This window comes from Zingiber officinale, chromosome 1B (genome assembly GCF_018446385.1).
Source record: "Zingiber officinale cultivar Zhangliang chromosome 1B, Zo_v1.1, whole genome shotgun sequence".
Taxonomy (NCBI): Eukaryota; Viridiplantae; Streptophyta; class Magnoliopsida; order Zingiberales; family Zingiberaceae; genus Zingiber; species Zingiber officinale.
The window spans coordinates 159,713,519-159,785,607 of NC_055986.1; the positions used below are offsets into that span (position 1 = coordinate 159,713,519).

The 72,089-nt window shown below is 38.6% G+C and overlaps 3 protein-coding genes and 2 long non-coding RNA genes across 5 annotated transcripts; 1 reads left to right on the plus strand and 4 right to left on the minus strand.

The window, feature by feature from the left end:
• Positions 1–19,071: 19,071 nt before the first annotated feature.
• Positions 19,072–20,910, minus strand: LOC122014900 (protein RGF1 INDUCIBLE TRANSCRIPTION FACTOR 1-like). Its single transcript, XM_042571445.1, has 3 exons — positions 20,104–20,910; positions 19,472–19,618; positions 19,072–19,382 (listed from the first exon to the last, which is right to left on the minus strand). The coding sequence occupies exons 1-3, from the start codon at positions 20,227–20,229 to the stop codon at positions 19,149–19,151; spliced, it is 507 nt and encodes a 168-aa protein (XP_042427379.1). The 5' UTR covers positions 20,230–20,910; the 3' UTR covers positions 19,072–19,148.
• A 2,713-nt stretch (positions 20,911–23,623) lies between these two features.
• Positions 23,624–27,103, plus strand: LOC121986326 (adagio-like protein 3). Its single transcript, XM_042540211.1, has 2 exons — positions 23,624–24,090; positions 25,340–27,103. The coding sequence occupies exons 1-2, from the start codon at positions 23,819–23,821 to the stop codon at positions 26,925–26,927; spliced, it is 1,860 nt and encodes a 619-aa protein (XP_042396145.1). The 5' UTR covers positions 23,624–23,818; the 3' UTR covers positions 26,928–27,103.
• Positions 27,104–28,579: 1,476 nt separating this feature from the next.
• LOC121986316 (probable inactive receptor kinase At1g48480) lies at positions 28,580–32,641 on the minus strand. The gene is made up of 2 exons (XM_042540200.1): positions 31,053–32,641; positions 28,580–29,506 (listed from the first exon to the last, which is right to left on the minus strand). Exons 1-2 carry the CDS (start codon positions 32,389–32,391, stop codon positions 28,881–28,883), a joined length of 1,965 nt encoding a protein of 654 aa, XP_042396134.1. The 5' UTR covers positions 32,392–32,641; the 3' UTR covers positions 28,580–28,880.
• A 28,936-nt stretch (positions 32,642–61,577) lies between these two features.
• On the minus strand, positions 61,578–62,296 carry LOC122014964. The gene is made up of 3 exons (XR_006120800.1): positions 62,125–62,296; positions 61,964–62,037; positions 61,578–61,619 (listed from the first exon to the last, which is right to left on the minus strand). It is a non-coding gene; the product is annotated as an uncharacterized LOC122014964 (long non-coding RNA).
• A 6,927-nt stretch (positions 62,297–69,223) lies between these two features.
• Positions 69,224–69,944, minus strand: LOC122015010. The gene is made up of 3 exons (XR_006120808.1): positions 69,773–69,944; positions 69,612–69,685; positions 69,224–69,267 (listed from the first exon to the last, which is right to left on the minus strand). It is a non-coding gene; the product is annotated as an uncharacterized LOC122015010 (long non-coding RNA).
• Between the last annotated feature and the right edge of the window lie 2,145 nt (positions 69,945–72,089).

Sequence of the window (72,089 nt, forward strand, 5' to 3'; positions counted from 1 at the left end):
ATTTTTGAGCAGAAGCTGCTAGCACAACTTTCTATGTACAAAACAGAACCATAATAAATCAAACTTCATTTGAACTTTATTATAATAAATAACCTAATATAAAATACTTTAAAGTATTTGGATGCCCAGCCTACATACTAAACACAAGAGAATACTTAGGAAAATTTACCTCAAAAATAGAAAATAAAATCTTTATAGGTTACTCATTAAACAATAGAGGATACAGAGTATATAATAAAGTAACACTAAGAATTGAAGAAACCTCTAATGTAAGATTTGAATAGACCAACCAAAACTTAGAACAGGCCCAGGTTCAAACTCAAAGTAACAATAGTAAAGGAGAAGCCAGTGAAAACCTAAGTCATGAATACGAAGAAAAAGATCAACCTCAAGTAAAGGAACCTACTAGAACTGTAAGAGTCAACCCAAACCATCCAATTGATCAAATAATTGGTGACTCATACATAAGAGTTCAGACTAGATCATTATTTAGAAATTTAAGTCAAATATCTTTGATCTCAAAAATTGAACCCAAAACGATAGAAAAATCCTTACTTGACCCAGATTGGATTATAACCATGCAGGAAGAACTAGCCTAATTTGAAAGAAACAAAGTATGGGAATTAGTGCCACCACCCAAGAATAAAAAGGTCATAGAAACAAAGTGGGTGTTCAGAAATAAACTAAGTGAAAGTGAAGAAATTATAGGTAGCCTAAACCAGTTGACCTAAAATACTATAAAAGTATCATAGGTAGCCTTCTATACTTGACTGCAAGTCGATCTAACATTTTATTTATAGTTAGTATGTGTGCTAGATACCAAACATGTGCTAAAGAATCTCACTTAACTAACATAAAAATAATTTTCAGATATCTAAAAGGAACCTCAAATATAGGAATTTGGTATCCTAGAACACCTAACTTTGAACTCATAGGTTACTATGACTCAGACTATGCTGGTTGTAAATTAGACCGTAAAAGTACAAGTGGTGGATGTTAGTTACTTGGTCCATCACTTGTCAACTGGTTTAGTAGGAAGCAACACTGTGGTGACTTATCTACTACTGAGGCAAAATATATATCAATAGGAGAATGCGTTGCACAATTGTTATGGATGATGTAGAGCCTAAAAGATTTTAATTTAAATTTTACAAAAATGAAAGTACTAGTTGACAATGTTAGCTCAATTAATTTAACAAAAAATCCTGTACATCATTTAAGAATCAAACACATTGAAATTAGATATCACTTTATCAGGGATTATGTCACTAAAGGTGACGTTGAACTCAATTATATTGAGTCTAAGTCAAATTTAGCTGACATATTCACCAAACTCCTCCTTGAAAGTGAATTTAGCAACTTACGACGTCAGTTAGGAATGTGTTTAATAGACTAGGACCAATATTTTTCAAAATTATTTTCAAAATTTTTTTAATTCTAGGATAAAATTCTTTACTTATACTTTTCTCAAAATTCCCTTATTTTTAGACTTTTCAAAATCACTTTTAGCCTTAGTCTAGGTCAAATCCATAGAAAGCATATTCTTATAGATCTAGGACTTGAGCATCTCACCAACACATTAGGGTTACCTTATTTGTGATTGCCAAACTTAGAAAGGAGTGAGATGCATAGGCAGATTGTCTGAACTTAAGATGCTTATATCAGTACATCAACATAAGTCTGAGCGTTAAATAGTAAATTTATAGTAATCAGGTTAAGTAATTCAAGTTAGTCGCACACTAACTGGATACAAAGACCTAACCTGACTAACCAAGTGAACATTGCTATCTTCTGATAAATGGTTAGTAACTAACGGTTAGACAGTTAAGAATAATTTATAGTTGACTAGATTATTTTGAAATAAGTTTAGGTTCAGGGGAGGATTAATAAGTCAAAACATTCATCTTATTTTTTCAACAATAGATTATCACATGTTTTGAAAAATTATTTTAAAAACTGTTTCAATTTTTCCAAACTACTTTAAAACAATTTTACAGCACTTAGTATTTTAATTTTTGCTTTGGAGAACTTTAACTTTAAATCCTTTAAGTTTTTTTTAGAACTTAGCATTTTTAGTTTTTTTTTTTTGGAAAACTTGAAAGTTTCTAAAGTTAATAGATTTTAAAGTATTTTCAACTTTATTTGTGAAAATGTTAATATACAGTGTTTTCAAATTTATTTTGAAAGATGTCTTTAAAAAATTTTTAAAAGTTTTTGAAATCTACTTTACAAAATGTCTTGAAAATACTTTGAAAAAATTTTTGAAGGTTGTTTTAAAACTAATTTTTTTTGTTAATAAGTTTTTTTTTTATCATTCTAAAATGCTAAGTGGTTTCAAAATCATCTTTGAACATACTTTAACATATGTGGTAAAACATTTTTTATTTTGAAAAGGGTTTATGGTTATAACATTTTTCCTCCCTCAAGTAATCCTGAGAATTATTTTATTGTAACAAACTTTTCTCTATTTACTTTCCTTAGGACATTTTTTACAAAAAAAATATCTATTCATATTTTTTGATGAATGCCAAATGGGGAGGGTTAAGAGGTTAAGTTGATTAAGTTAGGAAAGTTTGAAAGTTAGCAAACTTTGAAACAAATCAAAATCCAAATAACTTAAACCATATTATTTGTCTATTTTTGTTTTTTTTCCCTAACTTAACCCAGATTGTCATTGCATTAAAAAAGGAGAGATTGTTAGTGCGGTTTGTACTAACAGTCTAACTCGAATTTTGATGAATGACAAGTAAGTTAAGTTAGGCTTTGTTGTAGTCTAACCACTTGATTAAGTGTGTAGGAAATCCAGCTAGGTCAATGGGTCGATCGAATAGCAAGTACGAAATCCAGCTAGGTTAACGGGCCGACCAGATAGCTGATACGGAATCCAACTAGGTCGACGGGCCGATCGGATAGCTGGTACGAAGTCCAGATAGGTCGACATGCTGATTAGATATCTGGCAAGAAGTCCAGCTAGGTCAACGGGCCGACGGGATAGCTAGCATGAAGTCCAAACAGGTCGACAGGCTGACCGGATGTCTGGCAAACTGGTAAGTTAAGGTAAGTCACTGGAGGAGAGTGACCAAGTGAGAACACGTCCCAGTTGAAGGGACAATAGGCGTCGGTCCAATTTAGGTCCATTTGGGATCCCTAAGCTGAGACTTTGACTAATTCCTGGTCCTGGGAGGACATGAACTAATTAATACTGCTCATTAGTATATTAACATTTGTTTTGCAGGTTATTATTTTGTTTATTGGACTAACGTTGTTTTGCAAAACAAAGGAGCGCATTTGCCTTCGGATGAACAATGTCCGAAGGCCCCTTCAAGGTTGATAGAAAGCACCTTCGTACTGTTCATAGAATGTACATTCCATGGCTATGGAAGACACCTTCCGCAGGATAAATTTTGGCCGTAGTCGTGGATAAGCACCGAGCTATTCGGGATAGAATCTGCCTCATTGGAGTCGCCTTCCATGGCTATGAAAGGCGCCTTCCATGCCTTTTATAAGACTGTCTCGAGAAGGCATTGGATAATAACACTTATACAAGCTACTACGCGTTCATTTGAAGTTCTGATTGCTCTGGACTCCTGCTACGACTCTGTTGTAAAGCTGCTGCACCCAAAGACTACTTCGAGGACTTCCGATCATGGCCGATAGACCAACATCGACATGAGCGCTCCCACTTTAATCTCTAAGTGTCGATAATTTTCTTTTTAATTAATTACTACAAAAGGATAAGTGCAGTGTGTTGCACTTGTTCAACTATCTTTGTATTCGATTTTCTCTTCCGAAAGGTACCGGAAGAGGGCTTTAGTGGACTACCCGTCGATAAGTCCGCGGGACTTAGGTCTTGGAATAGGAGTCACCAAAGGCTCTAAACCAAATAAATCGTTCATGCCTTCTTGTGTTCTCGTTCTTCTTTATTTTCCACTGCATTCATATTTTGATTTTAAAATAGAAAAGATGAGTTTTTGAAAATTGCGTGATTCACCCCCCCCCCCTCCCCCTCACGTGCGATCGATCTATCACCAAGTCTAGGTTCCCTTGCCGAATATTCAGTCAACCATGACATGTTGGGACTTCTTCACCAAATGTCTGATCAACCTTTTAACCCACTTAGACTTTCTCTTATGCCAACTATTAGAAACAATCTTGAGGGTTCGGTGTGACCATGAGTTTTCATATTTGGGCAAAGGGTTTAAATTAGGTTTACCCTTATATTTGATATATATATTTGAGTTGTGCGGGTTTACAACATACACATATGACTTAGCTTGATGGTTTCAAGTCTAGTGAAGGATGAAGCATCCAAGGGACCATGGACAAGGTAGCAAGGATAAGTCAAGGGAAGCACACTTCAAGGATATGCGAAGGATGACATTGGGACAAGCTACGGGTTTGGATGTATTCGAGGGATGAGAACTAAAGCAAGGATACTTGAAAGCAAGAGGTCAAGGTTGTGAGAAAGAGTCAAGTGAGTCATATGAATCTGAGTGCGAGAGAAATGTACTAGAGAAGGGAACCTCTAGATTTAGGATTTTACCAGTCGACTAGTGTTTGGACCAATCGACTAGGGTAGGGGACAAAATGTTTCTGTGCCCGACGTCTATAAAAATCAGTCTACTAGTACTGTAGCTAGCTGACTAACACTGTAGCTAACTGATTGGTACATTGTAACAGTCGACTGGTACACTATAGTAGTCAACTAGTAAAAAGTCATTGGTAGAATCATGGATTATGAAGTGTCGTTGGGTTTGTCTAATGGTAACACCAATCGACTGATGGAGATATCAGTCGACTGTCAATGGAAAAATCAGCCTATGTACTTTCCCCAACTCTATATAATGGAGCTTGAGGTGGATTGTTTGGGTGTCGAAATTAGATTTGGTTAAAGCCTAATTAGAGTCTCCAAGTTCTCGTGTGATCCAAACGTCTTTATCGAGTTGTGGTGAGGTTTCTCCCCTTACAAGGAGGCTTGAGCTAGCCGGAGGTTCCGAGGACTAATCCATCAACGGATAGGGATCGTCCACCTTATGAACAACCATGGAGTTGGAACCCTAATCTCCAAACCACGTAAATGAACGTGTAGTGGTTTGCTCTTCTTGTCTTTGTAATTTAGCTTTCGTATTCATATTTGTTTGTTTATTTTTCAATGTGCACTAACGAATACGTAAGAAGTGAACGATTGAGATAAATGTCTATTCAACCCCCTTCTAGTTGGCCCAAAGATCCTTAACAAGTGGTAGCAGAGCGAGGACGTTTTCCGTCGGACTAACCGTCGAGGAAGTCAAGGATGGACGACTTGATTGTTCCACCGAAGTATGAAGGGGGAAGTCTAGGATATCACCTTTTGGATAGTGAAAATGAAGGCTTTCTTCAAGTTGGATTAAGACACCATGATAGTCGTTGAGGAGTCATTTGAAGTTCCAAAAGATAAGAAAAGGAAGAGACTCTGATCACGTTATTGGACCAAGGAGCAAACCTCACGATCAAAGATAAATGAGAAGGTAATATCAATTTTGATTGATATTTTGCTTAATTATGTGATGAGTGATGTAGGTGAGTATAAGAACACCCATGATTTGTAGAGGAAAGTGAAGAAAGTTCTAAGTGAAGAACCTATGTCTACACATGAAGAGGAGAAGTCCGAGAAAAGGTACGTAGTGGCTCAAGTGGATGTGGAGTAACCAGAAGTTGACTCATGTTCAACATCTCAGGAGGAGATGGATGAGGAAATGTCATTCACAAATGTGGATGAGGAAATGTCATCTAAGGTTGAAGAAGAAGCTAAAACAGATGAAGAAGAGGTCTTAGAAGTTATCAATCTAGCTAGCACCTTCACCGAAGTGAAGTAAAAGGACCACATTGTTTACTTTTGTTGGTGCAGCGGGGACCGACAAGAGGGGGTGAATTGCCTGCAATCACAAATTATATCCTCCTCAAACTTTTAACTCTAAAATAAAAGCAACACTAACAATTTAAGTAGTTAACAAAAAAGAAAAGAGAGATGACTCAGCTATTTGACTTGGTTACAACCGAGACGATTGTTAATCCAAGGCGGTGGAAAGACGCACTAAAAGAGTCTCCTTCTTTGAAGGCGGAGAAGCCTTTTACACTTTAAGAGCACAGAGATTGCTTAAAAAGAAATTACAGAGTTGATACTTTCGTTGTTCTGAACAGCTATTTGAGACCCCTTTATATAGGGGTTCCAACACTTATCAGATAACCTGATTTTCGGGATCAGGTTTTAACTCGAGAGGGATCGGTCGACCGATCCCCAGGTTCGATTGACCGAACCTGCTGTACCTGCCCAGCCTTCCGTCCAGGTGTAGTCTCTCTGGATTGAGCTTAGGTTCGGTCGACCGATCCTTGTGTTCGGTCGACCGATCAGCCAACGGTCTCTCTGAGCTGGCCCGATCAGTACGTTCGACAAAGTCTTCTATTTTATCTTCGGTTTGGTCGACCGATCAGAATGTTCAGTCGACCGATCAGCCATCGGTTGCTGACGTGGCTGCTGAAGTGTCTCCAATGGCTGGCTTCTATTGAAAGGGGTTCGGTCGACCGATCAAAGGGTTCGATCGACCGAACACTTGTCAAGTCAATTTCCCGGTTGACTTGCTCTGGTTCGGCTTGCTTGGGTGATTTCGACCATCGGGAATAGGGCTCACCCGAACCCAGTTCCCGGCCTTCTCCTCGAGCAGACTTCCGTCCCGGGTTTACTGTTGGAGTGTATACTGAAAGCCTAAGCTTTGTAAACATTCATTATGAATAAAGAATCACATTTGGTCAAATTGTCTACATTTAGTTGTAGTTGTTCAATTAATTTATATTGTAGATAACATAGTATGTGGTGTCACATGCAGAAGATAATGTTATCAGTACCTTATAAATTATAAACAGTAGCTCATGACCAAAATGGAAAGGAACAAACCATTAGAAGGTCGTAGTGTAATTAGGTATTAGTTTATCTTGACTATATAATTACACTAGTACACTCAGAGTGTATTGAGTAGGACCATTTGAGGTCGTTTCTTTTATACTGACTTTATAAAGGAACAAAGACCTCAGTTATTATGGAAGTGTGTACTCTTAATTCTAATATAATAACAAGCACATATATTTGATATTTATTTCTTTAATTTATCAATGGGTGAGATTTAGTTCGATGAATCAATAAACCCGATAAGTTGGGAAATGATATCACTTATAGTGTGTGTTGTTGATTATAGAAGAAAACTGTATCCTAGAGATACTAGGTTGATAATGTCCTCAAGAGGAGCTCATAAGGATTGTCATGTTAAACCCTGCAGGTGGACTTAGTCCGACATGATGATAAGGTTGAGTGGTACTACTCTTGGACTAAGATATTAATTAAATGAGTTGTCAGTAACTCACTTAATTAGTGGACATTCGATATCTTAAACACGGGGAGACTAACACACTCATAATAAGAAGGAGCCCAAAAATATAATTTGGGATTGATGCGGTAGTTCAATAATAGTTCTCTAGTGGAATGAATTATTATTGATAAAATTAAGTTGTGTGTTCGGGGCGAACACGGGATGCTTAATTTTATCGGGAGACCAAAACCAATTCTTCCTCTCGGTCCCTATCGTAGCCTCTTATTTATAGAGTACTATACCCACCTATACCCACATTCTATATCCACCAATAGGGGGCCGACCAAGCTAGCTTGGGAACCAAGCTAGGGTTGACCTAGGTATAAATTGGGGTGGCCGGCCCTAGCTTGAACCCAAGCTAGTGGGGGCCGGCCAAATTAAATTAAAAAAGAATTTTAATTTTAATTTTTATTATGTGGAAGAAATAATTTATTAAAGAGAATTAAAATTAAAATATCTCTCTTGTAAAAGATCTATAAAAGATTAAAGAAAGAGATTAGATCTCTTTCCTTATTTGTAGATTGGTGAGATATTTTATTTTCTCTTTAAAATTATCCACATGTTGATAAAATTAAAATTATAGAAATTTCTTTTTATCAACCATGAAGAGATTTTTAAAGAAAAATTATAATTTTAAAATTTCCAGAAACAAATTAGGAAGTTTTAATTGTTGATTAAAACTTGTCTAATTTATCTCTTTTAATATGGCCGGCCATTAGAGATTAATTGGGGAAATTTTATTTTATTTTTCTCAATTAAATCATGTTAAGGGAATTAAGAAAATTTTATTGTAATTAAATTTCCTAATTTTCCTAGGCCAAGGAATATAAAAGAAGGGGTGAGGGTGCCTTCATAAGATACAACCTCTATTATTTCTCTCCCTCTTTTATTCCTTGGAGTGGCCGGCCATCCTCTTCCTCTCTCCCTCTTTGTGGTGGCCGAAACTCTCAAAGGCTTGGAACTCTTGTGGCGGCCGGATATTACTTGGAGAAGAAGAAGAAGGAGAAGGAGAGAAAGCTAGCATCTCTTGGAGCTTGGTTGGTGTTTTGTTCTTCATCCTTGGTTAAGCTTTTTGTGGCCGAACCTATCTAGGAGGAGAAGAAGGTGGTTGGTGGTTTCTCATCTCGGAAGATCGTTGCCCACACAACGTCCGAGGTTAGAAGAGGAATACGGTAGAAGATCAAGAGGTCTTTCTAAAAGATATAACTAGTAATTTTTCTTTCCGCATCATACTAGTTATTTTTGGAAATAATACCAAATACAAGAGGCTTGCGATTCTAGAATTTCGAATATGTTTTTCGATGTTGTGTTCTTTTGTTTTTTCTTTTCCTTGTGATTTGATTATTCTTTTCAGTTAACCTAAAGTTATTTTAGGAAATTAAATATTAGCTTTCTATAAAAGGTTTTGTCTAGTCGGTGGTGGTTGCTCCCATATCCAAGAAGGTCATGTGCCTCGCCACGTCAGTACTGGGAACCGATTATGGAAATTAATATTTAATGGAATTAATAACTTAAGGTGATTTGGGTTGAACGTGTTAAGTTCCATAGGAGATCCAAGTCAAAACCTAAAAGAACAAATAGATTAAGTTTTGGATCAAACGTGTTAAGTTCCGCAGGCGATCCAAAATTTAATTTAAAAGAACACATGGTAGCTAGGAAAAGGTTCAGACCTTTGTACAAAATTTTTGTACAGTGGAACCTCTAGGCTTTCCGAGTAGCAACCAACATTTACGTCCCTCGAACGTCGCGCATGTTCTTCACGCCCACCGGTGTACTCTTCCGCAGCTCTCTCTTCCTTTGGACGCACCGAGCCCGTCGGCTCTCTTCCCGTACCGTCCTTCTCGCTAGCTGCGTCTTCCGCTCGACTTCCTGCGCTCCTAAGTTCCTGCACACTTAGACACAGGGATCAGATAAACAGGACCTAACCTAAACTTGATTGATCACATCAAAACAACCACGGGATCCAACGACTTCAAGTGTCATGAGAAGAGACACTACAAGAATAGGTATCCAATGGGCAAGAAGAAGGTAAATCCTAAACTCATTTAAGTTATTTTAGATGCTAATGTGGGTTGTAGAAATGAAGAAGCCGAAAGGAAGAGGGAAATCAAGAAGCTAGCACATTTGAAGAAATGGGAGAAGAAGAAAAACTCAAGTCAAGGGGTAGCTTCAAGGGTAAGGGAGGTATACTCTAATTTGAACTGTAATTCAAATTGTTATTTTTCCATGCATGCTAAAATTGATAATAATTATCATCATGTAGCAATGAAGAATTTTAGCTTTAAATATCATAATAGAAGTTGGGTAAATTTTAGAATTAACCCTAAGGTACCTATGCATGATAAATCTAGATAAGTTAGATTCTCATTACCAAGGAGAAGAAGGTAATGGAGAATTTAGGCAAAAATCTCAAGAAAGGGAGGCACATGCCTAGAAAGATGGGTAGATCTAGAAATGTCCAAGGTGGACAACAAGAATCTAGAATTAGAAATCTAGAAAAGGAGAATCAAGTTTTGAAGACAAAGCTTGATAATTTGGAGAAAATCCTGGAAAGATTCAATGTTGGATCTAAGGGATTAGGTATATTGTTGGGTAGCCAAAGACCCAACAATGATAGATCAGGTTTGGGATACCGATCTAATCCCTCCAAGGCCAAAAGGAGATTATATGCTAGGGTGGCATATAATAATGATAAGGGAGGAGCAACCAAGGATAAGGGAGAGTCATCCAAGGCTAATGAGAAGAAATATGCAAGGGTTGCATATGATTATAGCAAGGATGAGGTGTTCAAGGTGCACCATTGTGGTTTAGCTATAGTGAAGAAAGCATCTAAGAAGATGACTAAGGTTAATAGCTCTAGAGAGAGCTTAAGGAGTCAATTTAAGATCCATGGCCAATGAATTTCAAGTAGACATTGTTTGAGATTGTAGATGGGTCATTAAATATGCTAAAGTGGTTTGGAGAAGACTTGAGTCTCAAACTTAAGGAATTGAGACATATGAGATATATTTCATGTATAGAAATATGAAATTAGTTTCATATTGCATGAAAATTTATTTTGGGTATATAGATGTCAAATAAACTATTGCTAGGGATGCATTATAGTTTAGTATGATAGATACATTAAGAGTAAACTAAAACTAAGACTTTATGTCAAAGTTCAATTAAATCATTTAAATAGTTTTAGATTTTGTGTCAATCTTGAGATTTATGATAAATATATTTTCCCCAAGTAGGTAAGGGTAAAATAGACCTCTCCATAAAATTTAAAAAATTTTGGAGGTATGTAAAAGTTTTAGTACATTTTTGAAGTTATGTTAGAAATGCTCTTTTTGGCTGAAAACATGTGTTAGTTGACTGACTCAGTTATCAGTCAACTAGTAACAATGTTAATTTAGCACAGAATGATTCTATGAGGTTATTTCAACGAGGACAGTCGACTGGTACAAGTCTGAAATTGTTTTTCAACATTGGATTTGACCGAGACAACTCGTATAGGTGTATGAGATCCTTGGCGGACAAATACATGAATTTAGGGTTAGTTTAGATGATAAATTATGACAATTGTGATATTATTAGAAGCTTTTTGATATTAGGCAAAGGGGAAAAAGTAAGGTTTAAGTGGAAAACCGTAAATACCTTTGCGGTGAGAAATTCTTAGCTCAATGGGGAGCTTAGGTGTAGGGAAAGCCTTGTGATAGGTTTCAATATATGTTACATATTTCATTAGCATGATTGATTTCTATTATGTTTTCCCTAACTTAACATATTGTCAAACATCAAAATAGGAAAGATTGTTAGAAGCAATTTGAGGGTTCAATGTAATCATAAATTTTGATGTTTAGGCAAAGGGTTTAAGTTAAATTTACCCTTGTATTTGATATGTGTATTTAAGTTGTGTAGGTTTACAGTATACATATATGACTTAGCTTGATGACTTCAGGTCCGGTGAAAGATGGAGCATCTGAGGGATCGTGGATAAGGTAATAAGGATAAGCCGAGGGAAGTGCACTTCGAGGCATACACGAAGGATTGCATTGGGACAAGCTGCGGGCTTGAATGCATCCGAGGGGCGAGAGCCAAAGGAAGGAGGCTTGAAGGCAAGAGGCTAAGGCTACGAAGAAGAGTCAAGTGAATCATAAGGGTCCGAGTGCGAGAGAAATGTACTCAGGAAGGGAAACCTTATGTTTAGGTTTTACCAATTGACTAGTGTCTGGACCAATCAACTGGGGTAGGACACAAAATGTTTCTGTGCTCGACAGCTGTAGAAACCAGTCTACTAGTACTGTAGCCAACTAATTGACATTGTAGTCAGTCGACTGGTACATTATAGTAATTAACTGGTAAAAAACCATTGGTAGAATTACGAATTCTACAGAGTGTCGTTAGGTCTGTCCAACGATAACACTAGTCGACTGATAGAGACACAAATCGACTGTTAACAGAAAAATCAGCTTACATGTTTTCCCCAAGCTTTATATAATGGAGCTTGGGGTGGCTGGTTTGGGTGATGAAATTAGACTTGGAAAGCCTAATTAGAGTATCCAAGTTCCCATGTGATCTAAGCGTCTTGATCCTGTTGTAATGAGGTTTCTCTACTAACAAGGAGGCTTGAGCTAGCGAGAGGTTCTGGGGACTAATCCACCGACGGATAGCGATTGTCCACCTTACGGTCAGCCATGAAGTAGGAGTCCTAATCTCCTAACCACATAAATAAACGTATAGTGGTTTGCTCTTCTTGTCTTTGTAGTTTATCTTTCGTATTCATATTTGTTTGTTTGTTTTCTGCTGTCCACTAACGAATATATAGGAAGCGAACGATTGAGGTAAATGTCTATTCAACCTCCCTTCTAGCCAGCCCAAGGATTCTCAACACCAACTTCTCATTAGACTTCCAATCACTAAGTGTTGTACTTTTTGATCCACTTGGATTTCTTCTTGCCTAACCACAGTTAGGTCTTTTCTCTTGCCAATATGTGTTCCTTCTTGATTCACTTGGACTTTCTTTTGCCTAACCTTAGTTAGGTCTTTTTCTTTACCAACGTACGATCTTTCTTGACCCACTTAAACTTTCTTTTACAATGTGTGGTTCTCTTTGATTTACTTAGATTTTTCTTTGTCTAACCCTCGAGTTAGAACTTTGCAATCAAGTATTCAATCCTCCATGACCTACTTGACTCTCGTCTCACATATTGTCAAATGTCCGATCAATCTTGGTTTATTTGGCCTCTTCTCATATATTGTCTAAACATATTGTCTAAATATGAAAACTCAAGCTCAAATCCACTCAAGCTTAGTCAAACTTATCAACATTGATTCGAGGATGATTACACTTATAATCTCCCAATACTAGGGACTTCAATAGCATAATGTTGAGTTTCTGGGCTAGTCGTTGTGTGTGCTTTTCGATTTACTCTGATGACTAGTGAAAAAATTTTATAGGACTGAACCGGTTATTCAAAGATAGTCAATAAGATTAACTAAAATAATCATTTATTTTTTTTAATTGCATGATGTTAATACATACCCAAAGATTACATGTGTTTTAGCACGAGTATAAACTACGAGGAGAATGCTAAACACAGAAACAACATATTCCTAACTTCTTGAGCCTTTTGAAGGTCTCACTAAGGAGTTCTTTTCTAATTCACAACGGCAGGAAGCTCCTTCGACTCAAATAAGACATTTGACGAGAATCATATTAAGGCTTCAATTTGACGGTGGAAAACACAATTGTAAGGGATGAAGAAGCAAATTTCATCAGAAATAAAAACAGACCATGAAAACAAAAATGAATAAATATTAAATTTAGGATGATTAATTTGATTCTATAAAAAAGAAATTATCAATCATCAGAATAAATAAAAAAATATTGAAAAGGGTCGTCCAAATTCTTATAAATATGTTGTAGTTAGGAATTGAGTCGTGGATGACTGAATGATAACTTGATATCCTTTCGCTGTCTGTATTCTTACGGGCTTAACAAAGATGATGAAAAGTAGAAGCTTCAGTGGTGATCCAATAATAATAAAAAACTAAGGTAGAGGGGGATGGAATCAAGTTTATTGTCCTGCAACATGCTCTCAAATTTTTAGTGGGTAGTCTAAGAGGACTCTAGAAATGTGTTGATGAAGAAAAATTTTACTAAATCAAGGTCTTCGTGCTCTAGAAAAATAGAGTGCCCCGGGCTCTGGTGTTTCACAGTTCATCAGATGTGTACGGATCAATTCTTAATTGGGGTGCACTGTATAATTAATTTCTTTCGGTGGATAAAGATAATTCCGGCATACTAGTTGACGAGGCGTTACTAATTTTTTTTATAGACTAAATTGAGTACTCATCAAGTTGAATACTTATTAAAATAGAAGGGAAAAAAACAAAGATGACACTAAGTAATGCTTTAAGGGTACTATTTAAGCTTTTGTTGGAACGCTCGGTGATTCTTATTCTTAATAAGGTTTAGACAAGACAATTAATTTAAACGTTGCAAGCTTTATTATTATTATTATTATTATTATTATTATTATTATTATATAATTAGATTTAATTAGGATTTTTGACATTTTACAAACATTTTAATATATTAGTTATCTTGATAAATTTAGACTCCCAATCATTCATGTTTAGAATCTCCATGTATTTTTCTCCAGTCAAATGGAAAATCTGAAACATTGACTACTAGGCATAAGTTCTGCTCCTAACTTATCTAATAACTTAAGCATGAATACTTAGATTATTAGATAAAAAGAATTTACATATCATCCTCCCTTCAAATAAAAAATCATCATAATTTTCATGATATGAAAAATCATCATAATTTTCATGATATGAGCATCCCGTTAAGTATCTCTAGTCACTCTTCTGGACCTCCCCTCAAGTCACTATTTCACTAACATGACTCAATATGGACCATGACTCTGATACTATTTGTTGGGATTAAAAGAATTCATATATCTTTATAATAGTATGATATTATTCACTTTGAGCCTAAACTCTCATGGATTTATTTTTGGATTCTGCTAAACATACATCATACCAATAAAAGTATCTTTTATCTTTTAAATACATGATCTTTTATATATTTTTTCAATATGCGATTTTAATTGTATTCCCAATATAAATTACCAAAAAATATATTAAAAAGCACTTTGTGGCCATTATAAAATATATAGAGAGAGAGTTTTGTTACCCTACACATCTTTCTATGGGCAACCTGTGAGCACCTAGTGTTAGGGGTGCTAATTTAGATGAATTGTGGAGATATCTAAATTCTTTTGGTCCTAACAGATTGGATGAGTTCAGATCAAGTTGAAGATAAGTTACCAAAAAAAAAATCCAAATCCGAATCTGACCCAAACCTAAACTCAAACAAAAAATCTTAAACCTAAACTTGGATAACCCAAATAATTTGCCCAACACGAAAAAACCTTTTTTTTATTATTTCACTATAATTTCTCACTTTTATTTCAATATTTCATTATTATTATACTACATTATATTATTTTGTACATAAAACATCATAATTTTGAATATAAAATTTGATTTAAACCCTCAAAACCCCTAAATCCTAAATTTAGGTCAATCTAGGTCAACCCAAACTTGACCCAAAACTAAATCAACTCCAAAAACCCCTAACCAGAATCCAAAAATCCCTAACCTGAACTAAATTTTTTCAAGTCAACACAGATCGGGTTGGTGGATCAGATTCATTTTTGATACTCATACCTAATGTTAATTTTTTATTTCATTTAGCTTAAACATTAAATCCTAAATACTAAATAAAAAAATTAATAGATATATATATAAAGAAAGAGATGATATCCTACACACTCTTAGGTGAGTGACCGTGGGTGATATCCAACGTGAGTAATCTGACGCGGTGTTGTGAAAAATATCATCTCTTTTCTCTCTCATTTGTATGCAACAACCTTTCTCTCTTTCCTCTTAAATTTAAATAAAATTTTCTTTTTGATTAGATGCAATAATCACTGTGACATTGATTTTTTTAAAACCAGCATCACAACTTAATTACACCAATCACCGCTGTGTAGGTGATACTAGTCTTTAAAAACCAACACCAAGATTGGTGCAAGACCAATACCAAGGTGGTATTGATCTTAAAAAAATATAACTAAGATGGTGTTGTTTTTATTGTTGGTCTTTAAAGACAAGCAGCAAGGTGTTGTTGATAAAAACAGCACCAAGGTGGTATTATTTTTTAAAAACTAGCACCACCTTAGTATTGGTCTTGCACTAACCTTGGCGCTAGTCTTTAAAAATCAACAACAACTTTGGTACTGGTTTTTAACGACCAACACCACCTCCACAGCAGTGGTTGGTGTAATTAAGTCGTAGTGCTTGTTTTTAAAAATCAGTACCATAATGATTATTGTATGCAATCAAAGGAGAAAGATTATTATATGTAGATAAGAGATAAAAGAGATTAGATTTGCCATAATGCTATATAAGATATAAAATATTCATTAAATATATTAAACACTTGATTTTAGTCAAATCAATCTAGTGAAATAGTTATGCCAATCAATTACACACTCAATCTTATATGCTACAATTGACTAAATTTTCATATGTCATCTAAGCTAAATTTCATAAACTTATTAAAAAAAATTATAAGAAAAATTATAATATATAGAGTGAGAGAATATGTTCATCTTAATCTTAATGTCTCACACACATAAAAAAGATCTTGATACAAAGTTGAATGTATCTTATATTTAATTAACCTCATAACTCGTGCTATTCTAGAATGTAATCATAATATATGATTCATAATCTTGAAGCTTGCATTTCCTCCTTAATTTGAGTTCCTTAAAAGTCACCTGAGTGTCTCCTTGATGCAGGCATCCTGCTCCATCAAGATCTTCATCAATTTAAACTCTTTGCCCTAATTACTCCGAGCACTTTCTCGATCCAGTTCTTCTACCTTCGAATCAATCAAATTTTTTCCATAATTTAGACTCTTTTGCCAGCCCTTTCAAAATCCATCATTTCAATAATCCAGCAATTAAGTTTACTCACTGACCCTGCTTCAATAAGGATCATGTGAACTCCTCTGGTTTAATAAGTAAGATTTTCCCTCGGTTTGATAAACTGATGTTGATAGTTCATAATTTAACCTTAAGTAGCACGATTTAACGAATTAAATTAGATGGCATTAACTTTATTTAGTCAGTGGCAGTGCCTTCCTTCCACCATGCATTTGATTAGTGGTGTCATACTCTGGTGAAATGTATTTTAATGATTCACTCGTTGAAACTACGGACTTTGACCATGGTTTTTGTTTCTTAATCTCAGTGGCGCCAGGCAATCAACATTGCTATCACTCGTGATAAAGATCAATCTAAAGATAATCAGCAAATCTAACTCTCTTCCCTTTAAGATGATTCAGGTTGCCAGTTGTCTATTGTCCTACTCTCCCACCATATTAGTTTAAGAGAGTGGAACACTTAAATATAATTAAGAGAGGTAGTTAGAGATAACTACGAGCAAAAGCACTCGTAAATAAACAGATAGGGATTTTATCCTTTCAGTATTGTATTCAAAGAGAGTGGATCTTCTCTCTTTGTCAAAGGAAGTTGGAGGACACATGAGAAGATTTTTAATGTTGTACTTTGATCATCATGTGAGTGGCTGAACTATTGCGTTTGGACCTCCATCGTTTCTTTCTTTCTTTCTCATGATAAACGAGCTTTGATGGGAAGTATCAGGTTGGGGCCAAAGGAGTGACCTCGATGACAGATGTGTGACAAGGGAAAGGCAGGTGGTCCAAGATTCCAATCAGTGCTGGAAGGGGTCGACTTAACTTGGCCTGTTCATTGAAGAAGGTGTCCAGGCCTTCTCCTAAGATTCTTAGACCAGTGCCTTGGTTCATTATTGAGACCTTTGTAAATTAACTACAAGAAGCTTAAATTACACACACTAAATAAGGCCTCTACAGTTTGGACTGCATCCAAAGATGGCCAGATATCCAACATAAACATCAACAACTAAAGGCTATTAGTTATTGGATTGCAGGAGATATCCCACATCAACAGAGACATCCATTACATCTGCCTTAGTAGCAAAAAGATTAATTAACTCCATAAGTTCTTGTTTGAGTACAAAAGATGCATGCTAAGGGACAACCTTAATTAAGTCCTTGTTGAGATGAAAACGTGTCTCCATGGGATGCCCAGTTGGTCAGAGAATGATAGATTTATTATAATGAGACAAGAGATCAATTTTCGATAGATGTATACTCTCAGAAAAAAAAAAACCTTCCAGTCTCTTAACTAATTTAGCAGTCGATTATAAGTTGACCCCGTGATTTACCTCCTTTCGTATAATTTGGGAACAGACTGTGATGAAAATTTGGAATGAGCATAATTATCTTTTGCTATAATTGTTGAGGTGAAAAGGTGAAGAGAACACCTTAAGTTCTTGCTAAACTCAAGAAGGAAAGCTATAAGCGGTAAAGAACAAGCTGAGAAGCAAAATTTTAAATCCTCAACAAACTGAAGAGGTGAGTTGTAAGTCACTAAAGACACTGATCAGGAAGGATCTTTGAATCTTGAGTTCTTTCTGAACTAAAGAAATGAGCTATAATGATAAGCTACGTACAGAACAACCTTACATCGATCCTTAATGAACTGAAGAAAAATTTGAAGGACGACATTAAGCCACATTTAACTGAAGAGGTGAGCTAGTAAAAGATTGACTAAGGAATGGCATTAAGTTATTACAAAACTGAAGAGGTGGAGCTTTAAGCTATAAAACAAGTCACCAAACACAAAAGGTGAGTTGTTGATTGTAAAAGGCGAGCCATGGAACAACTTTTGAGTCCTTGTCAAATCTGAAAGGTTAGGCATAAGTCCTAATGACAAACTAAGGTATAGTATTAAACTTCATTGAATCAGACAAGCGAGTTATTAGTCATAAATGGTTATGGTATGTTGAGAAATTGCCAGAGGTTCTTACCAAACTAACCTATAAATTTCATGCAATAAAAGAGGAAATCTGCTATAAGTTCCTACTGAAATGAAAGATAGAGTTAGGTTGTAAGTAGGGAGCTTAAAAAATTATAAATCGCTATTAAGATATATATAATTAAGGAAGAGTTTAAGAGCCATAAATTCCATCAAAGATAGTAAATCCACATGAAATTTAAGGATGTTTCTTAAGTGGGATAAACCAACTGTAAGGGAAATTCTTTAATTTTGTAAAATCTTCTTTAAGCTCATCCAAACAACTCTTTATTTCGTGTAGACCGAATGAGTTTAGGATTCTCTCAAGTCTCAATTCATCCATACTACTACTAAAATGCCACGAGCTTATGTATAATGTATAATTGTACTTAGTTAACACAGTGCTTTTCTTATCTTTTAAAAATGTAATTCAAAGGAAAACCACTAATATAATAAAAGTCACTTGTGAATATATACCTATCAATTAAAATGCAATGTGATCTAAATAAAAGGGTAGCTAAAATATTGGATAGGGTGCATTCGTTTGTAATCTAATCAATAATTAATATTCATTTCTTGATTTATGTGGATCTTAATGCCACTATTTCTGCTTTATGGTTAAAACAGTTATAATGTGATAAAAAGAAATGAAGCAATATGCATGTATTTTTCTTAAAGAGTTGCTTGTATATTTACTATCCATCCAATATACGAATATACGATTGTTCATTGTTTTATTTAGTAGGGAAAATAAATACAAGAAATATTCCACCATTCTTCGATTTCAAAAGGGAGCTCTGCGAGGGAATCCTTTCCTCCTGTGAACTTTGCGAACCGAGGGTTCTGGAATCGAACGGCCAGCGTCCTCCTGGCCTTCATCGAACGGCGGAGGCGACGCAGCGGGAGATGGGGACGGCTGATCCTCACTACTGGCCGGCCGATCTGCAAGCAGCGGCTCGGATTGGCAACAGACGGTGGGCTCCTTGACCGTCAGTACAGGGCTGTCCACGTCGGAAACCTGCGTGAAATCACGCGTCAGCAAAAAAAATTTCTTGAAATGACAAAAGAACCCCTGACAAACCAGGCGTATTTTGGGAATAGAATAACCAAGCAAGTGATGGAGCAGTAGCAGTGGGAATCGGAGATGGACCGACGGCAGATTTTGCATGCGGGGCCACTGGTGTTCGTTTTCAATGGCTTGGATTGCCTCCTCGGCTTTAGCAGCACAACTTTCGCACTGTTCACAACGTAAGGCTAGAAAAAAAGAGTAATCACGATGTAAATAATTGATAATAATGAATATAATTTTATATTCTTAAGAATCATTAACAAAAATTTCGAGCAATTTAGCCAGTAAATTACCGTCTTTTGTACGTGAATTTAAATATATATCTAAAGCATTGTGTACTATAAGCGATGCTCTTTTTCCAATAATAAAGGAGTTAGAATATGAACGTAGAGAGAGTCCTGGCCAAAGGAATCGATTACAGGAAAATGTTAAACAATGATTTAAATATTGAAAAAAAAATTAAGTTTAGGAAATCAATAAAAGTAGAAACTGAATAAATAGACGTAAAAAAGAATAAAAGGAAAAAACAGGAAGGAAGGAAGGAAGGATTTTTGCTAGACATGGAACCATTCAAAGAAGAGAGGAATTGGATCTCCCAAAGCAAAAAATGGACATGTAATTTGCAAGATTGAGGATATTTTCTTATGAGATTTGAAGAATTATAACTAACCTGGACTTTGGAGCAATCCAGCAGATTTGCCATGTCGTGGACGCGAACGACGTCCTGGTAGACGTAGCGGCGGATCTGGAGGAGGCGGTGGTCACTGTGTCTGCCGGCGAGGCAGTGCGGGCACATCCGGCTGCCGCAGTCCACGCAGAAGATGTTCTCCTCGCTCTTCCTGTCCTCTTTGTGCTGCTCGCACGACCCGAAGAACTCGCCGACCAGAAGCAGCTCCACCCACCGTAATTTCTCGATCCTCTTGCCGAGTTCGATTTCGGACGACTCCTCCTCCCCCTCCTCCTCTCCCTCCTCCTGCTCCACTTCTTCATCTGCTCTGATGATGCTCTTGTTCTCTAATTGGAATGCACAATTACCAACCTAAGTACGAATTCGAATCGCCGTCAATTAGTTAAACAACAGCGATTGGATATCGATCGATCGATCGATGGAATCGCTTCTACGCTCGATCAGTTCAAAAATCTCCACCAAATTATAAACTGAGACAATTGTCGAATACCCAAAATGAAATCGAGTACGAATCAATTTGCAGTAGGATTCCAACCAACCAATCCAGATGAAAGAAAGAAACAGGAAATAAGATTGAAGAATATATATCAATTAATTAACCACAATTCATCCGGAAACAAAAATAAAAAATAAAAATTGCTCGTTGATGAAACCTAAGCTAGGGTTTAAACAATCAACAACTCGAGTGAATTTGCAATGAACAGATTCATCAGATTGAAAAATTCGACGACGCAATTGAACGAACAAGGTTCGATAACCTAATTGAGAGGTGGTGATCTCTTACCATGTCGCTTTCACTGCGGTAGAAACTGGTCTGTGACCAACGACTCGTAAATACTTCTAATTCGATAGATTTTTTGAAAAAATGATAATAAGAATAATAATAATAATAATAATAATTGAGAAGATTGCCAATTGTTTTATAACGACAGATAGAATGGGAGGTGGATTTGAATTGGAAGGTTATTAATTTGCTTCTCCAATTTTTCTTATTCACCGAGAATTTTAAGTCTTGGAGATTTTCGTCTTCGTTTCCATTGACCGTGCTTGGGGCCCGGTGGCATCCAGACTGGCATCGAATCGTAAAGCGAGTAAGCCAGCGGGTAGCATTTGGGTAATTGTTTGGAATTTAAGAGGCTAGAAATAGAAAGAAGCAGGAGTTGTCTCATTTAATGTGAGATGATACGCACGAAGGGGCGGGAGGTGATGGATCTCGTTCGTCCATCTTGACGACGCGGTGAACGGTAGCCGTGCGATGGGCGGCGGCGTAGGGTCCCACGTGAGTCTCGAGGGGCGCGTCGCCGCCTCCTGCGGCCAGCCATACGCACGCGGCAGGGGCCCAAGTGGTGCATCGGGACCGTCTGAACACGTGGAAAATCATTATTGGTCATGGTGCTTTTTGCCGCCATCGAGAAAATCATGATGGCAGACAATAATTGTGTTACGTCGAGTTCAACCCGGTCCGTGTTGCGAGTCGCGTTGGGATGGCGGGGGAGCTTGGCCTGCAGGTCGGGCTACGCATCGTCCGATCACAAACCGACGCCGTGCTAAATTTGATATTAGAATAATTTTTAAATTAGAATAAGGGTGTTCAAAATGATAATATATATATATATTATTATTATTTATTTAAGAATAAACGATTCAAAGATCTCGGAATCATTATGATGAATTAGGCCAAGCTTGACCTAACAGGCTAGCATAATAAGAATAAGCCAATCCATCTCATCATATTTTTCATATAAAAAAACCTTATTCAATACTATTATAGAGCTATATGGTCGTCACAATGTGTTAAAATAAATTATTATTTTTAATTCAACTTAACAAAAATATTATATATAATATTTTTGTTAAAGAAACTCTTTACCAATTTGGTAAATATCACTTAAAAAAAATAAAATTATTGTAATTGCTATCAATAAATTTTTAAATAAGTTGATAAAAATTAATATAAAAGTATTATATATATAATTTTTTTTATAGGTTTAATCGATTTATTTTAATAGGTTATAGTAAGTACTCAATAATTGTCATAGTAGTTGAATAAATATATTTTCAAAATAAATAATATATTAAGTATTATTCCGACTTCGGTTTTTAAATATTTTTTTTACGTTTCTAATAATTAAGGATGTCATTTTAATTTTTACCTTTTTATCTTTTAAAACGTAACCGTCGACTCATTTAATGAGCTTTGCGGTTAATATTATTTGACTTAGACTAACCATTCTAGTCTATTTGATTGGTTCATTCGGCCACCATCGTGACCATTTCAATAAATTTGTTAGTATTTGACTAACTTGTGACATTGTCAACAATGTAAATTATGTCGATTAATTATATATAACTTAACTCGATTAATCATATTGTTTAATTCAATCAGACACGATCATCCCTCCACTCGACCCAATTGAACCGCTATGACTTGCTCCGCCTATTTGGATTTACTAACTCATCTAGCCTAGTTTGTTCAATTGCTCTTCCACTCAATGGGACTAATCAAATGAATCACTGATAGATTTAGAATAATCATTTACTTTCAAAATGGAGTAAAACTATTTTTTTATATAAATTTAAAATAATTACACGAAAATAAAGTAGGTATTCCCATAACTAAAAAAACAGTCTTGTCGAAGATATGACACGAATATTCCTATAATCATTAAAAAAAATTACAAAAAAAAAAGTTTATATTCGACTTTGTGGGGGTGGTAGAGAAGATATGACACGCATATTCAAAAGATCATCCCACTTGAAGATTTTGACATTCGCACAATTGTGTCGACCTTTTTTGATAAGATATTTTGGAAATGCAACTGGATCTTGCTTAAGGACCATTCTTATAGCAATAATCAGTTTTCACTGAGTTGACCTTTTAATTATCACAAGAACCATCCACTTGTCTTATTAATTAATTACATAATTATCAGTCTCACGGATTGCTATAATTTATAAGTAATTATTCCAATATAGATTTTATAGTCAATTTTCAAAAAACAAAAACTAAAATAAGAATCAATAAAGTATCTTTATCACAACAAATCAAAATCTAAAATTAACAAGAACTTTAGAAAACAGAAATAAGAATTTCGTTGGTCAACTTTTATTTTTTTAGATTATTGTCAAACTAGTGATCTAGGATATTTAAAGAGTTGACCGATACCACTAGGAAATATCTTACAAATGACTCACACATCACAAAAATGGAAGCAACCAATAGGAGACCAGCAAAGCATTTCCTTTTTTTTTTAATTAAAAAATTATCATTTAGATCCTCCCACAACATCATAAATGAAATTTTATAATTATTATTATTAGCAGCAGCAGCAGGAATTTTTTTTTTTTTTAAAAAAAAAGAAATTAAAATATCTTAGTGTGTGGACAAGTTGTTAATAAAATCTTGTCTATGTGGGCCCGTGGTGGGCCAATCCAAATTCACCAATAATGTTGCGTCTCCTTTTAACTTATTAAAAAAGCATCGTGAACATTTAAATGTAGAATTTTCAGGAATCTTATTTGCTCTGACATGCGAAGATATTTTGCAGCTTCTCGTCCACCGCCACTTCCTCCTTCCCCAATCCCGATCCCTATCCCAATCACCTATTAAACCCTAATTCAGAAGCCCTCTCCGATCTTGTACGAGTGTTGATCTTTCTCTTTTAGCGAATTCGTCATCTGTTGACAGTTGTGGAGGATGGCGGCGGGAGCGGAAACGGCGGGAGGAGGGGAGCAGAAGCCGCTGAAGCGGATGAAGTGGTCGCCGGACGACGAAATGGAGGTGGAGGAAGAGTTTGAAGTGGTGGCGGAGGAGGAGATGGTGGACCTCGGGCGGTTCTACTACCCCCTCACCCCCTCCGCCTTCGTCGTCTCCGATGCCGCCCAACCTGACTTCCCGATCATTTACGTCAACTCCGTTTTTGAGAACGCCACCGGGTACCGCGCCGACGAGGTCCTCGGAAGGAACTGGTGGGGTTTTATTCCTCCTGTGAAAATATACTTCTTTTGTGGTGGATGCAGTTTTGCTAAGAAAAAAGTTCTCTTTTCTTCTTGAATCGGTTTGAGTGGTTTTGACTGATTCATACGTAATTTTTTTTTTCCCCCCCGACTGATCAAGTGTTGGTAGTTCGATCGTCTTGTTTCCGAGTATGAAGTCTTAGCAAAATCATTGTTTTGACTAGAGGTGGAGATTCGATGTCTTAGCAAAATCATTGAGGTGGAGATTCGATGACACAATTGGCATTAAAATCCTTTTTATTTTTATTGTGACCCAGGCAAAAAAGAAAAAGAAAAAAAAAGGTTGTGTGTATGATCACCTTGATATGTTTCCTTTGTTCTTATTTAAATGCCTGATCTTCTCCCCTACTTCTGTCAGTTGAACTAATTTCTCAAAGAAGGAATTCCATGAATTATATGTGATTAATGATTAGGCTGATAGTCTTTCGTGTTTAGCTTGTTTCAGTGTTAGTCCGATTAAACTCGTATGAATAATTTTAATTTCCTTGAGACATCATGGATGTACACAAATTATTCATTTTATATAAAAATATATGACCGATGGAGCAATGGGATGGAATTTGGCTAGTTACTGTTTAGAACGTTAGGAATTGTGAAAAATGAATAGTTGGGGGCCATTGGAGTTCTAGTGACCTATACAATTGAAGTTGTACAAGGTACAAGATTACCTCAAATCTATACGGGTAGAGAATTTTTCAATAAGAATGGAAGTTGCATACATTTGAATCATTCTGGTCAAACAGTTCGCTTTAGCACATATGAGAATTCAAGAGGCTTCTATTGTCCTGTTATTATTTGTTCAGCTTTTTTGCCTCGGTTCATTTTGCTACTTGAGAATTACAATTAGGACATATTAATTCCAGTTTTTGTAGACCTAGTGATGTTGGAAATGTTTTGATAGAACACAATCATGTTATTATCTGTTCCAGTTTTATGTTTGGAATTTATTGACGCTTACATGTTGATGTTCTGTTTGTCAAAAAGAAGTCACTATTTCTTGTGCCACATTGCTCAGATATCTGAGTCTATATCATGGTATACATGATCCCATCTGTTATCTTGGGTGCTATATTATTTTGATATAATCAGACATTATTTTCTCCACTTCTCTTCCAATTCTTATACTTTTTTTTTTCAATCTTTTCATTTAAGAAATAAAGATTTAATATCCGATCTTATTCATTTTAGAACTCTATTTCAGCCGATTCTTGCAGTTTCGTGATCCACGAGCACAAAGAAGGCATCCCCTGGTGGATCCTATGGTTGTTGCTGAAATTCATAGATGTCTAGAGGAAGGCATAGAGTTTCATGGAGAGATTCTCAACTTTCGGAAGGATGGAACTCCATTGGTAAACAGATTGAGGCTCATGCCCATATATGGTGATGATGGTTTTGTGACCCACATCATAGGGATTCAGTTATTCTCTGAAGCAAACATTGATCTCAACCGTTTATCCTACCCTGTCTTCAAACACAACTCCTGCATTAAGTCCTCTAATCAGGATGCAAATTCTTCTATTTCTGAAACTGACTGTATTATCAGATACCAAGACTATTGTGGGATTCTCCAGCTCTCGGATGAAGTCCTTGCTCACAACATTCTGTCACGACTAACACCTAGGGATGTAGCATCTATTGGATCAGTATGCACAAGGATGCGTCAGCTAACAAAGAATGAGCACTTGAGGAAGGTGGTTTGCCAAAATGCATGGGGAAGAGAAGTGACCATAAGATTGGAACTGAGCACCAAAAAATTAGGCTGGGGCAGACTTGCTAGGGAGCTAACCACACTGGAGGCAGCTTCATGGAAGAAGTTCACTGTTGGTGGTAGAGTAGAACCTTCCCGTTGCAATTTCAGTGCATGTGCTGTTGGTAACCGGTTGGTTCTCTTTGGAGGAGAAGGCATCAACATGCAACCAATGGATGATACTTTTGTCCTTAATCTTGAGTCAACAAATCCAGAATGGCACCGTGTGAAGGTCACTTCTTCTCCTCCAGGACGTTGGGGACATACTCTTTCATGTCTAAATGGATCATGGCTAGTTGTCTTCGGGGGCTATGGAAGGCAAGGATTACTCAACGATGTATTTGTGTTGGATTTGGATGCCAAGCAGCCAGGATGGAAAGAAGTATTTGGTGAAGCTCCCCCTTTGCCCAGATCCTGGCACAGCTCTTGCACTGTTGATGGATCGAAACTGGTTGTATCAGGTGGGTGTACAGATGCTGGTGTGCTTCTGAGTGACACCTATCTGCTGGATTTGACAAGAGAGAAGCCAACATGGAGGGAGATACCTTCTTCATGGGTTCCTCCCCCAAGACTCGGCCACACACTTTCAGTATATGACAAAACTAAGATTTTAATGTTTGGGGGTATGGCAAAGAGTGGTACACTAAGGCTGCGGTCATGTGACACTTACAGTATTGATTTAGAAGAAGAGGAGCCACAATGGAGGCAGCTTGGGACTAATGGTTTCCCAGGTGCAGGGCCTCCACCTAGATTGGACCATGTAGCAGTGAGTTTACCCTGTGGAAGGATCATCATCTTTGGTGGATCAATTGCAGGACTTCACTCCCCATCTCAGCTCTTCCTCCTGGATCCCCTGGAAGAAGAATCGACATGGAGGATCCTCAATGTCCCTGGTCAGCCACCAAAGTTTGCATGGGGGCATAGCACTTGTGTAGTTGGAGGGACGAGGGTTCTTGTTCTTGGCGGACGCACAGGTGAAGAATGGATTCTGAACGAGTTACATGAGCTGTGCTTGGCCAGTAGACCTGATGGAGATGCATAAATTCAGAACATTATGGTTTAGGGAGCTGCAGTGGGTACTATCCTAACTTGTTCTTGTTTTTAGGGTAGTCTTTGTGAGTGTGGTAATAAACGTCCTCTGTTGTTTCTAAATATGGTGTGTATGGTCCTTTTGCTGGTATAATATATAGATATATATGCTTGTGTTTTCTATTTTAACACTGATTCAGCTTAAGTTCAAATATAACTCCTTGTTAGCAAGGGTCACAGGCTCTTACAAAATGTCCAAGCCCTGAATAAACTCTCTTGATCAACTTGATCTAAGCCTGCAGCAATTTGCTGAGGGCAACATTAGAATAAGTTTCTAAAGACGTGGTTGATCAACAGCTAAATTGGTGTTATTTTTTACAGGTACTATACCATAAATGATTCATTCTGCCTTTTTTTGTTCTTCTCTTTTTCCAGAACCTTTAGATTTAACTGTCAGAAGCAAGGATGTCGGAATTAAGCTTGAAGGTGATCAACTAGGTCTCTTATCTTGTGATTTACAAGGATGCCTAATGGATTTTTTTTTTTAATTAAAGTTAAAATGCACTATTTGGTCAAAGATTTCTTTCATCAGTATACCATTGTTGAAGTAACAATCAATGTGGAAAAATAAACCACATTGATTTCTCAAGTAACAATCAGTGTTCTAGTAGGTCATATTTGTGTATCTTGTATTTTGCAAGGACTAGAAACTTGGATTGGGCAAGTTTTATACTAGGTTATAAGGTGCACACTTGTGTAAGATTCATATCTTGTGTTTGACTTGTCCTATAGTGAGATCATTATGGGATCATGGCTTTAAAATAAACCATAGTATGTTGGTAAGCTCTTTTTGTCGCAAAAACTCGATCAAGGTAAAACATACGCTATTCGTAAAACTATGATGATGTGCTTGTGAAATTGTGGTGAATTGTCCATTGTTTAGTGTCATCAAAATAGATGACATGGTATTAATAGTTGTCAGATCTTATGCTACGCAAACTTATAACATGCTCAATGAGCTTACTAAGAATATGATAGGAAGGTTTAGATTGAACCCCCAACTTGAATAAGCCTTCCTTTTGACCATGTTTTTCTTCTTTTAGTGGTATCTTATTTATTTTAGATCTTAATATGTCCAGTTATTATAACATATTAAAATGGTTTACGATGCTTAGAATTTCTCATATAAATGCTTGCTTAGATCGTTGTTAATTTTACTAATACATATTTAGCAACTCTTTAATTTTTGCCACTTACTTTAGTATATCATGCTACAAAAGGCATATATCCTAACATAGAGAATTGAGGTACTTATCATACATGATAAACAAATTATAGTTAGAATATAAGGAACTTCTTAGACTTATTTTAGTGACATTTAACTTAGTAAGTAGAATGCCACGGTGCAATGTTAAGCGGTAGGATGATATACCCATATGAGAAAAGTTCAATTCTCTCATAGGGCATATTTGTGATGCCGAACTGTCTGTCAAGATCCATCCGTGCTTTTCAAATTTACCAGTGACTGGTATGTGGAACTAGGCCGTCCATCTTAAAAATTAATCAAATCGTAAAAATTAGATATCTAAGTTATGTGAATGAGGTGAGAATGAAATGTAAATACCACCTATGTAGGTCGAGACAAGTCTAAGAACCAGTAAAAAGGAAATTGAAATCTAACACAAGATTCTGTCATTGTCAACTAATTCCCAACAAACTCAACAATTAGTTAATCACAAGGAGCCTACTTTCATCCATGAACGTACTACCTGCATAAGACACAACTTGTCTATCCTAAAAACCGATTCCACCTGATTAGAAGAGGAACAACAGCGTGTGCTTTTAGAAATAAAAGATCATATAGCAAACTACTTAATCACAAGGAATGAAGAAACTAACTAGGACGTGGACCAATACATTGTTGAGTAACTCAAGGTAAAGCAGGCCTAGCTCCTGTGAGCTACTGTTAATTGCCACCTTCGATGCTTTGTGGAGCACTCTGGTGATCTTGGTAGGAGGATGCGAGGCTTGATTTCCGAATCTCATCGATACGGAGCACCACATCAGACATGGATGGCCGCTTGTCTGGGTACTGTGCCACACAATCTATAGCAAGTTGCAGGAGCTGCACCATGTTCTCCTCCACATTCTGGTACCTCAGTAGCTCCTCATCGAACACCTTGGACGTCCACTCCTCTTTGATGACCGATTGCACCCATCTCGGGAGGTCAACTCCTTCCTCGTTCATGAGGACCTGTGCTGGGGCTTTGCCAGTAAGTAGCTCAAGAAGCAGGACCCCGAAGCTGTACACATCAGCCTTCTGCGAAACCTTTTGGGTATCGGTGACCTCTGGAGCTCGGTAGCCTGCAACGCGACCAGATGTCGATGATGTTGACCCCACAAGAAGAGCCAGGCAATGATCAGAAACTCGGGCTTCATACGACTTGGTGAGGAGGATGTTGGAAGACTTTATATTGCCATGAGAGGCTGAAGGGCTTGTGGAGTGAATGTATTCTAGGCCTCGTGCAGCTGCGAGTATAATCCCAGTTCTTGTTTCCCAGTTGAGGAGAGTTTGACCAGATCCTCTGTTGCCTGTGCAGTTGATCGGACAAAGACATAAAAAGAAATCACTTCACTGTTCTACCATAGATCGGCTAAATGCTAGGAAAATGGAAAAACCAAACAAGAAAGTAATTGCCTTGTCACTGCATTCGAATCAAATGAACTATTAACAGAAAACAATGACCATGATATAAGTGCTTCATATCCAAACCAAACTCACCTGGATGATCATCAAAATTAGTGTATACACTGAATGCTTAATAGGTGCAAACAATCAACCAGGTAATACAATCTCTTCAATCATGGTTGTTGGTGCGTCAATTTCACAAACACAGACCCAGAGACAAAATCTATATCTAAATCCTATTATATAAATGGACAAAAATCAAAAAGGTATATCAAATTATGTGAATGAACATCTATTTTTTTTAAATCAGAATGACACCCCACACTTTCGAAGAATATTCTTAATTCGAGTGTTGTTGTAACATCGTTTCATTTTAATCAAAATTATTATAAAAAAATACTCTTTATCAATTTGATCATAATTATCTAAATTTCATCAAAATCACTTTAAATTGGTCAAAATCACTTTAAAACAGTCGAAAAAGCTATTAAGTAGCTATTACACAATTGTAGAAGCTATTAAGGTAGGTGCTACGCAATTATAGCTTAATTTTAAATCCCAAATCTAAAACCTTAAAATTTTGAACCTTAAATCTAGAATATTATTATATCAAAATATTTTTTAACAACTTAGTCCAAAAAATTTTAAACTTCATCAAAATCACTTTAAAACAATTGTAGAAGTTATTAGATAACTGCTACACAGTTATAGAATATACTAAGTAGTTGCTATACCGTTTTGTAAATTATAAAGTCTAAACCCTAAAATTCTAATCCATAAATTATACAGTTTTGTAAATTATAAAGTCTAAATCCTAAAATTCTAACCCATAAATTTTAAATACTGAATACTATTATATCAAAATACTCTTTACCATTATTTAAACTTCATCAAAATCACTTTAAATTAATCAAAATTATTTTAAAACGGTTGTAAAAGTTACCAAGTAGCTACTACACAATTGTAGAAACTACTAAGTAGTTGTTACAATACTACAATACTAATAGTATTGTATTAATTATTACATGTCATTACTAAGTAGTTACTAGTTGTAGTCACTATAATAACGCTGAAAGTAAAAGTATTCTCCAAAAATGAGACGCCCTATTTTATTTTTTGAAAAAGAGTTCTTCCGACGGTTTGCATAATTTGAGGTGCTCATTTGATTTTTGCCCAACATAAATCTATCTACAGAAAGTATGGACATGACTCAATCATCAAGAACATAACCCAAGGAATTGGTAACTCGAGGAAGAGAATAAGGATTTTAAACAATGAGGGACAGAGAGGCTAAAAAACCTAAATCAGAAAAATGCATGCATCGCAGATGAATGCAAACCGCATGAACATAGATTTAATCATTTATGTAGATCAAGAACGCGAAGATAATACTAGAAAATTTGACTGAATTGAGCATTTGAAAAGGGAAGAATGGGGGCGGGGGCAAACCATGTAGAAGGGCAGAGAGGCTTCCCATGGGCACGTACTCGTAGACCAGAAGCTTCTCATCCTTGCTGAAGTAGTAGGCCATGAGGGGCACCAGGTTGGCGTGGTCCATGACGCCGATATCTTCGATTTTCTCCTTCAACTCCATCTCCTGCAAGTTCACCTCTTTCAGACGCTTCACGCTGAACGTCATCCCTGATTCAAGCACCGCCTTGTACGTCGTTCCAAAAGTGCCCTTCCCCAGCACCTCTGCCGACGCCCGCAGCAGATCCTCCAGATCGAACGGCCTCGTCGTCGTTCGTGCGCTGCCGAAGAACACCAGGTTGTTGGTGTTGGAGGAAGCTTTTGCGGAGGCCGCAGTAGCCGAAATCACCGCCGGGCCGTTCCCGTTCCCGTTCCCTCCGCCGGTCAAACCCTCATTATCCCTTTGCTCTGTAATCGCTCTCATCTCCTTCGGCTTCTCGTTAGCAGATGCTGCTCCCGATGACTGCGACCTTCTTTCACTGCAGAGAAGGAGAAGCACGACGACCAGGACAAACACAAGGGAGGCGCCACCGATCGCGATCCCGGCAATTGCCCCTCCCGAGAGCTTCTTCTTCTTGCCGCTGTCTACCACGCCGCCGCTGGCATTGACCGCAAACGCTCCTTCTGTTGGCGGAGCAGGCACGATCTCGCTAGGACAGGGTCCAAGGGGGGCACCGCAGAGACTTGTGTTCAGGAACGCGCTCCTGGGAAATAAGCGGAGGCTGGCCGGGATGGATCCGTTGAGCTCGTTGTACGACACGTTGAACTGTGCAAGGTTGGGGAGGGCAGGGATCTCGCCACGGAGCTGGTTGACTTGCAGGTAGAGCGTGCTAAGGCGAGTGAGGTTGTTGAGCTCGGGCGGGATCCCGCCGGTGAATCGGTTGTCGGCGAGGTCGAGGCGGACGAGGTTCTTCAGGGAGGCAAAGAAGGCGGGGATCTCGCCAGTGAGGCGGTTATCCTGGAGGTAGAGGTTACGGAGCTCGGTGAGGCCCGCGAGCTCGGGAGGGAGAGGGCCAGCGAGGGCATTGAAACGGAGGCTGAGCGTACGGAGGGCGGTGAGGCTACCGACGGCAGAGGGGATCTGGCCAATGAGACCAGCGCCGGGGATGCGGAGCTCGCGGACGCGCCCGGACACGCAGGAAACACCCGGCCAGTTGCAAGCTGGGACGGAGGAGTTCCAGGTGCGCAGCGCGGACCGGCCGACGGCATCGCGCAGGGCGACGAGCGCCGCAGTGTCGGAGGCCAGATCAGGCCTCCCGGACGGAAGGAAGAGGAGGAGCGCAACGGCGACGAGGCGGAGCGACAGCAGCGAGGCCATGTACGAGCGCGCTGTTAACCAAACCGACCGTTTCAGTTATACTGCGACATGGAGCTCGAACTCGCAAAGACGTTCTCTTTGTTCGGGCATTGTGCAGGTTCTGCTGCTGCTTTTTTTTTCCCCCTCTTTCGGATAAAAAATGAGGCGGAGGCAGGAGGCAGGAGGCAGGAGGCAGGAGGCAGGCGGGCCGATGCCCTAGCTGTAAAATGGCAGTATTGCTGCTGCAGCTGCATGCCTCGCATACTTTGGAGTAATAAAGTAGTAAATATTTGAAACAAGGAGAGGATTCTGGGGAGTGGAACTGGCATTTTCTATGCAAATGACTGCATCGGTATCCCTCGGTTAGCGCACAAATCTTTTTTTTTTTTACATAAATAAATAAATAAAATTGGTGTGCAAATTTAAAAGCATTAGTTTTTTATTCTCATTTGAACGTGCATCGAGAAAATCCTACTCGTCAGGCGACTGGGATTTCTGCGTCGACTTTCTCCTCCTTGCTGAGTTTAGGAATTTTTTTGTTTTTTTTTTGTTTTTTTTTTTTGAGTTTCAGGTTTCAGACTCAGGCATAATCGACTGTTCCGAAAGCGGACAGTCTATTCGCTCTTTGTAAGGTGAGTTTATAATCCACGAAGAAGTTTTTCCTGAGAATGGACTGTCCGCTGCCGCATGGAAATTTATTAGGGGACGGCTGACCATCAGCGTCACTCCGAAAGTCTTATACAAAATAAGGAGTTTAGCTTTTCTCTTGATCATATTTGTAAAATATCGAAAAAGGACAAATAACCATAAGAAATTTTTTTAGAATTTTTAAAAATTTTATAGAAATTTTTCGGGAATCATATGATGTAAGTTACGGGGATAAAGATTGAACCACGCAAAACCTGTTTAGGCTACCCCATTTTAACGAGGAAAGGTTGGATTTTTTCTTTTTCTTTTATTCTTTTCCTTCGTTTCCTCCCCCACATGCCCGAGCCCTCACCCGACGCCTACTTGCACCGATTCCCTCCTTCTCCTCTCCCGCCCGATCCTTACCGTTTCTCCCCAAACCGCACACGACGGTTTCTCCTCCCCTCGCATACAAAGTTGTGCCCGAGGGTTTACATCTTCGTCTCCTCCCCTTTCCTCACCGAGCCCTTCTCCCGATTCTTCCTCCTCATCCATTCCGAGCCGCGCGTCGCCAATGTCTTTTCCTCGCCGGCACTCGAGCACCGCCCGACATCTATTGGAGCCGCCCATCTCGTGCGACACCAAGCCACCACCGCCCGATTCAGCCAATCTTTTCGTGCCCTAGGTTGGGTTCACAGCCGACCAACTTCCTCCTCCTTAGGCACGCGACAACGTCGTCCTTCTCTGAGCCCTAGTCTTCCTTTTTGCCCTAGCCTAAAGCCGAGCACCCCTAGGTTCATTGGAGTAGTGCCCTAGCTTCCGGTTCACCACCTTCGGTCGGGCTATCATCTTCTCCTTCGATCATCAGGTTCCGTCTGGTTGTTGCCCTCTCTGATTTGTTGATTTCACGCATCTTGCTGCATGACCAGTGACCGATTTCCCCTTGTCCACTAGATCAGATCCCTCGCCGCCACCTCTGGCCAGGTTAGTCTTTCGGCAAATCCTCCTAACGTTTATATCGTCCACCAGTTGCTGGCAGAGAGGAAACAAGGGGGTATCAAGTAGGTAAGGCATATTGGGTATTTGGATTTTTCTTATCCTGTATTGAATTGATGGGCTGATCGCTATGGTACAGTCACTATGTGTTCTCCGCAGCAGCTATTCATAGTTCCGACAACAGATCTCCGACAACGAGTACATCTAGCAGTTTTCAGCGATTGACCTGTCTGGCTGTGATCAATCGGATAGGTTTGGAATTGAGGTAAGGAGTAGGGTAATGAAATAAATATTGTTTATGTGTTTGAATTAGGTATAAGGTAGACTTCATGATTAGTATAATTGATTTAGGTTTGAATTATTAATCTAATGGGTTAATTGGGGATTATGTAACTAACCCTAATTAACCGTTGGATTTAATTTAGGTAGGTTGAGATTTATAGTTTAGGATTTTTCCCTAAATTGTTCTTAAGGATTTTTATTTAGCTATTCGTTTGAGTTGTAGCTAAATAAAAATGTATATATATTGGTGACACAGGACTTTGACGCGAGATGAGCATCTCGACGTCTGATTTGGACCGGATTGAACCTTTCTATTGGCGGGTACCTTGACTTATCTATTTTGATACGTCATTTGATATGCATAGTAGTTTTTAACAAATAGTAATGATTATGTTTCATATCTGCATCGGTTTGTCACTACCGGATACTTGTTACATGTGTTGTTTTTGCTTACATATTTTGCATTTCATGTTAGTACCAACCTGATTATATATATGCTTATAGGGGTAGTGACATAACCATGTCTTATTATGTTCAGGACCTAGGTTTTTATACCATATCTGCCATGTGTACCTAGACCATTGATTAGATCTATTTATCCTATGGTACACATTATGTAGAGATGGACAGGATCATGATATTTCCATGCTTAGTGTCATGCACCATCTCGCATGATTGCATGTTGTGCGATAGCCGGCTCCTTGTTGAGCACGTCGCCAGTTACATAGATTTGCACACACCACCACTCACGGATTAGTAGTATGTCAGGCAGGGTGTGTGGCAGTTCTGTTGTTACGCTCTGTTGCTCCGGTGACTCTGCGTGGTAGCCGGCAGACAATTCTGCTCTGTTAGACTCCGCTGGTCTGGTGACGCAGCGTGGTAGCCGGCAGATAGTTTTGCTCTGTTTGGCTCCATTGGTCCACTCATGGGTAGTGTGACGTAGCGTGGTAGCCGGCAGGGATCCCTCGCTAGACTTGCTCAGGGAGATGGGAGCATTGAGCTCTCACACTTATGATTTGGGGTAAGGAGGATAGGTGCACTCCGACAGCATCCCGTCCACTTGGTCACTGAGGAACAGTGATGGCAGAGTGCATGGTTGTCACATCCCTACCCACTCGGTCTCACCATCGTGTGTGAGAAGGCTGACTGGCAGTAGGGGTGACCAGAACATGTCATTGGCATCGTACGCATTGATGCATTTATTGCTTGCGTTTGCTACACTTATATGCTGCATATTTGGTGGATGCATATATTTGACATGCATACAGGATTTCTATACCTCTTGATTTATTATCCATACACCAGGTCCTGGTTAGTACAGTTTTTCTTCTATATATTTCAGTTTGTATTTATCATTCCTAGATCAGGAGACTGTACGCATAATTATTTCTATTGGTTATTTTCTTACATGCATGTCAGTAGTTACCCGCTGAGGAGTTGACTCACTCCGTTGTTATTACTATTTTCAGGTTGAGATTGTCCGAAGAGTTCCAATCGCTAGTCCCCCTGCAGATTGCAAGGATATTTATTTGGTCATTTTGTTTTTCTTATGATGCTATATAGACTACGTTTTAGACTTGTACTAGTTTTGTTCTATGGATTACTATATGGTCTTTTATTTGTCGATGGGTTTTCTTTTTTATATTTATTTGAATATGTTCTGCTACATACCTGCCTGGACGGTAGAAGAGGTGAGTTGATTTTATTTGCGTCATTATGATTTGTGTTTTATGGGTGTAGTTGAGTAGGATATAAGTTTTAAGTTTTATGGGTGTAGTTGAGTAGGATTTTTGAGATGATTTTCCTTATCGTTGTTTTAGTGGATTGTGATACTAAACTGCGTGGTATGTTATTATATTTTATTGTTATTGTTCCGGCCGTGTTGACCGAGGTATATGTGGCCCTGAGGGCATTGTAGGAAGTTTCATATTATTACCTGTACAGGGGAGATGTTGCCGAAATTTTTTCTGGCAATGACTCCCCCGGGGCGTGACAATACTTATGATTGATCTATTGAGAAATGAGTCAATCACTTTGGCCGATATGTAAGGTTGATTGTCCTTAATCTTAGTCGCCTTAAGGTTTGGTCATCTTTAAGGCATCGAACTCCTAAAGTCCGATCAACTTAAGGTCTAGTCTAGTCAACCGACTTATAACTCGATCAGATTAGATCTGAGAACCCTAGTGTCAGGCGATTAAGCAAAGCTAGATAAGGGGATGTTATCCTTTATCAACTGTGACTGTCATACCATCTTGACTTTGATTGCCATGTCACCTCCTGGGTCCACTCGTCATAATCTATATTTCTAGCCTCCCCTTCAAGTCTAGTCAAAGGAACTATAACCGACTAATTGGATCAAAGTCCCACTTTCACCCATTTGTCCCTTTCATTACGATCGTTGATCAATTCACACTCCCCTTTACGCCTTGAGGACCTAACAATTTTTTTTTTCAAAGGTTGCTTGTGCGTTAGAAGTCGTTTCAAAAGAGAGAAATCATTTAGTTGTATGAGGAGTTGTGCGTTAGAAGCCGTTTCAAAAAAAGAAGAGGGAGTCATATAGTGGTAATTCATAAATAGACATTTACGATGGAGATGACAACCAAATCATTCCTATGACCATGCACCTCTCCGCACGTCCTCGGTAATCTCTCTCTTGACTTGCCGGGACTTCTTCGCCAAGTGTCTGGTCAACCCTTTGACCCACTTGGACTTCTCTCCTCGTGCCAAGTGTCCAGTCCTTCATGATCCACTTGGACTTCCACTAGATGTCCGGTCAACTGTGACCCATCTGGATTTCCTTGTGCCAAGTATCTAGTCACTCCTTTGACTTACTTGGACTTCCTAACACCAGGTGTCCGATCAATCTTAACCCACCTAGATTTCCAAGTGTATGGTTTCACTCATTAGGACTTTTACCTATCTTCACTCACTAGGGTTATCACCTGCCTAGCTTCACTCACTAGGACTTTTCATCTGCCTAGCTTCACTCACTACGACTTTCCATCTGCCTAGCTTCACTCACTAGGACTTTCCATCTGTCTGGCTTTACTCACTAGGACTTTCACACTGTTCGGCTTCACTCACCGGGACTTTCACACTGCCTAGCTTCACTCACTTGTTCTTTCACCTGGCTTCACTCACCAGAGTTTTCCAACTGTCTAGCTTCACTCACTAGGTCTTTCACCTAGCTTCACTCACCAGGATTTCTCCTTGCCTAACCTCCAGTTATGACTTTCGCAGTCAAGTATCCGGTCAACTCTTTGACCTACTTGACTATTCTTCACATCTAACTGGTCAGTCCTTGACCAGAGGGGAATTGTATCAACAATCTCCCCAATCGAACGATTGCATCTTCAATCTCCATGTATTGTCAAACATCGAAACTCAAACATCAAGACTCAAGCTTGAGCCAACTCAAACTTAGTCAACCAAGTCAACCTTGACCTAGGGATATTACATTAACATTCCCAAGCTAAGCAGCCAATAATTTAAGATTCATCGATGGCTACAAGAAGGCCTCCTACACTTGTTTGGCTTGAGCCCCATACAAAAGAAGATTCCTATCTCTTTCAGTAAGTTTCGATAACTTAATCATTGCATTATCACTAACAAAGTGAGGCTAAAGAGTGAGAACTGCAAGCCGAGCGAGGCTTACAGCCAGCTGCCCCTACTGATGGGATGTTCGATAGCCTCGCGGTCGAGCCCAGTGTGGATGTTGCTTTAGTGGAATTACCATTCGCTCCCATTCTTATGCCTGAAAGTTCTCCCCTAGAGGGGGAGGATGTTCCTTTGAAAAGGCATAAATTTGTTCACGCCGAAGTCTCTGAAGAGTCAACGATGTCAATCGAAGCACCCACAAGTGAGGTGCCTTCTGTTCACCTATCTCCCATCCAAGCAAAGCCTGTCCAGGAGGAAGCATAGGAACAATCGTTTGAGCGGACCTTGTCCACTCCTCCTTCTGCTAGCCCAACGTTCGAGCCTGCCCGGATTCAGGAGGTGATCTCCCTATTGGACGAGGCGATAGATCCCACCTTCATCCTATCTCCTCGTGCAAAGGCTCCTTCAGTCTTTACCAAGCTGAGAAAACCTCATCAATTTTCAACTACCTTCGATGTGTCATCCATATAGGCCACAACTTCCCCTTCGACTGCCCCGACTGGCCAGATACTTTTAAGGGGTTTGCTAACTCCTGGGAAGTTAGCAAACGAATATGCCTATATACGAACCAAGGTGAAGTATTTTGACCTACCCCCTCATACATTGACTATTTCTAATGCTACTTGTCCTTTTCTTCAGAGCTAGGCGATTGAGATGAGTGTCGCCCAATAATTGTACTCCTTGTCACAGGAAAACAAAATATTAAAATAGAAAATTTCTGAAGCTATTTTAATTTTGCACCTTCCTCCGAATGGATTAATGGACTAGAAACCCAACTTTAAGAGGCTTAACGACTGTCTAAATCTGAGTTTGAGAAGACGATCAACTTTAATACTGCCTTGGAGGCTGCTGAAGCTAAACTTCAATCAGAGATAACCCTCCGGGTGAGTATGAAAATGGAGTTGGATGAAAAACTATAGAATCTGATCGCCTATCCACCCAGCTAAAGGTTGAAACCGATCGCTTTTTTGTACAGCTGAAAGAGCAAAAGGCTACACATGAAGCCGAACTTGCTACCAAGGTTTCCGAGCTGTCTTCTCGAGATGCCGAGCGAAATGCTCTCCACTCAGACTTGGCGACTGCCTAAAATTCCCTATCTTCCAAGGAATTTGAGCTGGCATGCATAGTTTGTAGAATCGCGATCCTACGCAGAATCGATTTAAGGTCAAGATCGAATCGGTCGAGATCAGATCGTAGAATCGTATGATCCTACCAAAAATCCTTAAAATCTTATCATACATGATTAATAATTAGAAAAAATATCTGAAAAACTCATTTACATATAAATAGATAACTAATTTTACATATATATATATATATATATATATATATATATATATATATATATATATATATATATATATATATATATATATATATATATATACAATCATTTATACTCAGCACCTCATATGACATACTACATGTACAAATTTAAATTAACTAGTAATTTAACTACTATTTTCACACAATAATAATATTTATATTTTTATATTATAAAATGAAAGAATATAAAAGTTCTATTAATATAATAATAATCACATTCAAACTAAAAATATTTTCTTAGTTTATAAGATGATCCAATTTAAAGGCTAACAAATCACCTAACGTACATAACAGAAGCTATTAAATCCTTTGATTCAAATATGAATGCTGGAAATAATCTTCTAAAAACTGGTTGATGCCACATAGTACTAGACAATAGATATCCAAAAACTCATCATTTTGAGGAAAAGAAATAACAGAATATTTTTATCAAAAACTAACTAAAAAATTATTAAATATATGTTTAAATAATTTAAAACCCCTAACAAGATGAAAAAAAAGATAAAATCTTCTGAGTCTCTGAAAATGATTTAAATGATATTTTTGGGTTTGAAATAGGGTGGTTAAGGATAAATTTTAAAATGTATTAAAGATCACTAAATGAGCTTTGATTTGATATATTATAGGTCATGTGGTTCAATCCGAATCAAAAGTTATGACCACTCAAAGCTTCCACCGATCTGCTCCAATTCTGCTTCGATCCTATTACGATCCTACCGATTATGTTCTAATCCTACTGATCATGCTGCGATCCTACTGTAAAAATTGATTTTGCACAATCCTAGATCGATTTGTGCTTCTGGATCATAGGATCGTACGATCCTACAATCTAGGGTTGCGATTTTACAAACATGACTGGCAAGTATCTCAGCTGAGCTAATAGCTGCCCGGGCAGAATTAGAAGCATACCGAGTAGGAGAGGATGAACACTTCGAGATGAGGAAAAAAGCTCTCTTCCAAACACCTGCCTTTAATGTGCCCATTGCCCGCTCCATCAGCAAAGCACTCCTTCTTGGAGTGGAGGGTGCGGTGGAGCAATTAAAGGAAGGTGGTTACTTAGCTTTCGATCCTCCTGCCTGCTTCCTTCATCGTAAGAGGATAAATTATAAGGCTCCGCTTGACCTGTTTTCACAACTGCTTTGATTTGTTATGGCTCAATATGTAATCTTCTTTTCCTTTGGTCAAGCATCATGACGCTATGTTTGTAGTTGTGAAATATATAATCAACTTGTGTGATCAACTTTCTGTTAAATTTGTCGCGTGTCATTACTCTAGTGTTCACTCTGCCCAATAATTTAGGCCCCGATAACTTATGTTTTTTCTTAAATGTCCAATATATAATCACTTTGTTGCGTGTCAATATATTTGTAGTTGTGAAATATATAATCAACTTGTGTGATCAACTTTCTGTTAAATTTGTCTCGTGTCATTACTCTAGTGTTCACTCTGTCCAATAACTTAGGTCTCGATAACTTGTGTTTTTCCTTGAATGTGCATGATATACTAAGGATAATGCAAGTCTGTCTGAATCAAAGTCCGTTCGACTATAATTTATGTGATCATCCATCCAAACTCAAAGGTTGAACAAACCATAATGACTAAAGATTTCTTTAGAGTAAGGATATTTAGAACTGATCGGGGTCAAATTCGTTCAATCTAATCCTCACTCGGCTTTAAGAACTAGTTCAGCATGCATCCAACCTAACCTCTTCCTTATCATTTCACTTATTTTCTTCTCGAGTGAGCTCTAAAGCTTGTTCAACTTTTCCCTAGTGAACCCTAAAGTTCATTCGACCCCTGACCGGTCGAGCCTTTGCAGGAATGGCACAAAAAACAAAGCTTGCTTCGATAAAGGCACTAGTGCTTCGAGAGGACTATTACATGCTTTCTACAGGTGACATGTGTGTGTGCGTTTATTATAAATGCACATATTTTATTGTACCCGTTGTTTCGCTTTCCTATCCAATGGTTCAAAATTTAGCCCGCTTATTTATTGTTATAAAATGATGACTTTGCTTGAAAAAGTGACTTTTAGGGATTCTCAGGAGAAAGACTTTGAGAAACTTAACTTTTTCATTTCTCCTTCTTCTTCTTTGCTGTCTTTTCTTTGCTGTCCCCTTATTTCTAATACTCATCTCCCCTTCTTTTCTTTGCAAAAATGGCAAAGGATGGCATATGGTATACACAATGCTCCTCCAACTTCACTTTATGGATGCCTACGACCTCAGCATCAACTATGGGTTACCCTCTTACGTAGTGAAGATCGTACCTATCTTCCTCCATCAAAAAGCATTGCAGTCTTTAGAGAACAAATTGTAGTAGGACTCTGTTTCCCCAACTCCCTTTGCATTTTGAATGGCGCTACTATGGTTTTCCGTTTCTTTGGCCTCCCTTTGTCTCCATGTCTATTTCATCACTACTACTGCCCTTAGCAAGTGACGGATAGCCTATTCCGTTTTCGTGCCCACCCTAAGACATCTTTATTTGATATGATTCCATCCCAGAGCGAATGGAGAGATAAGTATTTCTTTCTTCATCTTCCAACCCCTTCACCTTGTCCTCTAACCTAACACCAAATTTGATCATGTTTGAAAACTACAGAGATGATGACGTGCTGGGCATGACAGATCAAGGGTTGACTGGCAGAAGACCTTTTCCTCTAAGAAGAGGATTCTCTCAGAGCTTGCGCATACAGAAATGATTCAACAAAGTGTTAGTGCCTAGAAACCTGGAGGAATCCCTTGCGAAGGACCTCCAACACTCAAGTCAGTACAAGCCCGAACGGGTGGATGAAGAACAGTAGCAGATGCGTGCACGAGGATGAGTTATAAATGTTCAGAGAGCGTATCTTCGTCATAGAGAGGACTCTCCCTTTATATACCACCTTATAACTTTCGCAATCATGAGGTGACAAAGTATATCAGAGTTTGTTAGGCAACACATAATAATTGTCTGAAGAATCTTTCTTTTACCCACATGCATATCTCTTTTGTTGTTTATAGCTTCTGTTGTTGTCAAAGTTACCGAAGGAATATGTTGTTATAATTGGTCTGCTGATGGGAGACACGGTGGTCCCTGAAGAAGTTTTCAGAAGAATATTCTTTGACACGAAAGTTGTTATTATGACAGGTTGTTAGGATGTTGTCTGATGAATATATCCCGACCAGTCTCTAAGTCAGACCACCTTGTTAGGATATTTGCCTGCTGAGTATATCTCGATTGGTCTTTAAGTCGACTGCTTCTATTGGGTTGTTCAATTCTATTTTGTATATTCTACTTTATAGTGTTTCATATTGCATGTATCCTGGCCGGTCAGTGAGGCCGAATGTCTTTATATCTGTCTCAGCATTAAGTCGCTCGGCTATATTCTGCACAGCCTTGAGACATTCATTTAGAGAATGTTCGGTTGTATTTTGTATATTCTACTCTGTAGTGTATCATATTGCATGTGTCCTAGCCGGTCAGTGAGGCCAAATGTCTTTATATCTATCTTAGCATTAAGTCGCTCGGCTATATTCTGCACAGCCTTGAGACATTCATTCAGAGAATGATATAGTATCTCAGTCATGTTGGAAATCCGTTAGAGAAATAATACAATGCCTTATGCTTCCTGAAAATCCCTCTGATAATTTATGCTTTGCTGGAATTCCATCCAGGTAGTAATATAAGGATAAATGTTGTGAGCTTAGTCGTTCTTTTACCCGATTGGGCATATAATGAGCTACCCAGAGAAACGTCGCTATGCTCTGAGGGGTTCTGTCGATGTTAAGCTGGGTTGTGTTTCCCCGGCCGGATATTTGTGAAGCTGGGGCATATGAACTTGCTCGACTTCATAATCGGCTGGATACACAGGTATACTATCACATGGAAACCCATTAGGGGTGATGACAATCAGGGTCGCCTTAGCACATACAGAGAGACTCATACAAAGTAAGGAGTTTAGTTTTTCTCTTGACCATATATATGACTGATCTATTGGGAAGTGAGTCAGTCACTCTGGTTGATATGTAAGGCTGATCATCCTTAATCTTGATCACCTTAAGGTTTGGTCATCCTTAAGGCACCGAACTCCTCAGGTCCGATCAACTTAAAGGCTAGTCCAATCGGCCGACTTAATTATAACTCGATCGGATTGGCTCCGAGAACTCTAGTGTCAAGCGATTAATCAAAATTAGATGAAGGGATATTGTCCCTTCTTAATTATAACTGTCATGCTATCTTAATTTTTACTGTCACATCATCTTCTGGATCTATTTATCATAATTCGTATCATTGATTTTATAAGTTAGTGTATATAGGCTTATAGAATCGTTTAGTAATTAGCCTCGGATGCTATTAAGTTGATTAGTACGGAATAGTATTACTACCGTAAAATAAAATTTGAATTTGGTAAAATGGAGAAAAAAAGCCACGTCAATGTCCTTACAAAAGCAACGACCGATAGTATCTAATTATATTTTAAGTAATATTATAATGTAATTCAGCACGTTTCATGGTTATACATTAATATCTAATATTAGTGATGTTGCTCGTAAAAATTTAATTTAATCTTAAATATTAAATATTATATATTATATATTATATAAGAACATATACATATTGGATCTTAGCCAACAGATTAGATATACTTCTTAATATCATCTATTTAAGATATTTATAAAAAAAATTTCTGCTCATCTTATTAACAATTCTAAGATATAGAAATAAAAAGAACTATGACACATACTTTTATATAAAAAATAATAAAAAAAATTATTAATAAGTTTAAAATTAGTTTTCAGCGCTAAAAAAAATAATATTAACATGATTTTATTTTAGCTTCACCAAAATTATTCAATAAAAAGTCCATATTTTTAATAAAATAATAATATAATTTAATATCTACGATATAAATTTATAGTGTTTAAAAATTATAACTAGATAACATTTTGTGTTTTTTAATTTATATAACTAAATATACTTTCGATCAATTTATATTTTAAAGCCATCTAACAATTTACAATTAATCATATATGATTATTTTAAAATTATTATCAGTTAATTGAATAAATCCTTTTTTTCAATCATTTTGGTATACAATCTATTTTTTTAATACAGGTATTTAATTTTTAGGATCCAATTAATTTTAGAAATGACTAATCTGATCCTATAATGTTTGTATTTATACCGACTCTTTTCAGACAGTTCAAACGGTAAATTATCCGAAGAGGGAATTGGGTCTAGATAGTATGTCGACAATTAGTTCAGATTCTCTGTCCCTATTTTTCTCTGTCTCCGTGTTCCACTGTCGATCGGACAAGTCAGATTACATCTCAAGGATATCTTGCATATCATCAGAATACTGTACACATCTTAAAGATGTCATGATATATTGAGATATAATATGATCCGTCCGATCAACAGTAGAACACGAGAACAAAAAAAAATGGGAATAGAAAATCTGAACTGATCGACGATGAAAATCCAGTCGCTTCTTACTAGGTATAACGATACACATATTATCACCGATAGTTGCTTGATGCTACTTTTTAATTTTAAATGGCTAGAAGGGATTTGTCATAGTTGACTTATGCAAGTTCTAGTAAACAATTTGATGTAAGACATAGTAATATTTGGTTAAAAAAACAATTTTTATATAAATTTTATTTTCAACCAAAATTGTTAATATTTATATAAGAATAGGAATGACATTATTTTTGACGTTTTAAATAAAAACTACTCTGTTTTTTGAAAGCTTTTTAAAATAAATATTTTAATTAATAAGATTAGCTTGGAAAAAAAACAGTGCGGGATAAAGATTGTCCTTAATTTACCAGGGCATCGTTCCACACGACACGATGGTAAAAAAATAAATATGATTGGATACAAATTTACATGATATTGGAGTGTCATGCTAAGACTCACTCGTACTTGTCGAATTTGTTTGGCGGCATAGGATCTAGGGGTGAGCAGTCAATCCGTTAAATCAATCAATCCGTTTATTTCGATCTAAATTGAATTAAAAAAAAATAATCCGTCGGATATAGGGCCGGATATAGGGTCATAATATTGCATTATCTGATCTAGTATGGTCGGATAATTTTTTATCCCAATAACCAAACCAACCTGATCCGATCACCCCTACTTGTAGCAACTAATGTTGATAAGCTGTTACACGTTGTAGTAACTACTGCCGATAAACTGCTACACGTTGTAATAGTTATTTCCGATTAGCTGCTATAACGTGTAATAAGTAATGTCTATTATCATTTTAAAAAATTTTATTTTTTTGTTATATTTATATTTATATTTATATTTTATATTTCATCGGATATAGGATCGGATATCCAAATAACTGACAACTCGTCGGATATCTGAAACATAAGAACCGCCGGATATAGGGCCGGATGTAGGTCCCGATTTTGCATTATTTGATCTAATAGGGTCGGGTAGTTTTTTACCCCAATAACCGAACCAACCCGATCCATGATCACCCCTAATAGGATCCTTGTCCCTAAAATTTTCTATTTTTGTATTTTACTCATCGTCCCAATTCATCATCGACGGCTTCCGACCGCCAACCTAACTAGAACTATTCCCTGAGGAAGATAAATCCATGAAAATCACTGCAAGCACGTTCGGTATCGGAATCCAGCCGGATTTTGACAAAATTTCCTCCACCATCGATCAAAGCTCTTGCTCAGATCCAACCAGATTTCGGCGTTGTTTATGCCAACGACGATCCTCCTAGGTTTACCTTTTCTTTAGGATATAATTTTGATCAACTAACAATGGACTAGAGGCGACGAGTGAAACACAAGAATAGAGACAAGCCAACGGTGAACTAAGAGTGACGAATAAAACACAAGAACAGGGACAATTAAGGACAGAGGATCCGATGTATAATCTACCGGACCGTCCAACTTTTTTTCTTCGTTTTGTTGTTTATAAGGCAGTGGCATCACGGCCGGCGTCGCCACGTGAAATTTGGAGTTGACTAGCGGCTGTTGGATTTTGCGATCAAATTGTCGGCAGATGGATCAGACTCGTTGCGCACACCCTCACAATAGCACTCACTATCCGTGCCCTCCCTCAACTAAATTTTTTGGAGATATAATTATTAATTATTTTATTTTATTGTATTTCATCTTCACATTATAAAATTATTCACCACTTGATATGAAAAAAAATAAAATTAATTAAATATTTTTTTTTCAATATATTAATTATTTTAAAGACAGCAGCAGTGTGAGGGTGAATACCCAGCCTCCGTAGCATCGTTCACGTGGTAACTCTCAAGGCGCGACAGCCAACCAAACACGACGCGTTGCTTTGCCGGGCCCCACTCTCCCCATGTGGACAACGGTCCCAGAATCTAATGGATTATGATATTAGAAATGTCTCTCCAAATTAATTTTGTTTCACAGTGACTTGCTACGTTATTAATTGGACTGCAAATTGCCAAAAAAATAATTATTTAAAAAATATATTATTAGTGGAATCTCAATCTCACTGCTGAAGCATGAGAATGGCAGTTGCTTTATTTATTTATTTATTTTTTGAAAGTTTTAATTTGTTTATCTGTTGGATGATAAAGAGAAAGATTGGCAGCGATCGTACGCATGCTTGCTTCATCATCATTCCTACAAATCTGAACGCCGTAGGATTGTCCCAAAAAGAAATTGACCAAAATCAGGAATCTGATCAGCGAATTTAACCTTTGAGGGCCCACTTCATTCCCACCAAATTAAAGTAGATCTCTCTTCATTTTCAAAACATCACAGGGCGGTTTTTTTATTTGTTTGCTTGTCAGTGTGTTTGTCATGAACACTCCATAATTATTGAAAGCCCTAAATAAACTTTAAACTCACTCAAATCCATCATAAGAATTGCATCCATTATTATCATTTTTGTCAAAAGAAAAAAACTAAAATTTTAAAAATATCAAAATAACTCTCTATCTTATTTTAAATCTCAAAAATATTTTATTCCAGCACTTTATAATATGTAATAATTTTATTTAACACTATTACGTATTATGACAATTTTATTCCAAATTTATATTACTCGTAGTAGTTTTGTTTCCACCACCACTATCAACATCATCACTATTTACTTTCAATATAACATGATAAATTGATATCTGACAACACTTATTTTCGATCGCGTTACATTCCACTAATCTATTTCTATAGCAATTGATTAGTGAAATGTTATACGATCATAAAATCATTCACAATCATTGACATATTTACCAATCAATTACTATAATCTATCAATCAATTGGTGTTGGTGCAATCGTCCTTAGATTAAGGTTGATTAGTTTGACTAAGCTCAGGTTGGTCTGAGCTTGAGTTTCAATATTTGACAATATATTAGAGAAAAGTCAAGTAGATCAAGAGGGGACCAAATGCTTGACTACGAAAACCTTAACTTGAGGTTAGGCAACCGATAATGTTAACTTAACTAAGGCTAGACAATGAAAAATCGTAACTGGAGGTTAAGTAACAGAAAGTCCTAACTGAGATTAGATAATAGAAAGTCCTAACTAGAGGTTAGTGTTAGCTAGAGCCCTAAAGCTAATCATTTGATGATTGTATTATGGACTTGTTGTATCATATTCTATATAAATAAAGACATTTGGTTTTTGGTTATTATACTTACTTGTATTTGTGCCAAATAAACTAAGTATAATAACGTCCTTAAGTAGAAGGTTCTTACCTATATCAATCGATTGGTTGAATCGATAGTGAGATGATATAGGGAACACTACTCTTAATCATTCCTAGTCGAGTATTAACATTCATAGACAATGTTAATGCAATAAGACTAGCATGTAGGTCAACTCGATAACTTGATCTCACAAGTCATGGATATAGAGATATCAAGTTGACACATGAGTATGTATTAGAGAATGTATACTGAATGACCCGCCATAAGAAAGTATCATGGATTGTTATATGAGTGTCATATACTTTCTCATGTGGCTATTAGTATGACTACTAGTCCTTAGACCTGAAGTCACCATGGTTCCCTATATAAGGAGTTATGTACTTACGTCACCCGTAACTGGGTGGACTATAAAGGCGATTACTGGGTATGTAACAAATTATGCGGAGGGATGTGAGTGATGTAGATGGGATCTATCCCTCCTATATGACGGGAGAGACATCGGTATTCTTGATAGAGTGAGACCACAAAGTGCATGACCATGCCCAAATGAGTCGATATGAGATATTGAGCTCATTTGATTTAGTGAGTCTACTTGGAGTTCAAGATTTAGATTGGTCAGAGGATGACACGGTCTATGCCTCACATTGATCAATCTAGATGTCTAGGATAGAAGGACACTTGTCATATATTGTGAGGAGTCACAATTAGTAGTCACAAGGTGATGTTGGATCTCAGCATTCTTGTAACTTGGGTAGTAATGATGTATTGCTAGATACCGCTCATTACTTATGGTCCTAAATGGGTTTAGGGGCATTGCCAACGTTACAAGAACCTATTGGGTCACACACAAAGAACAAGTGGATGGAGATTAGGTTCATATGATGAACCAAGAGGATTAGATTCATGTGATGAATCAAATTTGATTAAGAGTAATCCTAATTGGGCTAATTGAGTTGGACTCAAGTTGATTCATGTGTTCAATGAGTCTAATTTAGATTATGACTCATTGAATCAATTTAATTAAATGAATTAGATTCATTATATTAAATTGGCTTGAATTAAATGGTTGAATTAGATCAACCATGAGAGAGATTAAGTCAAGTTTGACTTGACTTGAGAGGAAGAGGAAGAGTCAAGTTTGACTTGACTATTTGCCACATCATTAGTGATTTGGCATTAGGAGGACTAATGATGATGTGCCACATCATCAAAGTGTGTCACCTCATGGGGGTTACAAATCTATTCTCTTTAATGGCCACTTTTAATGAGAATGGGGGTTACCTTTTTGGTTTTGAATGAGAATGAATTTTTTATTCACTCACATTCACATCATCTTCTTCCTCAAGCTCTCTTTTTGCTCCTTCTCTTCTCTTGGTCGTGGGTTTCAAGCAAGGGAGAAGAAAGGAGAGTGAGTCTAATCCAAGAAGAAAGGTTAGTGAAAGTCACATAGAGATTTTGTAGAGGAGTGTGTTCTCTTCTTTTCCTTTCTACTTCTTCCAATCCCATCCGAGAGCATCAAGAAGTGCTAGCACACTGTGGTGTTCTCTTCTCCATCCTTGTGTGTTAGAGAACACATCTTGTTCGTGTGGATACTTCTAGAGGATTGTCTACGTTGACAATCTTGAGATCCAGCACTTCCTTGGACGAGCGGGATTCGAAAAGGGCATGCATCAAGGGTAATTTTCTAAACATATAGATCTAAGAGTAGATCTAGGTAAGAAACTCGTACATGTAAAATTTTTGTTCTATACTCTTCGCACGGATCCGTTGGCTAGGGAGTTTCGGGGTTTCCGCGACGCGAAAAAGTGATTTTCGCGACCCGAAAAACCCAACAGTGGTATCAGAGCCACGTGCGAATGCGTGTACGAGTTTATTTTGGTTTTTATGAAAAATAATCATTCTGTGAATTTCTGTAATTTCATGATTTTTATAGTTTTAAAGGGTATTTTTCTCGTAGAAGCGAAGCACAAGTGTTTAGACACTTGTAGGCTTCGACTACCGAGAAGATTTTTCCGTAACGGCAATGTTTCGACCCAAAACATTTTGGGACAGCGGGCTAAGGCACTGTAGGATCACTTAGGAGCAACTCGCGATATTTAGATCGCGGATAGGGGTACTGCCCCTAACCCCGCAAGGGGATTTGCTCCGCGATTGCGCCCGAAATCACTAATCGGGACCGCCGGAAAAATTTTACTCATAAAAAATTGTAAAAATTATGAAAAAAATTACAGAAAATTATGAAATTATATAATTTTGAATTATATATTATTTTTGTGATAGTCATGGCCCAAAAAGACCCAATATGATTGGATTTGTGTTGTAATTTATAATACGGCCTGCGTGCCGTCATGTGTTTGTGTGTGCTGTATTTGATACGCGACCTGCGCGTCATGCCTCCCTATTTATATTCTGGTTGTAAATTAGATTTAGACTCGAATGTAACTTGAGTTTCAAAATTGTAATGTAAATTTTGAAGCGGTGGAAGGTCCACTCGAGACGGAGTTACGAGGAGGGCGCGTGCAACACGAGGTGGTCAAAGGAAGGAGCTTGAGAAGCTGTTGACCTTAGGTTGACCATCCGATCTTCTCATTGGCTTGAGAAGATCGTAGTAGGGCCATGACATAATCACAAAATTTAGTTAATTACTTGTGTATGTGATACATGTTTAATTAAGTAATTAATTAGTGCCTAACGATTAAGATTAGATTTAAATCATGCACAAGATGCACCCTTACGATTAGATTAGATCTACATCGTGTACAAGATGCACCATATCGATTAGATTAGATCTATATCGAGTATATGATACAACATCGACGTTTAGATTAGATCTAAATCACGTCAACTCTAATGCCTACCGTGCCGTGATACCTATCACTACCTCGATCACATGTGTTGTTGAATCTGCCAAAGCAGAGCAACACATATTATCTTGGTAGGGTACGGAGGGACAATCTTGGTCCCGCTTATCAAAGCATGGGCGAGTACAAACTCAATTAGATTGAGTATTCCTAGTTTACTCGGTTGGATCGAGTACAACTATAGACATTCTTCCAACGGTTGGAAAGGTAGGACAAAATCACGTTTATATTAATTCTCGGGCGTATTAGCCAAAGCTAACTCGAGTTTTAATATCAATGCGGATCTTGATCCTATAAACAAGAGTTGCATAGAGATGTAATTGGTAATCGTTACCTACCGATCATACTAAAACTTGGGCGTATTAGCCAAAGCTAACTCAAGGGTTAGTATGATGTGGATCTTGTCCCACATGAATTATAGAATTCAGTGGGAGCATCATTTAGTTAAAGGCCTAATTAAATGATTTAAAAGGAATATGATATTTATTTCTGTTGTAGAATTACCATGACGTCGAATACGAACACCTTCTCCCTGCGATCTGTCCTTAAGAAGGACAAGCTCAACGGAGCAAATTTCCTGGACTGGTATATGAACTTGAGAATAGTTCTCACTCAAGAACATAAACTGCACGTTCTGGAGCAGCCCATTCCGGAGGCTCCTCCTGCCACTGCCACGCGAGCAGACCGAGATGCTTACAAGAAGCATCAAGATGATGCATTAGATGTGTCTTGTCTTATGCTCGCGACCATGAACTCTGAGCTTCAGAAGCAACATGAGTTGATGGGTGCTTATGATATGGTTGAACATCTTTGTCGCCTATATCAAGGACAAATAAGACACTGGAATAGGAACTCCAAAGAATACCTGGAAGATCTTAAGAAGAAGATAAATAAGATTTCTACTTCAGGTATACATGTTATAGAAGTCAACCTCTCTATTTCTTCATCGTGGGTATTAGATACCGGATGTGCTTCGCACATTTGTACTAATGTACAAGCGCTGAGAAATAGCAGGGTATTGACGAAGGGTGAGATAGACCTACGAGTAGGCAATAGAGCACGGGTTGCTACTGTTGCTGTAGGAACTTATCATCTATCTCTGCCCTCTGGGCTTGTACTAGAATTAGATGATTGTTGTTATGTGCCTACATTAACTAAGAACATTATATCAGTTTCTTGTTTGGACAAGAAAGGTTTCTCGTTTACAATAAAGAACAAATGTTGTTCCGTCTATTTAAATGATATGTTCTATTGTAGTGCACCTCTGATAAACGGACTCTATTTTCTAGATCTTGAAAGCCCTATTTATAACATAAATACCAAGAGGTTCAGGTCATTTATAAATACCAAGAGGTTCAAGTCAAATGACCTGAACCAAATCTATCTCTGGCACTGTCGCTTAGGTTATATAAATGCCAAGCGCTTATCCCAGCTCCATAAGGATGATTTGCTGGACTCATTTGATTTTGAATCTTATAAGACGTGTGAGTCATGCCTACTAAGCAAGATGACCAAGACACCTTTTAGTGGGCACAGCGAAAGAGCGACTGATTTGTTAGGACTTATACATAATGATGTATGTGGCCCTTTCAATGTCGCTGCTAGAGGTGGTTATAGGTACTTCATCACATTTACTGATGACTTCAGTAGATATGGTTATGTGTACTTGATGACACATAAGTCTGAATCCTTTGAAAAGTTCAAAGAATTCAAGAATGAAGTACAGAACCAGCTTGACAAGAGTATTAAGATACTTTGATCAGATCGAGGTGGAGAATACCTTAGCCATGAGTTTTGTGACTATCTAGCTGAGTGTGGGATCCTATCCCAACTCACTCCTCCTAGAACACCACAGTGGAATGGTGTATCCGAAAGGAGGAATCGTACCTTATTAGATATGGTACGGTCTATGATGAGTCACACAGATCTTCCGACATTCCTTTGGGGCTATGCTCTAGACACGACAGCTTTTATACTCAACCGAGTTCCATCTAAGACCGTGATAAAGACACCATATAGGATATGGACTGGGAGAGATGCCCAGGTATCTTTCATGAGGATTTGGGGTTGTGAGACTTACGTTAGACGTCAAGTCTCAGATAAATTAGGACCCAAATCCGACAGGTGCTACTTTATAGAAGATACCAAGGAAACTAAAGGATATTACTTCTACATTCCCAGTCAGCACAAGATAGTTGTGGCAAAGACTGGAGTCTTTCTAGAAAGAGACTTTGTTTCTAGAAAGACTAGTGGGAGTACATTCGATCTTGAAGAAGTTCAAGATGCGGATCTTAGCACTGAAGCCTCGATGGAAGTTGAACTGGAACCACAAAGTGTTGTGGATGATGTTGTTCCACAAAGAGTTGAGGAACAACAACCAATTCAAGTAGACCTACCTCTTCGCAGGTATGATAGGGTATGTCGTCAGCCTAAGCGATACTCATTTCTCTTGTCTGACCATGATGATGTTGTGCTCATAGAGGATGAGCCTATCACCTATCAGGAAGATGTGATGAGACCAGATTTCGAGAAATGACTAGAGGCCATGAGATCTGAAATGGAATCCATGTACACCAACCAAGTATGGACTTTGGTTGATCCACCTGAAGGGGTAAAACCCATTGGGTGTAAGTGGGTCTTTAAGAGAAAGACTGACATGGATGGACTTATCTATAAGGGTCGCTTGGTAGCTAAATGTTTCAAGCAGATTCATGGCATTGACTATGATGAAACCTTTTCTCCAGTAGCGATGTTTAAGTCCATTCGGATCATGCTTGCTATTGCAGCTTACCACAATTACGAGATCTGGCAAATGGATGTCAAAACCGTGTTTCTGAATGGAAACCTACTCGAGGATGTGTACATGACACAACCTGAGGGTTTTATAGATCCAAATCATACTAGCAGAGTATGCAAGCTGCATAGGTCCATTTATGTACTAAAGCAAGCTTCTCGGAACTAGAATCTTCGATTCGATGATGCAATCAAATAGTTTGGTTTCATCAAGAACGAAGATGAACCTTGTGTCTACAAGAAGGTTGTAGGGGACATAGTTGTCTTCCTCATATTGTATGTGGATGACATACTACTCATTGGGAAAGACATCCCTTTGCTACAGTCTGTCAAGACTTGGCTCGGGACATGTTTCTCAATGAAGGACTTAGGTGAGGCATCCCACATTCTAGGGATATAGATCTATAGAGATAGATCTAAGAGGTTGCTTGGCCTAAGTCAGAGTACATATATTGACAAGGTACTCCTTCGGTTTGCCATGCAGAACTCTAAGAAGGGATTTCTGCCGATTTCACATGACATGAGTCTTTCGAAGACTCAGGGTCCCTCTTCTAGAGAGGAGAGAGACCGCATGGATCAGATCTCTTATGCCTCAGCCATAGGATCTATCATGTACGCCATGCTATGTACTCTACCTGATGTCTCGTATGCTTTGAGCATGACGAGCAGATACCAGTTAGATCCAGGTGAAAGTCACTGAATAGCGGTCAAGAATATTCTTAAGTACTTAAGAAGGACTAAAGAATATTTCTTGATATATGGAGGTGATGACAAGCTAGCTGTAAAGGGTTACAGTGATGCTAGCTTCCAGACCGATCAGGATGATTATCGATCGCAGTCAGGGTTCGTATTTTGCATAAATGGTGGTGCTATGAGATGGAAGAGTTCGAAGCAAGACACAGTAGCTGATTCTACGACAGAGGCCGAGTACATTGCTGCATCAGAGGCAGCAAAGGAGGCAGTTTGGATTCACAAGTTTATCACTGAACTTGGGGTGGTTCCTAGTATCGCTGACCCTATTGAGCTATGTTGTGACAACAATGGAGCTATAGCACAGGCGAAGGAACCTCGCTCATACCAGTGGACCAAACACATATTATAGCGCTTCCATCTCATTCGAGAGATTATCGAGAGAGGAGATGTGAAGATATGCAGAGTACCCACAGAGGCTAACTTCGCAGATCCCTTGACCAAGGCTTTGGCACAGAGGAAGCATGATGGCCACACTAGGTCATTGGGGCTTAGAGCCTACACTGATTGACACTAGTGCTAGTGGGAGATTGTTAGCTAGAGCCCTAGAGCTAATCATTTGATGATTGTATTATGGACTTGTTGTATCATATTTTATATAAATAAAGGTATTTGGTTTTTGGTTATTATATTTACTTGTATTGGTGCCAAATAAACTAAGTATAATAACGTCCTTGAGTAGAAGGTTCTTACCTATATCAATCGATTGGTTGAATCGATAGTGAGATGATATAGGGAACACTACTCTTAATCATTCCTAGTCGAGTATTAACATTCATGGACAATGTTAATACAATAAGACTAGCATGTAGGTCAACTCGATGACTTGATCTCACAAGTCATGGATATAGAGATATCAAGTTGACACATGGGTATGCATTAGAGAATGTATACTGAATGACCCGCTATAAGAAAGTATCATGGATCGTTATATGAGTGTCATATACTTTCTCATGTGGCTATTAGTATGACTACTAGTCCTTAGACCTGAAGTCACCATGGTTCCCTACATAAGGAGTTATGTACTTTGGTTTCGTCAAACGTCACCCGTAATTGGGTGGACTATAAAGGCGATTACTGGGTATGTAATAAATTATGCGGAGGGATGTGAGTGATGTAGATGGGATCTATCCCTCTTATATGACGGGAGAGACATCGGTATTCTTGATAGAGTAAGACCACGAAGTGCATGGCCATGCCCAAATGAGTCAATATGAGATATTGAGCTCATTTGATTTAGTGAGTCTACTTGGAGTTCAAGATTTAGATTGGTCAGAGGATGACACAGTCTATGCCTCACATTGATCAATCTAGATGTCTAGGATAGAAGGACACTTGTCATATATTGTGAGGAGTCACAATTAGTAGTCACAAGGTGATGTTGGATCTCAACATTCTTGTAACTTGGGTAGTAATGATGTATTGCTAGATACCGCTCATTACTTATGATCCTAAATGGGTTTAGGGGCATTGCCAACGTTACAAGAACCTATTGGGTCACACACAAAGAACAAGTGGATGGAGATTAGGTTCATATGATGAACCAAGAGGATTAGATTCATGTGATAAATCAAATTTGATTAAGAGTAATCCTAATTGGGCTAATTGAGTTGGACTCAAGTTGATTCATGTGTTCAATGAGTCTAATTTAGATTATGACTCATTGAATCAATTTAATTAAATGAATTAGATTCATTATATTAAATTGGCTTGAATTAAATGGTTGGATTAGATCAACCATGAGAGAGATTAAGTCAAGTTTGACTTGACTTGAGAGGAAGAGGAAGAGTCAAGTTTGACTTGACTATTTGCCACATCATTAGTGATTTGGCATTAGGAGGACTAATGATGATGTGCCACATCATCAAAGTATGCCACCTCATGGGGGTTACAAATCTATTTTCTTTAATGGCCACATTTAATGAGAATGAGGGTTACCTTTTTGGTTTTGAATGAGAATGAATTTTTTATTCACTCACATTCACATCATCTTCTTCCTCAAGCTCTCTTTTTGCTCCTTCTCTTCTCTTGATCGTGGGTTTCAAGCAAGGGAGAAGAAAGGAGAGTGAGTCTAATCCAAGAAGAAAGGTTAGTGAAAGTCACATAGAAATTTTTTAGAGGAGTGTGTTCTCTTCTTTTCCTTTCTTCTTCTTCCAATCCCATCCGAGAGCATCAAGAAGTGCTAGCACACTTGATGTGTTCTCTTCTCCATCCTTGTGTATTAGAGAACACATCTTGTTCGTGTGGATACTTCTAGAGGATTGTCTACGTTGACAATCTTGAGATCCGGCACTTCCTTGGATGAGCGGGATTCAAAAAGGGCACGCATCAAGGGTAATTTTCTAAACATATAGATCTAAGAGTAGATCTAGGTAAGAAACTCGTACATGTAAATTTTTTGTTCTATACTCTTCGCACGGATCCGTTGGCTAGGGAGTTTCGGGGTTTCCGCGACGCGAAAAAGCGGTTTTCGCGGTCCGAAAAACCCAACAGTTAGACAACAAAAAGTCCTAACTCGAGGTTAGACAGGTAAGAAGTCTACCGAGCGATTAGTCTTAACTAAAATTTAGACAAGGGAAAGTCCTAACTGGAGGTTAAGCAGGTGAGAAGTCTAACGAGTGACTAGTTTTAATTGAAGTTAGGTAAGGGAAAGTCCAATGAGAAGGTTGGCAAGGAAAAAAACTCCAAGTGGATCAAAGGGTGACTGGATACTTGGTGATAGGGGTGCAAATGAGCCGAGCCGCTCGTGAGCCGCTCGCGAGCGGCTCGGTCAAAGCTCGACTCGAGCTCGAATTTGACTGAGCTCGAGCCGAGCTCGAGCCGGCTCGTTTAACGTTCGAGCCGAGCTTGAGCTTATTTAACATAGGCTCGAGGGCTCGTCGAGCCTATTCGAGCCAGGCTAAAATTCAATATTCTAATGTTTAAAACAATTATTACTTTCAAATAATCTAATAAGTTGAGGGGTGCTGGTGGTTAGAGTGTTTTATTGGGTTGTTAGAGGTTGAAGGTTCAAATCCCAGCTTCCGCAACTTATTTTTACATTACAATCCATTTTCGAGTCGAGCTCGAGCCGAGCTCGAGCCGATCATTAAATGGTCGAGCCGAGCTCGAGCTTAAATTCTGAAACTCGCTCGAGCTCGAGCTCGAGCCGAGCCTCTTCAATTTTCTCGAGCTCGAGCTCGAGCCGACCCAGGCTCGAGCTCGGCTCGGCTCATTTGCAGCCCTACTTGGTGATCGAAAGTCCAATGGGAAAGTTGGCAAGGGCAAAGTCCAAGTGAATTAAAAGTTGACTAGACATTTGGTGTCGGAAGTCCAACGAAAAGTTGGTAAAGAAAAGTCCAAATGAGTTAAGAAAGACTGAACACTTGGTGAAAAAGCCTTGGTAAGTCAAGGGTGATCAGATGCTAGACAACGAGAAGTCTCAATAGGTCATAGATGACTGAATGTTAGGCAGAGGAAGTCTTGGTAGATTGAGGTCAATCAGATATTAGACAAGACATAATTTCAGTCATGATAAGGTTGAAATTAGGGTTAGCAATCGATTGTGATTGATTAGCAAACCCTAAACCTGAAATTCAGGTTTGTTGCTTGAATCAATTGAAGCAATCAATTGAGCAAGTTATAATCGACTAGTGCAATCAATTGAAGGTTTCTCAAGAGCGAACAAAAGCTTGTTGAATCGATTTGGGGCAATCGATCCAAACTATTGGCTGTGTTTTCGTGAAGAGCACAAAAGGTTGCTAAATCTATTAGATTAATCGATTCAGTAGACCCAATCGATTGTAGGAGTTTACCAAGCGGACATAAAGTGTTTGAATCAATTGGGGCAATCAATCAACAAAGATTTTTCATGCGGAACAAAATGTTGCTGAATCGATTGGGCTAATCGATTTAACATGATCAATCGATTGGGTTAATTGATTGAGAATGTTTTCTCGCGAAAACAGAAGGTTTCGGAATCAATTCATTCACTCGATTGGGAAGCTATGATTCAATTGATATGACTTACCAATTAATTGGTCGAGCAAAAAAGAATCGTTCTACAAGTTTGAATAGTCGGATCCTACTTGACAATCGATTGAAGGTAAGACCAATTGATTGAGAGATATTTTCCTACCTAAGAGAAACTCTGAAAAAGAGGATTTAACAATATATGTTTTAGAGCCGCCGGTTCTTGAGAAGTTTGAAGCAAAGTGCTATTTCATTTTCAACAGATCAAGAGACATTTCTAAGCAACGAGATAGTAAGCTAAGCAAGATTTTATTATTGTAAAGTTGTTTTCGATTTTCTTTGTATATACTTTTGCTCTTCTTATTGTATTTTCATTCTCTAGCTTATACGAGGCTTCTTCACTTTCAAAAAATTTCTAAAGAGGTATTCATAGTGGAGTTGTACATGTGAAAAGTGAACTTTTAGATTAGTTATCTTAAGAATATGAATACAAAATTGAAGGAATTAGTGTCATGCTTGTTTTACTTTAAGTTTTTACTGAACATTAAGTTCCTAACAATTGCAAACAATAAGAAAGGTAAAATATTGGGTATGGGTGGTAATTTTCAAAATTATCTATGAGATTTGGTTAATCACCCATTTTTATTACGTGGTTTAGTAATTTCTAAATGATTCTATATAACAGGTTGGGCAACTTGGGTCAGGTGTCTATTTTCCCTACTTGATTGATCCAACTAGCCTACTTACCTAACTCCTCCTATTGATCCGACTAAAAAAAAAAAAGGCAAAAAGAAATATTTCCTCTCCCTACCCCCCAAACAATCATATCCCATAAACAAAATAATACGTTTCTATTTTTACAAAAAAGAACTACAAACAAACTATTTTCCAAGAAAATAAATGAAGCTTTAGCAGCGCCTAATGTCCAAAGAAAAATAAAACTTAAATGCAGTAGCTAAGTAATCACAGACCTAAGAGCAACAGAATGTGTGCCCTCGGCGCGATGCAGCGGTAAAATACTTTGGTGACAAATAGAAACATCATGATTCAAATTTTTAAAAAATTTAATATGAATGAAAAAATTAATTTAGATAGTTGAATTAAGATTAATAAATCTAATTCATTCATATGAAAAGACATAAGTGTCCTTTCAGATGACTTCATCATAATCATTGATTTTAAAAAGAAAACATTCAAATGAAGAGACATCGTGCGCTTTGGAAAGGGATGCGATCAAGATCATCTAATTAAAGTTGGATGGATGAGATCTAATTGAATCAAGAAGTTCTTTTACCCCTTCATTTGATATAAATAAGATCTCTCACATTTTCATTTGATTCATTCCAATTCAAAGCAAAGTAAACATTACATTCCATATTTATATTTGGAGAATTCGAGAAATTTCTTTTAAGTCTTGCGATTTGTAGGGATGCTATCATAAGATAAAATCATTGTATCTTGGGAAACGATTGTCATATTCTGTGAGCACCGTGTGCTAGACAAATTTGTCTTAAAGAGATAGAGTACAACTCTAATCTCGACTTTGTCAAAGTTGTGTTATACCGTTATTCTGCTCGCGCTCAGATTGCACCACCACCATATCCAACAATTTAAGATGAATATTTTCCATGCAATCTTGATGGATTCTTCATTGGCAACTTTTATTTCATCATCGCATGATGAAAAATCGGAGAAGTTTATAGGTACCTATTTCAGAGGTGGTAGCAAAAAATATTGTTTTACCTAATTACGTTGAATCTTGCAAGGTTTTTACATGAAGATGCCCCTTCCATATCTCAATGCAAGACTAATAAAGGAAAGAAGGTGACATATTATACTTGAGGACATTGTCACGCCCCCAGAAGAGTCCCTGTCCGAGAAAATTTCGACAGCATCTCCCCTGTACGGCGGACAATCAAAATTTTCTACAAGCACTAAATACTCAGCCACAGGCGGCTGGAATAATAACAGTAATGAAAATCAATCACCACGCAGTAATAATACTCTGACTCGAAATCAACCCTACTCAACTACACTCGTAAAGCCCAAATCCGATTTTTTTCTTACCTCTTCTGCCGTTCAGGCAGGCATGTAGTAGAGTAAATCCAAATCATACGAAAAGTTCATCCAACGGAAAGATTCCATACAATATCCATATGTAAGTCCAAAACAAAACTAAAATAAAGTCTGATAGCGAAAAGCTAAAATGAAACAACTCAAAAACCAGCAGCGGAGTAGCACTACGTGCAGTGGGGACTAGCGACTGGAACTCCCTCCTGACAGCATCAACCTGAAAATAACAACAATGGAGGCGGGGTGAGTCCAACACTCAGCAGGTACAGTTGATATGCAAAGTAAAGAAACAACACCTAGCACTAATCATGCGTACAGTCTCCTGATAAGAAAGATAAGAATGCATCTGAAATAAACAGGAGAATACTGTACTAACCAGGTCCTGAGTATAAGGTCAAACATAGGTATCCAAACAATATGCAGCATATAAATGCAGCAAACACAAACACAAGCAATAAATGCATCATGCAAAATGCATCATGCATATGATGCCAATGATGCGTCCTGGTCACCCCTGACGCCAGTCGATCATCTCACACAATAGTGAGGCCGAGTGGGTAGGGCTGTGACAACCGTGCACTCTGTCGTCACTACTCCTGATGAGTGACCGAGTGGACGGGATGCTGTCGGAGTACACCTATCCTCCTACCCCAAATCATAGATGGGGGAGCGCAATGCTCTCAACTCCCGGTACTCAAAGACGGGGAGGAATCCCTGCCGGATAACACGTTGTGTCACACTACCCATGAGCGGACCAACGGTGCCTAACAGAGTCCCTGCTGCAACACACTCAGCCTGAATCGACCACTAACCCATGAGTGGTGGTGTGTGCAGATCCATGTAACTGGCGATGTGCTCAGCAATAATGGAGCGGACTATCGCACAGCATGCAATCATGCAAATGATGCATGGCAATAACCATATAAACATCCTGACCTAATCCATATATATAGAAAAGTGCACCCTAGGTCAACGAATCATATCGAATCAAAGGTACACAGAAGGTATAAAAACCTAGGTCCTGAACATGGTCAAGCATGGCATATCACTACCCCTATAAGCATATATAAACAGGTAAAATATACCTGAGATGCAAAACCAATCAATCAATCAAGCATGTAAGATTTGGGTAGTGATTAACCGAAAACAGATAAGAAACACAATTAATGCAGCATGTTAATTTAATTACTAAGCATATCAAATGACATAAGTCAAAAGTACCCGCCTCCAATCGAAATGGTCCAAATCTGACTCCGAGATACTCGTCTCGCGTCAAAGTCCTGTGTCACCAATGTATACATTTTTATTTAGCTAAAAATTTAAATGAATAGCTAAATAAAATCCTTAATAACAATTTAGGGAAAAACCCTAAACTATAAACCTCAACCTACCTAAACAAAGTCTAACGATAAATTAGGGTTAGTTACCTAATCCCTAATCCACCATTAGATCAAGAATCCAAACTTAATTCCATTTACACATGATTAATCATCTATATAATCAATCACCTAATTCCATTTATACACATCATGAAAACTACATCACACCTAATTCAAATACATAAACAATTATGTATGTACTAATTCCTTCCTAAATCAACATGTATCATAATCATGTTCCTTACCTAGATTCACAGCTATAACAATGTGGGTTGTTGGAAATCCACCTCACCGCCCTAAAGCTTCCGTCGACAACTACCTAAAGAACAACAAAACATACATTACTCTTAGAATCAGTCCAAACAACTGAATTACAGCAAGTAAACTTCTGATACTCGAACCTTACCTCAATTCACAGCCCCTCTTGATGCTGGAACAAGGGGAGCTACTGACTGGAGTGCTGCCGAAACCAAACGAAGACCCCACAGTGAAATTAGGGCATGGAAGGGGACACCAAGGCTTGGGTTGCTGCTCCTAACCGAAGACCTACCCAAGCTTCCAGATTCCGGCGATCTAGGGCAAGGAGAAAGGTTGCTGCCGACGGAACGAAAGAGATCGGCTCTGCGCCGACGACACCGAGCAAAGGAGATGAGGGTCAGCGTCGGCAGAGGAAATCACGGCCAGTGCTAGAGCAAAAAGGGCGTCGGCGGCGGTGGAGATGCTAGGCCACAGAGGGATGGCGGCCGGCGCTGGGGAATCGGTGCCGGCAGTGGCGTCGGCTGGCTAGGGCACAAACGGCGGCGCGGGTGTGGAGAAGGAGAAGGAGATGAAGTAGGAGGAGAGGAGAAATCGCCGCGGCCGGCGGTTAGGGCAAGGAGGAGGGCGTCGGGCGCGCGGGGGAAGGAAGAAGGGAACGGCACAGTAACGAGGAGGAAAAGAAAATAAATAAAAAGAAAAGGAAAAGCAAGGAAATAAATAAATTAAATTTTTCCTCGCTTAAATAGGTAGCCTAAACAGGCTTTTCCCGGCTCCATTTTTTTTATCCCCGTTAATTCGTCCATACGAGCTCCGAAAAATTCCCGAAAAATTTCTAAAAATTTCAGAAAATTCCCTTATTAATATTCGCCTATTTTCCGGTATTTTACATTCTCCCCCACTAATAAAAATTTGGTCCCCAAATTTCGTTTCTACCATCAGCAAGTACCAACAACAGATATAAAGCATAAATGCTGAACGGTAAACAAATCACATACCTCAAGTGAAAAGATGGGGATATCGAGCTCGGATAGTATCCTCGAGCTCCCAAGTAGCCTCCTCATCCGAAAGATACTACCATCCGACCTTAACAAGTCGAATAGTCTTGTTCCACAACTGACTCTCCTTCCGGTCTAAAATCCGTATCGGAATCTCCTCAATAGTGACGCCAGACTGTACTGAAACTGAGATATCTGTCAGCACATGTGTTAGTTCGGGTACGTATCTCCTCAGCATAGATACGTGGAATACATCGTGCACTCCTGCCAAGGACGGTAGTAGTGCCAATCGGTAAGCTACCACTCCAATCCTTTCCTAGATCTAGAAAGGTCCAATGTATCGTGGAGCTAGCTTACCTCTGAGGTCAAATCTCTTCACCCCTTTCGTGAGCGAAACTCGCAGAAATATATAGCCGCAAATAGAGAACTCAAGGTGTCTCCGACTCGGGTCAGCATAACTCTTCTGGCAGTCTTATGCTTTTGACATCCTCCGTCTGATAATACGGACCAACTCTGCCTCACGTTGAGCCCTATGAGGTCCCAACAACTGGGTCTCTCGGATTCTCTTCCTGATCGACGACTGAGCAACCATCGTAACAAGAATACCATGCTCTGTCTGTCCCTGCTCCTCAATGTCTAACTCAGAGAAATCCTGAATCAAATCTGTGACCACAACTCGGTGGCAAGCTAAAGTCCCTCTGGACTTCTGGCTAAGTGCATCGACAACCACATTAGCTTTTCCCAGGTGATAGCTAATGGTACAATCATAATCCTGCAGGAACTCCATTTATCTCCTCGGTCGAAGATTAAGTTCCTTCTGAGTGAAACAGATATTTGAGACTCCGATGGTCAGTGAGAATCTCAATGTAATATCATACAGGTATTACCGCCAAATCTTCAGGGCAAAAATAATAACGGCCAACTCCATATCATGAACTGGGTATTTCTTCTTATGCCCCATCAACTATCGATAAGCATATAAGAATACTCTACCGTGCTACATAAGAACAGCACCCATACCCTGTAGAGACGCGTCGGTGTAGAGGACAAATTCGTCCTCTTCCGAAGGTAAAAAACCAAAAATCAAAGCCGACACTAGTCTCCGCTTCAGCTCCTAGAAGCTGGTCTTGCAATCCTCAGTCCAAGTAAACTTCACGCCTTTCATGGTCACGCGTGAAAGTAGCATAGCTATGCGGAAGAAACCCTCGACGAAAGGTCTGTAATATCCTGCGAGTCACAAAAGACTGCGGATCTCCTACACTGATTTCGGCTGCTCCAAACGGTAACAACCTCTATCTCCTGTGGAACCACGGTACACTTCTACTGGTGACCGTGTGTCCCAAACATCATAACAAAAGACAATCCAAACCAGCACTACTGATAATCACATATAGATGTTCTCGTCGAATCATCTCTAGATCTATGCAAAGGTAGTGTACGTGACTCACCTCGGATCCGTAATAGATCACAACATCGTCCACAAAGATAATGTAAACCTATCCAAACATCCTCGACATACCAGGATCATCGAGTCCCTGAAAACATCTAAGGCACTGTAAGCCTATATGGCAAAAACCAAGACACATAATGTCCGTATCACAGACATTCCTATCCATAAGATCTCCGATAATAAATCGAAAAATCTGATCATCAATAACATAAATCACCAAAGAATAAATCCTCCAGGGTGAGAGCAATGCTCCATCACAGGAAACACCACATATGTGGGAGCAACGCTCTACCACAGGAAATCCTCAATATGTGGGAGCAACACTCCACCACAAATAATCTGAAATATGTATCTGTAATAAATATAGGAGCAATGCTCCGCTACCAGCAATCCATGATATGTGGGAGCAACGCTCCACCACAAAACAATACCTAAGTACCCCAAGGCACCTAACTATCCCGCTAGAGACTGTACAAGATCTCTCTACCACAATTCGCTGTGGTTAGCCTAGGATATAACAACCTAGTAACTAATCAAATCCATCAACTCTATCAACATCCTAGTGGGTCATCCACTGATAGGAAAATTAGTTGATGGGTTAATTCAACAAATGACATAATGCAGTTACTCCACATTCTGCATTCAGTATAAGTAAAATCATCATACTGCTACCAATGTATACACCTAGCACGCATGCTCACACAACATATGTATGATCAACAAAATCCTCCAATTATTATACACCAAACATACTCACAACTCAGGTATATTCAGTATGATACATCCAACAATACATACCGAACACGTGTGCAAAATCAACATAGGTAAAATCAACAATACACCTCAAACAACACTCACATAACATATCGTATAACCGACATATGCTTCCAATAAAACATATTAAACCCAGGTGCACTCACAAATCAAACCTAATCAAAAAGATACCTCAGATACCACACCAAACACATATGTACATATCACAACTCAGATTAAATCGACAAAATGCCTCCATCAAAACACCACCGATGTACTTATACTACATCTCGGATTTAATCAACAAGACATCTTCAATAATACCTCCCGATACATACACCGAACTACATAGCTATGATCCATAAGAAACCTACAAACCATATCAGAACATGGATACATATACTATTTGCAAATCGACAGTCTTCCACAAGACTCTTACAACACACAACAATCAAAATTACATGCAACATAGACATGTAAAATGAGCATACCAGCTCAATCAAAGAGACCAACCTTATGCTACCAACACTCATGGATTACGGGTACATCTAAACAAGATTCATGCATATGTATCAAGCATGAATACATCACTCAAAAGTAACCCAAAATAAAGTAGCCTAATCATCCAGTAACAACCCTGCTCTAAGTTCAAAGGAACTAGTATCGGACAAGAAAGGTATACACACCCTGGTATAACATTGCAAGTCAATGCCATATGCTACTAAGACTATATCTAATGGGAAGATTTTATCATCATAAATCCAAATGTACTCTTCCAGTATACACTAGTAACGAGTGTATCCCATAAGTGTTAAGCAATTAGCTCTACACTTCCTTACATCAGCGGGGCCATATACCCCAATGCACCCTCTAAGTTATCCCACCAGATATATACAGTCCATGGTCAAAGTCTTCATGGAATAGGATACATCGATCCGCTATAAACTATCCAAGCCGACAATGATATACGGCTGAATCTGTCCTTTCCACGTCAGTACAAAGCATGTACTCAAATGTGCTCTAGATACATAACTAAGCACAAACAACCTAAAAGTTCAAACCTCTAAAAATAGAGTATGATAATCCTCTACTGATCAACCAACAAAACTAAATCATTCATCTACTAACTAATCAAGAATACCTTAATCCTCCACAAGCAACTAAGGTATATCAAACCACGATCAAATGGTATACTACATTATCAAATAACTAAATCAGTTCATGGGTCAATTCAACACTAATACATCATCTCAAACTAGAGAATGTCAATCCACATAATATCATATGAATAAATATGTACGACCCAAAAGAAAAAAAACTAGAATTCAATATCATCGAGACATCCTCATTTTTTTTTTATCCTCAAAAATATCAGCCCACTAATATCAGATGAATAAGTCTCTACTCTCCATGAGGGTAAGTTAGCATTCAAAACATCAAATCATTATTTATCCACATAGTTCAATATCAGATGAAACAAATATCAATTTTATCATCCTGTTAACTAACCACAATTAACCAGATTTATTAAAATCTCATAGGCACATTCAACCGTAAACTCTCCAGCACCCAATTTATAATCTGATCACCAACCATAATCATCAAACCTGTGAATATCATAAATGACACTCACTATGTCACCATCAATGACAACCCAAATATATATCATCAAAATAGTTATCCACTAATAGATCATCAAAACAAATATCTAGTAATTGATCATCAGACAACCACATAACATTTACTCTCATAAATCATTAGAAATCAACATATCATAATATCTGATCTCACAATATCCCTCAACCTCAAATCATTCTCAACAATGATCAAACATGGTAACCCCCAATGATCAATTTCCATCGTACCTGGTACCCTAATATCCAAAAGATATGAATATAAAACTCTCCTGGCTAAGTCAACAGAAATATGTAGGTATCATCCACTACCCAGCTAACAATAGCAGAGGCTAGTATGTGCCTCCATCTCCTACGAGTAGTAACAGAAGCTAACACTACTGATGGTATGATAAGAAATATCACCAGAGATTATAATCCTTTATCTCTATTAAGGTCAACCATCCTCAATGGCTAACCCATCACAAGTAATATGTGCTACAGCAACCATACAGGTACTAAATAAAGAATGCTAATACCTGTCATAAACTATAAAATTAAACATCATACCTATATGCCGTCTGGAGATGTTCCATCGCTGTCCAGTCCCCAAAATGACCTCAGAATTCCGTACGAGAAAAACAAACACTGGAAATCCATATAAATCCAAAACGGACGTCCATAACATATACATAATGAAGAAATCCGTACAAACCGAAATAGACATCCAAAAATCCAGAACACCAAAAGCAGGTATCCATAACCTACTCTGATACCAATAAATTGGTATCAGATAAATCTCAAAAATCCAAAATACAAAAATCCAACAAGTATCGCCAAACTTTGGCGCTCTGATACCATATCAATTGGTATCAGGTTATACCAACTATGCAAAATACGAAAACAAAGATCGTAAAAATCCAGAACACACAGCAAGTATCGTAACTTGGCTCTGATACCACTAAATTGTCACGCCCCCAGAAGAGTCCCTGTCCGAGAAAATTTCGACAGCATCTCCCCTGTACGGCGGACAATCAAAATTTTCTACAAGCACTAAATACTCAGCCACAGGCGGCTGGAATAATAACAGTAATGAAAATCAATCACCACGCAGTAATAATACTCTGACTCGAAATCAACCCTACTCAACTACACTCGTAAAGCCCAAATCCGATTTTTTTCTTACCTCTTCTGCCGTTCAGGCAGGCATGTAGTAGAGTAAATCCAAATCATACGAAAAGTTCATCCAACGGAAAGATTCCATACAATATCCATATGTAAGTCCAAAACAAAACTAAAATAAAGTCTGATAGCGAAAAGCTAAAATGAAACAACTCAAAAACCAGCAGCGGAGTAGCACTACGTGCAGTGGGGACTAGCGACTGGAACTCCCTCCTGACAGCATCAACCTGAAAATAACAACAATGGAGGCGGGGTGAGTCCAACACTCAGCAGGTACAGTTGATATGCAAAGTAAAGAAACAACACCTAGCACTAATCATGCGTACAGTCTCCTGATAAGAAAGATAAGAATGCATCTGAAATAAACAGGAGAATACTGTACTAACCAGGTCCTGAGTATAAGGTCAAACAGTCCGAGGGATAAGGAAATCCTGTATGCATGTCAAACATAGGTATCCAAACAATATGCAGGATATAAATGCAAAACACAAACACAAGCAATAAATGCATCATGCATATGATGCCAATGATCCGTCCTCACCCCCGACGCCATCGATCATCTCACACACATAGTGAGGCCGAGTGGGTAGGGTTATGACTGCACTCTATCGTCACTACTCCCGATGAGTGACCGAGTGGACGGACTGTCGAGTACACCTATCCTCCTACCCCAAATCATAGATGGGGAGCGCAATGCTCTCAACTCCGGTACTCAAAGACGGGGAGGAATCCCTGCCGGATAACACGTTGTGTCACACTACCCATGAGCGGACCAACGGTGCCTAACAGAGTCCCTGCTGCAACACACTCAGCCTGAATCGACCACTAACCCATGAGTGGTGGTGTGTGCAGATCCATGTAACTGGCGATGTGCTCAACAATAATGGAGCGGACTATCGCACAGCGTGCAATCATGCAAATGATGCATGGCAATAACCATATAAACATCCTGACCTAATCCATATATATAGAAAAGTGCACCCTAGGTCAACGAATCATATCGAATCAAAGGTACACAGAAGGTATAAAAACCTAGGTCCTGAACATGGTCAAGCATGACATATCACTACCCCTATAAGCATGTATAAACAGGTAAAAATATACCTGAGATGCAAAACCAATCAATCAATCAAGCATGTAAGATTTGGGTAGTGATTAACCGAAACAGATAAGAAACACAATTAATGCAACATGTTAATTTAATTACTAAGCATATCAAATGACATAAGTCAAAAGTACTCGCCTCCAATCGAAATGGTCCAAATCTGACTCCGAGATACTCGTCTCGCGTCAAAGTCCTGTGTCACCAATGTATACATTTTTATTTAGCTAAAAATTTAAATGAATAGCTAAATAAAATCCTTAATAACAATTTAGGACAAAACCCTAAACTATAAACCTCAACCTACCTAAACAAAGTCTAACGATAAATTAGGGTTAGTTACCTAATCCCTAATCCACCATTAGATCAAGAATCCAAACTTAATTCCATTTACACATGATTAATCATCTATATAATCAATCACCTAATTCCATTTATACACATCATGAAAACTACATCACACCTAATTCAAATACATAAACAATTATGTATGTACTAATTCCTTCCTAAATCAACATGTATCATAATCATGTTCCTTACCTAGATTCACAGCTATAACAATGTGGGCTGCTGGAAATCCACCTCACCGCCCTAAAGCTTCCGTCGACAACTACCTAAAGAACAACAAAACATACATTACTCTTAGAATCAGTCCAAACAACTGAATTACAGCAAGTAAACTTCTGATACTCGAACCTTACCTCAATTCACAGCCCCTCTTGATGCTGGAACAAGGGGAGCTACTGACTGGAGTGCTGCCGAAACCAAACGAAGACCCCACAGTGAAATTAGGGCATGGAAGGGGACACCAAGGCTTGGGTTGCTGCTCCTAACCGAAGACCTACCCAAGCTTCCAGATTCCGGCGATCTAGGGCAAGGAGAAAGGTTGCTGCCGACGGAACGAAAGAGATCGGCTCTGCGCCGACGACACCGAGCAAAGGAGATGAGGGTCAGCGTCGGGCAGAGGAAATCACGGCCAGTGCTAGAGCAAAAAGGGCGTCGGCGGCGGTGGAGATGCTAGGCCACAGAGGGATAGCGGCCGGCGCTGGGGAATCGGTGCCGGCAGTGGCGTCGGCTGGCTAGGGCACAAACGACGACGCTGGTGTGGAGAAGGAGAAGGAGATGAAGTAGGAGGAGAGGAGAAATCGCCGCGGCCGGCGGTTAGGGCAAGGAGGAGGGCGTCGGGCGCGCGGGGGAAGGAAGAAGGGAACGGCACAGTAACGAGGAGGAAAAGAAAATAAATAAAAAGAAAAGGAAAAGCAAGGAAATAAATAAATTAAATTTTTCCTCGCTTAAATAGGTAGCCTAAACATGCTTTTCCCGGCTCCATTTTTTTTATCCCCGTTAATTCGTCCATACGAGCTCCGAAAAATTCCCAAAAAATTTCTAAAAATTCCGGAAAATTCCCTTATTAATATTCGCCTATTTTCCGGTATTTTACAGACATAATGACTTCTTATGTCAAAATTATATTCTCAATGGTTTAAACAACACGTTATATAACATGTATAGTCTAATGTCAACTACAAAGGAGTTATGAGAATATCTTAAAATGAAGTACAAAATAGAAGATGTTGGACTGAAGAAATTTATCGTCGGCAAATTCTTAGACTTCAAAATAATTGATTCCAAAATCGTGACAACCCAAGTCCAAGAGTTACAGTTGATTCTATATAATTTGCATGCTAAGGGTATGACAATGAAGGAGTCTTTTCAAGTTGCCAGAATAATTGAGAAACTCTCACTTTCATAGAGGGAATTCAAAAATTATCTAAAGCAAATGAAAGGAGATGAAACTTAAGGATCTAATTATAAGATTGTAGATCGAAGAAGATAATTGCAAATAATCAAAATCAATAAAAATGTATATCTTTGCAAAGATAAATATGATATAACCAAACACTGGCAAGAAAAGAAAGTATTTTGGCAAAGGGTAGAGCCAAGAAGTTCTAAGGAACATGCCACAACTGTGGCAAACTAAATCATAAGGTCAAAGACCGTCGACGTTCAAAGAAAGTCACTCAAGTGCACATGACTGAAAATAAGTCAGTGCCAATATACATGTCAGAATTAGACCTGACAGTCATTATATTTGAAGCTAACTTGGTAGACAATCCAAGGTAATGGTGGGTCGAGACTGGTACCATAGTCACATTTGCGGGGACACTGTTCACGCGAATGAGGGGGGCTTTTGGCTGGGTTCTTACGCCGCCTCTTGAGAAGGACACCCAGTCCTCCTGCGGGCCGCCTCCCTCTGACGTCGCCCCACCATCCGTCGCCACCTCACCAGAGGCCTTGTCGTTGGCTCCCCTCATGCGAGTAGCCGCCCTCACTAGCCACCCCTTTTATTCCTAGCACAAATGACACTACTCCTTTCTCCAACCGCGCCTTCGTCGGTTGCATCTCCTTCACGTGACTCACGTGAAGACGTGAGCAGTGCCTCCGCGAGCCGCCGCCACCAACGACCGTCGCCTTTGGCGTTGTCTCCAGCAGCTCCCCCTCCCTCTCCACACCGACACCAACATAGATACCCCGTATTCTTCTCCTGATCATGCTGCACCGCCCCCTCCGGAGCGGCCTTGTCGACGGCCTCGTTGCAGCCTCAGCGTGGCCCCAGCACAACAACCGAGTTCTCACAAGGACGTCGACAACTTCTCACCGCCACCACGCTCGTCGCTTCACTTGCTACCTCATTGCAGGTTGTCTTTGATGTAGATCCGACCATTGCCGGCGATTCCCCATTGATGTCTACCTCTGATGTTGTTTAGGACTCCGGGCCCCTGCTACCATTTTGCTTTGATATGATTTGTCTCTGGCCTTTGAGTCGATATTGTGTTATGACCTTCTAGCCGATATTGTGTTTTGGCCTTCTGGTTGAGGCTATGTTCCGGTCTTCATGCCATCTAGCTTATGTGTCATATTTTGGCTTGTGTGTCGCTGCGATGTTCCAGCTATGCCACATTTAGCTCTGTGCCATCGCCTCTGGACCCAGCTCCTCATCCAGCTCACATTCATCCA

Bases quoted from the DNA above. Each gene is read 5' to 3' on its own strand.
- LOC122014900 (XM_042571445.1), bottom strand. From the start codon at position 20,229: ATGTGCCCGCACTGCCTCGCCGGCAGACACAGTGACCACCGCCTCCTC. The intron at 19,619-20,103 runs GTTAGTTATAAT...CTTTTTTTCTAG, and splicing joins TGGATTGCTCCAAAGTCCAG to CCTTACGTTGTGAACAGTGC. The intron at 19,383-19,471 runs GTTATTCTATTC...GATTTCACGCAG, and splicing joins ACTGCTCCATCACTTGCTTG to GTTTCCGACGTGGACAGCCC.
- LOC121986326 (XM_042540211.1), top strand. From the start codon at position 23,819: ATGGCGGCGGGAGCGGAAACGGCGGGAGGAGGGGAGCAGAAGCCGCTG. The intron at 24,091-25,339 runs GTGGGGTTTTAT...ACTCTATTTCAG, and splicing joins GAGGTCCTCGGAAGGAACTG to CCGATTCTTGCAGTTTCGTG.
- LOC121986316 (XM_042540200.1), bottom strand. From the start codon at position 32,391: ATGGCCTCGCTGCTGTCGCTCCGCCTCGTCGCCGTTGCGCTCCTCCTC. The intron at 29,507-31,052 runs GTTTGCCCCCGC...TCAACTGCACAG, and splicing joins CCTCTCTGCCCTTCTACATG to GCAACAGAGGATCTGGTCAA.